The following is a 60948-nucleotide window of genomic DNA, read 5'->3' on the forward strand; positions in this document are numbered from 1 at the left end:
AACTTCCTGGGGGCTGAGAACCATATTTCAAATAATAGCTTACAGTTACTAAGTGATATCCTATGATGGGTGGGCATCTTTACTGTCAGGCACAGTTTTGACAGCCAATTAAACTTGAGCACACAAGTTGGAGATGGAGTGGAATTGCTCTAAATGGAACAACTTGGTATCTGGGAACAGTGTAGGAAAAGGCAGGAGAGAGAAGAATGCTAGTGGAAGAATAAGAGGAACCCTTGTGGGGAGAGAGACATGAACAGTTCAACCTCTGCTATAATATCATCAATGGACTCTTCCCTAAGCTCTGTGTGCAAGGGATTTGTGTGGATCATGAACATGTGAGATCTGCACTTGTTGCTGAGGTGGCAGTGGAGCTAAGGGTAAGCAGCCTGAAGGCTCAGATGATGAAGATGTGATACAGATGGGTGGAGTGAGGATAATGGAGTTTGTCTCTGTGGTCAACATTTCTATAATTTAATGTGGGGTGGGAAGAATGGACTTTGAAGGGAGAGACAAGGGTTAGGCATGGGCAGGACTTTCACCAGATAGCAGCAGGATGAAAGAGAAGGAAATAATTTCTCAGGCTCCCAGTGTTCTAGATTCCATCCCTTTGTCTGTCTCTACGTGCTGTGAGTTTGGACAAGTTAACCTCTCTCTAGACCTTGTGCACTGGAGAGAAGTGGCTACTTCGATGCTTGAGAAGAGGAAAAGGCAAGGATGTGGCCAGCCTAAGTTGAAATAAGGGAAGTCAGTAGAAGAAACTAGATGAATTTGAGGCAGAAAACTACCCTCTTCATAGGGTCCATCTCAAGAGACTAGACATTCTTGAAACTTCAGGACTTGCATGACCCCTAGGACTTTAGTGCCCACTCGGATTCTGAGCTGAGTTCTGGCTGTCAAATTGGATAGGCTTACTGTTGACCCCTGGGGTTTTAGTTTCCCCATCTGTCAATGAAACTTCAGCACTGTGGAGCCCAGAGGGATCATTTCTAGCTTGTGACTCTTAGCACCTCACCATGGTTCCTCTGCTCTTCCATATAAGTCTTTCATTCCAGGTTCCTGTACGGGTGGAGGCTTAGCTGTAAAGAACCAACATCTATGTGGACCAGAAGTCCCACCCACAGCCCTCAGCTCAGCTTACCTTTGCTTCTGCATTCAGGCTCATCAGATTTAACAATTTCTTTTTTTGACATTTGAGAATGTCTCCAAGATTTATGGCTCTGTAGTTCCAGGAAGTGGGGCAGGCTAGGGAATCCCATGTTAACTGTGCTTCTGGGACCGAGAAAGGAGAAAGAATGTCCTGTGGGAAGGAGAAAGCGGTTGTGTGCTTGTCAGAGAGGCAAAGGTATGTGCCGGGGAGCAAGACTTGGGTCCTACCTACTTACCCTCACACCCTTCTTCACAGTCTCATGGGAAGGATGACACTCTCACCAATGGTGCTGAGAAATGGTTCTGCACTGGGATCATGAAGTTCACACACCTGCCCTGAGTCTCTGTTACTCTCTAAGCCTCAGCTCCCTTATGTAGGTCTTTGAGCTTCTGTCTCACAGGGTTTCAAACTATAATAACAGCAGCAGCAATTGCATGGGCTTGTGCTTATAACGATTGAACATTTATTGGATATTAGACTATTTAATATTTGATGTGGATTATTACTTTACTCACACAGCCCAAGGAGGCAGGTGTTGACTCTCCCATTTCCCAGGTGAAGGCAGAGGGCTGTAAAGTGACTTGTCCATTGATAGGTAGAGCCAGGACTGGAGTCTGCCTCTGCCCAGATCCAAGGTCTGGCTTTGTAACATCAGTGTCACCAAGCACTCCTTTTTGGAGCTGGCTTGAACCTTGAACCCATTTTCAGATCCCCTCTGAATTATAGCCTCTCCCCACTACAGCTTCTGAGTGCTCCTTCCTAGGGGCTGTGAACACCAGCTGGGGGCATGAGAATGCATGGTGTATAAGAGGGTGTGGCCCTAGGTTTCAGTTGGGGCTTCTGCAAGCCTTCCTGTTCCAGCCTTTCCTGGGCCTGGGACTCTTTTGACAGGAGGTTAGCCTGCCATGGAATCCCTGTCAGGAGTGTTCAGTGGTGATGAAGGGGTCACAGTAGTGGTGAGTTGGGGTCTTTGGTGTACTTACTTTGCATTAAGTCCTCCTCTGACGGGGAAAGGGGTCCCTGGAATTCCACGAACAATGGTTCCCGTGTGTGGTGGGAGGGGTCCAAGCCCTGTTGACCCTTATGTTGAGCCTCCTTTGTGTCACTTGCCCTCTGTGACTGAGCTGCTCTTGTGTTGATAGGTTCCTCAGATAATGCCTGATTGTGTAGCTCTGGCCCAAACGGCTTTACGACTCTCATCCGTTGTTGCTCCAAGGAGGTCAGTGGATCCTTGACTCTGCCAGCCATTTCTTTGTTGCAAAATGGTGTTTGATTGGAACTGATGGAGGAAAGATGGAAATAAAAGAAAGAGCAGAGCAGCCTCTACAGGGACAATTGTCCTCTGGTCAGGACAACTGAAGGACTCCAGGCTCTCCTGGGGATGGAGACTGTGTGTCCAGGTGCAGGGCTTGGGCTTTATAGGGCAGAAGAGAGAACTCTGGGAGGGAGTTTATCAATGGATGTGTTCTCTATAGTTTCATGAATGATGTCAGTGGATGTTCTCCTTACTGCATTGGCTTTCCGGTCAGACAGGTGAGCTGTTATGCTGAGTCTGGGGCTCTCAGCTTATCTAAGGTTTCTTCTTTAATGTTTAACACTTCATTCCGGACCCTGAAGACAGATTTATAAAAAAGTGGAGGGAGGTGTATTCTCTCATTGGCTGTTTCTTGCAGGAGGGGGATGATGGAGGTGGGGCTAGTCTCTGTCCCTAGGGTTTAAGGGGGTGCAGGTTAGGGTGACTTCATGAACCAGGAAAAGAATTTTAACTTGATCTGCTACAGTGGATCATGTGATTGCTGTCATTTACTTCTGGAGAAACATGTGAAAACAGTTATTAGACAGGGCTATGATGAGTAAGATGAGACTGAAGACAGGGGACCTGATACTTCCCCCAGGCATCTGTGTCTAAGGGATCCTGTTATTTTTGCCAACATTGTCTGACTTATCTCTGTGCTGACCCTGGCCACTCTTCCCTGCAATTAGTTCATATAATACTGTACTTTTTAATAAAATTGTATTGCATAAGTATCAGATTATGCAAGAACTGCTGCACACAGCTATGGCTTTTGTCTTATTTATTTCTTAGCCTTTGAATATCTCACTATTAATGACTCTTATTCCAGCAGCTTCAGGTCAGACAGGAGAGAGGAGGGTGTAGGATAGGCTAAGACAGGAGCAGGCACATGATGCATGCAGGTGAACCCAGTAAGCTATGATCCACCAGAGCTGGCCTGCAGACTCTCCAAGCAGGGGCTGGAGCCTGGGCTCTAGCTCTCAGGATGAGGTCTCAATGTCTGCCACAGTATGGCTTAGTAGAGTGAGACCAGCACTTGTCTTCCCACAACTCAAATGGATTGGTGGATTCTTTTGTTCCCACTACTCACCCTGCTCTTCTATGGAGCTCACTGATGTCTGCGTCACTGCCCAAGGCTCCTCAGCAAGCAAATGTATTCTTTGAAAGTGAAAGAGACTCTGGTTCCTCCAGGAAGCCAGGCATCAGAGAGCCTGCGCAGATGCCTTTCCTCTGAACCCTGGGAGTGGAGGTTCAATTTATTTCAGCTCATTTCCTGATGTGAAGTTTCTGCACGTGACTGGGCTGGAGGAGTCAGGCTTGAGAGCTTCATCCACACCTGCAGAGGCCCTGCCTCCTGAGTGCAGGACTCATGTCTGAGCCTCACTTCACTCATCTACTAATGTGGGCCTCCCAGGTTTGCCAACAGGTCCCAGTTCAGCAAAAGCTCCTGGGTTTCCCCAGGTTTGTGCTCTGGATCTCTGCACTCCCTCTCCTCCCTGTAGCCTGCCCAGCCCCCAGGCTTTTTATTTCAGGAAGTGCCTCTCAGTCCCCAAACCCTGGGTCTTTTCTCACTCCTGGTATGTATGCATGTTCATGTGCATGTCAAGTCACATGTATGTGCATGTGTGTGATCTGAGAGCTCATGGATTTGGCTAGTCTAGCTAGTCATCCAGGTAGGGGTACTTCCTGTTTCCTCCTCCTGAGCTCTGGGATGACAAGCCTGTAGCCATCCCAGCATGCATTTGTGAGGATGCTGTGATCAGAGCAAATGTCCTCATGCTTGCATAGCAGGTGCTTTATCCACTGATCCATCTCCCCAGCTCTGACACTGGCTTTTGAACAGATCTGTAATCTGACTCTTCACTGTGCCCAAGGAGACTGCTGGTCCAGCCAGCATCCTGGGGCTCTGCTCCAGCTTCCCAGCTCTCCTTGCTGATGCTTTATATTCTCAGTTTTGAAGTCAAAGTCACAAGCTAATATATAGATTTAGTTTAAGTCACCTCCTCACCTCTGTCTTGCAATCTGCCCTGTCTTGCTCTGAAAGAAACACAGGTCCTTCCACTGGGTCACAAGGCTCTACATGACCTGACTCACCCCACCCTGCCATATTTCTGTCATTAGATCCTACTTCTTGCTCTTTACTCACTCTGTTGTGGGTTGTCTGCTCTACCTTCCTACTGCTCCACGTTCCTTGAACACACCAGGAACTTGCTTATTTCAGGACCTTTGCACTGGCTTCTCCATTCTTTTGGAATGACTTCCCACTACTCAGAAGCTTGCTCCCTGCTTTCTGAAGCAGAGCTGCACTTCCAGAATTACCCTCCTTCATTCTTCTGTTTGACACTTGTTACCACCAAATAGCACAGACTTGATTTGTTTCTGTCATTTCAAACACAAATACAATGGAAAGTCTTGGAAAACAGGACTTAGCTCGTTTGTTGATTGTTATGTCCCCTGGGCCTAAGTTAGTGCCTGACCCACAATATTGGCACAGAGGTGCTTACACTGAGAGGTGGTTATTTCTTTCTTTTTCTTCTCCAGGAAAACTTTATTTATTAACATACAAATAAAATATCACATTTCAGCACAAATAAAACATCATCACACCCCTGATTTAAATATGCATCTTTTTGTTTGATACAGGAAGGCTGGGCTCCTAATGACATTGCTCTGCCCAATGGGCTGTGTTTGCTCATGCAAAGCATCTTCCTGATTCTTTTTTATTTATTTTTATTTATTTATTTATTTATTTATTTATTTATTTATTTAATGCTGAATGCCATTTATTGAAGGAGGGAGGAGGTCTTAAATACAGGCTTACAGCACAATGGGAGAACCCTGGAGAGCAGAAGTTCGCTACTGATGTTTTACAATCTTGCATCTAAGCTGTTAATGCCCAATATGCAGGATACACAGACAAGGAACTTCCCTTAAGCATTCAGGAGGGTGGAACCCGGCAGGGAATTAGCATAGGGAGGACATCAAGGTCAAGGTCAGCAAGCAAGGCAACAGTTACCCAAAACTGGGGCTAGGGCCCTACAAGTCCCCCCTTTTACTAAAAAATGAGTTTCTGACTTAGGTTGAGTAGGACATCAGCAGGTCACCTTACCCATCATGGAGACACTTGCCCAGGCCACAAAGGCGCTCTGTCTTAGGTTGGTGAGCGCCCCACAGGCATTACCCGCCTTTTCATTTTCACAATTCTCTTCAAGCTGGTGCAGTACCTACTTTTCAGGAGTGGCTCTGTGCAACATTTATTGACCTCCTGAAATTCATTTAGCCCTCTTTGAAGATGCCTTCAAATTTGTGAGGCTGAATGTAGCCATTATGAGACCATTAGTTCTGCTCCTTGTGAGCTGCCTGTTTTTTCTTTATGGTTCTTAGTTGTTCTTTTGCAGAGTTCCAGCTTAAGTCATGCTGGGATCAAGAAAAATAGGCCTTGGCAGTTCGTGTTCCTGGAGTTGTGTCCATGCCAGTGGATGCCCACATGCTCCAGAAGAGAATTTGACATCGGTGCTGCAATTGTTGCTGTTATAGCAATAGCGGCCACCGCTGCTACTGTTTCTGGGATTACCATTACTAGCTGTAGTAACCAATTACTACTGCCAGCAAAAGTAGTTACCACAGTTAGTTAGTCTTTCATTCTATTGGACATGCTAAATTTAATTCAATAGTTATATACATTTCAATTGGCTTTGAAAGTTATAAATTTATAAACTCAAGTTCCATTTGCTTTTGGGATACCATCTTACAAGGACTCCAATTTGCAGTAAGGCTCGTTAAGGAAGGGAATGGCTCAGTTGCCTTTAGCCTACTGGCTATGGGTGGGTTAGGACTTCTTTTGGTCTTTTCTGTGTCAAACACAGAGATTGCAAGCCCAGCGCCACTTTGAGATCTTTGGCAGCAGTTAACTCTGCAGCTCACACACGATTGGGCCTGTATGATAATGAGTATTCAGAGACAGGTTATTTCTTAATATTAACATTTGATTATTTGTGTGAGTAGGGGGATAGAGTAGTGGGTGATATATGTATGTGCACATGCCATGGATCACATGTGCAAGTTGTAGAACAACATTCAGGAGTCAGTCCTCTCCTCCAACCACATACAACCCTGTGATCCAATTCAGGACATTGGACTTGGTGGCAGGTGACTGTTGTGAATCTATTCCTGGGAAAATATGACTGATACAGAAAGTCCATGCCCATTGTGGGTGGTGCCATCTCTAGGCAGGTGGTCCTGGGTTGTATAGGAAAGCAGGCTGAGCAAGCCCTGGAGAGCAAGCCAGTGAGCAGCACTCTTCCCGTGGCCTCTGCTGCAGTGTTCTGGTAAAATACTTTCTGATACAATATATTTTGATCCTTCAGACCACTACAACTCCTACCAACAATAATTAAGAATTCTTATTTTTCCATATCTGCCACAGCATTTGTCTTGTTTTGTTTGTTTGTTTTATGAACAGTCATTTTGGCTGTGCTAAGATGCTGTGGTTATTTGAGTGACAATGGTCCCCATAGCTCATATATTTGAATGTTTGTCCTCAGTTTGTGCAGCTGTTTGGAAAGGATTTGAAGTATGTCCTTGATGGAGGAGGTATGTCACCAGTGGTCTGCTTTGAGGATTCAAAAGCTCACACAGGTCGCAGTGCATGCTGCTCAGGGATCAGGTTGTAAGCTCTCAGCTACTCCTCCAGCACCATGCCTGCATGATTGCGGCCATGCTCCTAGCCATGATTTCTGGGAGCCATGTGACTTCTTCAGGGGACAAGGCCTGAGAATAGCATGATCAAATTCTCCTTGTGGCAAGGCCCTGGAGAAACTCACCTATTTTGGCAAGGCCAATGCATAGTTCGCTTCATAATTCTGGACATGACCCCAGAAGTGTATTTGCTACCTACTCTGCTTGCTTTCTTTATACAAACCATATTGCTGGCTGCCTCTAGTTTCGCTTTCTTGGAGCTACAGATAAAATATCTATTACAAAAGTAAAACATCCCCCCTGATGATTGTTTTAAGTCAGAACTTATTTGACAAGTTATTCAAGATATATACTGAAATAATTTCAAACTGTCTTACTTCAGGATGAAAACACTGCCAGGATAGGTGATTAATTTACCATAAAACTTCATGGTAAGATTTATAACTCTTATTCTGTTCTAAGAAAGCATGGTCCCAGAACTCTGGGAACCATACACATGCTGCATCTTCTTTGTAGAATTATTTCTGACTTCTCTTGAACAGTATAGACTTAGACCAGAAAAGAAACAATAAGTAAAATTAAATTTCCTGAGTTTAAACAATTTCACAATATATTTTAAATAGTTCATTATATACATTTTCACACTTAGTGTAGGGAAAAGGGGCTGGATAAAGAAACCCACCCTGACCCTGGATCCCAAAACTAGGGAAAGATGGCTCAGATAAGGGGAGTGAAAGAAACACAGTTTGGCTCAGATCAAAGCCATCTCTGCCCCTAGCCAATTGACTTGTGAAACAAACCAATCACAAAAGAGGACAGTAGCACCCTGGCCCTGGTGCCCAGGACCAGGGAAACACAGCCAGGGTTTGGGACCTGAGCCAGAGAAATGAACAATTTATCCCCAAACTCAGAACCAAGGAAACACTCTTGGTCCCTAGAATCAGAGTCAGTGAAAGAAATGTGCCCTGGCCTTAGAATTAGTGTCAAAAAGCTAAGTAAGGCCAGTGAAAGAAACACAGTTTAGCTCAGATCAGAGCCATCTCTGCCTCTAGCCAATTCACTTGTGAAACCAACCAATCATAGAATAGCACCCTGGCCCTAGGCTCAGTGAGATCAGAGCCAACTCTGCCTCTGGCCAACTGACCAGTGAAACTAAGCAATCACAGAGCAGAACAGTAGCACCCTGGTCCTGGGATTTTCTTTGATAATTCTTTCCTATATCTTTTCCAGGAATGTATCTACTTTTTAACATGATTCTATAAGCTGTTTCTGAAATGTAGAAATATTATTTTGAGCAGTATAACCCACAGTGGGTACAATTTTTTTTGTGGAACATGTGGACTTTGTATGTAAACATGCTTTTTGTGATTTTCAAAAGTCATTAATAAAAACATTAAAAACAATCTCTATAGGATTTTAAGAGGTTACTTTAGGTGATACCCATGGAGCATTTTTATCAAATCTTTAAAAAAAAAGGAAACTTTTTTTACAGATCCCAAGTAACATGTTAATTTGACCTGTTGATTATTAATAGTGTGGAACAAATAATTTACCTGCATTTAATTTTGTGGAACAATAATTTCTTAGGCTCTGTATCAGTAAGAGCTTATTTCTATGAGCTTTCACTTTAGCAGCCACACTATTTAATAAGCTGAGAATCTGTTCTGTTTCAGTTGTTACATTTTTATAGAATTCAACCATAAGTCTCCAGAAAGCAGCCCAAAGAGCAGAGCCAAGTCCCAAGCAGGGACAATTAGATAATAGCATATACAATGATATAATTTAAAATTATGAATTTTACTCTCTTCATTTGTTTACTATGAAAATTAAACATTCATTTAAGCATTAATTAGATGATCAAGAGAGGAGAACATCCTCCATACAATCAATGACTAATATCTCTGAAAATTCAAACAGCAGTGGCTCAGTACTTTATGTCCTGATTGTTATTTTTTTTTACTAGAAGTTGGGCATGTTTTAATTTTTTTCTCACATGAAAAGATAATTGATATTAAGTTATTCCTGCTATTAGGGGTGTTTTTCTCACATGAAAAGATCATTGGTATTATGTTATTCCTGATATTAGGGAATAACAAAAACTTTCCCATGAAAGGACCTTTAATATTTATTCCTGCTCTGAAGGAAAAATTACAATCATTTAAACCAAAATTAAGTAAATAAACACACAAGAAAATTTTAAGTTCTAGGCCTGCTGTGCTAGCCCATGCTACAGCTGTGGGTCCCTGCCTATTAGTCTTGAAATTCAGTTGCTGCTCTGAGCTGGTGGGCCCTCTGCTACAAGAGCTGACAGGCAGTGTGCAGCCAGAGAGCTCTGGGTTCCAGTTATCATTAATCTTTTCCAATTTTTGGAATAATTTTATTCTGAGCAGCCTCATTATTTAAAATCTTACATAGGGTGAATGCATTCCATATGCAACCATTTCTTCTTTAAATTGCTTCAGATCTATCATGTCTGTAATTTCAAACTAATAACTATTGGGGAGAGCATTTTCATTCCCCTTCTTCTACCAGGAAAATGTTTTTTTCTTGACTAAACATTTCCCCGTTTTCTACTGAGAAGGGCCTTTTCTCTTGATTTATTCTTTGTCTTGGAAGCCATTTTATGTGTATCTTTTATATTTGCAGTAATTGTGCAGTTAATGCTTTTCCTTTTTACAAGCATTTTAACAACTGCACATAATGTTGCTTCAGAGATGGGGAGTTTAAATTCCTCGTGTCCCTACCAAATCCTGGAGTCCTCACTTACACACATAAGTACAATTTTAACCTCCAGTCCTAGAGTGTCTAGATCCCTTCTTTCTCCAAGCACCACATTGGGTACCCATGTCAGTGTTCTGCTTATTGTGGGTCAGTTGAAGAAAAGAGGTCACTCCAAAATGTAATTCAGGCTTAGCAAAAGTCTAGATGGACTGACTCTTTGTAGCTTTGCAAAATCTCCTTTATTGTTACACAAATCGCACCTCTAGCAAGCCAATTTCTGTATAACAAGAACTCTTATCTGGATTTGTTTGAAGGAACCATTTGCCTAAACAATTCTCAGCCATGAAACCTCCTTGTTTGCCAGGTAATCCAAGAGTAAGTTAGGCAAAGGCTCTGTAAATCCTTCAAAAGAGCAACTCAGATATCTATCCCTGATTTTAAATAAAAGGTAACAATCATTGACTCTAAACAAAAAGTAGTTCAAAGCCTAGGTTTTATCACTCTGAAATTCAAGCTAGATGCAATGGCTTTGTGGAATCCCTTGCTACAGCTCTTTCCACCTTCTCCTTGCCTATAGGGATGTAATATCTCAGCTGCTGTCCCAACACCATGCCTGTCGCTGCCATGTTCCTCGCATGATGGTCATGGACTCCAAAACATGAGCCCCAAGTTTTTAATTTGATATGGTACCATTTGTCAATTTGTCCCATTTCTTGGATGAGTAGAATCCTCTTCAGAAAGGCCTTTATCTCTGCTGGCACCGTGAACTGTTTTCTCTCTAGCAGACCCAGGGTTTCAAGTCTTGTGCTAATGTCTTTGGTGCGTTTGGAGTTGATTGCTCTTCAGGGTAGAGGGGAAATCAGTCTTTTACATGTAGATATATAATTTTTGCAGCCCCACTTGTTACCAAGGTTTTCTCTTTGTCAATGAATACTTTTGTCACCAAGGAGTGTTTTTTGCTTGTCATTTTACTTTAGAACAAAGCCCTTAGTTTTTCTTCTAAAACATTAAAAGAATTTATTCCTCTCTCATCTATCACATGATAACTTTTTCCCCCTCCACTCCTACAAGTCTACCCTCCACACCTCCCCTTTCTCCCAGACCCACTCTTCCTCAATTTCCCTACAGAAATAAGCAGGCCTACCAGAGATATCAACTGAACATGGCATAACAAGTTACAATAAGACTGAGGATAAACCCACATATCTAAGCTGGATAAGGTAACACAGTAGGAAGAAAAGGATCCCAAGAGCAGTCAAAAGATTCAGAGATACCTCTACTCCCACTGTTAGGAGTCCCACAGTAACACCAAGTTAACAACCATAACATATACTCAGAGGAACTAGCTCATACCCATATGGGCTCTGTGATTGTTGCTTCAGTATCTGTGATCCCCTATGAATCCTAATTGTAAGTAAATTTGTTGCAACTCTATGGGTTTGGTCCCAGGTTTTGGCATCAAAATGTGAGTTCTGCAACTCTGGGAAAGTTATCCTGACTACTTGGGGAGTCAGGCAACACCCTGAGCTGCTTAGGACAGTACAGATGGCTGGAGCTGCAAAGAGACATTTCAGCCCTGGAGGGCAAAGTATCCAGAATACCTTGAGCTGCTCAGAAAAGCTCTACCCTAGAGGTGTCCTGAACACCTGGAGCTGCTTAGGACAGCTCTGATGGCTGGAGCTGCAAAGAGATAGCTCAGACCTGGAAGGGAAGCTTTTTTGACTGCTCAGGAGAGTCAGGCCTGAAACTGCTAGGCAGGGAAGGGTATCCTGACTGTTTGGGAAAGTCAGGCCTGAAGCTGCCAGGACAGCTCTTCAGGGAAGGGTATCCTAACTGTTTTGGAGAGTCAGGCTATACCTGGTGTAATGGGGGATGGTCTCCCTGCAGGATATTACAATCCTGCTCCTCTCCTGGAGAGCCACTACAGCTGAGCTTTGCTCAGTCCCTACTTAAGGGGGCTTCCTAGCAGAGTTCTGCTTCTCCTGCCTAAGAAATTGCAGAAATGTAGCAATCTCCTCTGGCTCAGAAGAAAAGTGTTACTTTTCCAGCTCTTTCAGCTCTCCCTTGCTCTGTCCACTGAGGGACATGTCAGCAAGGATCTTTTGTTCAATTCCTCCTTGCTCTGTGCACTGAGGGACATCTCAGCAAGGATCATCTGTTCAGCTCCTTCTTGCTCTGTCCACTGAGGGACATCTCAGCAAGGGTCTTCTGTTCAACTATTCCTTGCTCTGTCTACTGAGGGATGTCTTAGCAAGGACCTTCTCTATGCCAGTGAATGAATATCTTCATATCCAAAACTTTTGAGAAAGAGATTTATTTGGGAAGGAGAAGTCCAGGAGAGTAGCTACCTTTACCAGGGTGGAGAGAAGATCCCACAACTGACCAGACAGCATGGATTATATTGGAAGTCTTGAGGGCAGAGTAAACCAGTGATTGGTTAGTTTTTTTCTGCCCAGGGATTGGCAGTTTTATGAGCTAGGGACAGAGATGGTCCTGATTTTACAGCCAAACTTAGTTTCTTTCACTGGCCTTTCTTGGCTTTTTGACACTGCCTCTAAGGCCAGGACACATTTTTTTTACTGACTCTGGTTCTAGGGACCAAGAGTGTTATTTTGGCACTAGTTTCAGAATCAGAGCATGTTTTCTTGGTTCTGAATTTGGGGATAAAGTGTTCATTTCTCTGGCTCAGGTCCCAAACCCAGGCTGTGTTTCTTTCCCTAGTCCTGAGCCCCAGGGCCAGGATGCTACTATCCTACTCTGTGATTGAATGGTTTCACAAGTCAATTGGCCAGGATCAGAGATGGCTCTGATCTCACTGAGCCCAGGGACAGATTGCTGCTCTGTGATTGGTTGGTTTCACAAGTCAGTTGGCCAGGGGCAGAGATGACTCTGATTTGAGCCACACTGTGTTTCTTTCACTGGCCTTACTTAGCTAATTCTAAGGCCAGGGCACATTTCTTTCACTGTCTCTTATTCTAGGGACCAAGAATGTTTCTTTTGTACTGGTTTCAGAGTCAGAACATGTTTCCTTGGTTCATTTCTCTGGCTCAGGTCCCAACCCCAGGCTGTGTTTCTTTCCCTGGTCCTAGGCCCCAGGGCCAGGATTCTATTGTCCTGCTCTGTGATTGGTTGGTTTCATGAGTCACTTGGCCAGGGGCATAGATGGCTTTTATTTGAGCCAAACTGTGTTTCTTTCACTGGACTTATCTGAACCATCTTTCCCTAGTTCTGGGCTCCAGGGTCAGGGTGGGTTTCTTAGCCAGCCCCTTTTCCCTACACAAATTAGTTGATTTTTGTGGGAAATGTTTTTGTGTCTAAAACATTTTTTCCAAAACATTCTTATTCAATAGATTGTTTTAAGCTAGAATATATTTGATAAGTTGCTATGGGCTGCAGGAATATGAAATAGAGATTCAGCTGTATATGATAAAACTATACCTAGTAGGATCAAGGAATCCTTCTGGAGGAGAAGCCAAATATCAAGGAATATTTGGTGCTATTAAGCTTTTAATATATCAGCTGTCCTCTGCTATGAATTTCGTGTACACTCATAACTTCCCCAAGATCTTTCAACAGTGTATTTCACCTGAAATTCTTCTCAAGCATCCTAGGCCAAAATAGAAAACAGACCAACTGTTGTTTCCTGAATTAATGTAAACACCCCTAGGGAGACACCATCTGTCTCCTAGGCTTAGCTTTGTTTCTTGTGCAAATGAAGCTCAGATCCCCCTTTCTCTCAAAGCCCAAATGGCATTCCAGAGCAATTGACTCAGAACAAAAGGGTTTTTTGCATACCAGGTGCAATGTAGTTATGATACAGGTTTCCTAGCTCTGAGCAAAGGTACCTTGCCCTGCCAGTATATGGCAGCATAAAAAATAGAGGCAGTTTTATTTTAGTGACTTATAGACTCTTTTATCTAACCACCTGTAAGATTGTAGTTTGAGCACATTTATGACAGACTTGTAATTTTTCACCTAACCACTTATAAGAATATATTTTGAGCACATAAATTCCCTTTCTGACTTATTCCAGGTTTTATCTGATCCCACCTCCTCTATTCACTTCCCTTTTGAGTTGCAAATCAAGCTGGATATCATGGCTCTTATAGGGACCTTGGGAGATTTGCATTGTATTGGAAGAGTCAGGCTGCTGGGAAGGGAGAGACTGATTCTGGGAGAGAAACAGGAAGGGACCTCGATGGAGAAGAAAGAGGATGAAGGTGAGGATGGAGATGGAAAAGAGTTAGAGTTATGAGAGGACAGGAGGAGAAATGACAGAGAGGAGGTAAGTATAAGAATAGAATTGAAGCCGTGTAGATAGACTCTTGACTCAGAAAAATAAAGTGAATGGACTAAACAATTTCATGTACATAGATTCATTTAATATCATCAAAGATTAGATTATCAGCTGGTTGTAGATTCTTCCTGGACCCTGAATAGCTGGACCCCCATAGTCCCTGATAATAAGTTATTCAGGAAATGCATTAACATAGTTGCAAACCGTTACTATAGGATGAAAACATTGCAGTATAGGTGATTGTGGTTGGCTTTTAAGAAAATGTCCCCCAAAGTGAATGGCCCTATTTGGAGGTGTGGCTTTGTTAGAGTAGGTAAGGCCTTGTTAGATGAAGTGTGTTACTCTGGGGTGGGCTTTGAAGTCTATGTTCAAACTATACCTAGTTCAGTTCACTTCATGCCGCCTGCAGGTCAAGATGTAGTATTCACAGGTCCTTCTCCAGCACCATGTCTGCCTGCATACTGCTATGTGCCACTATGGTGAAAATGGACTGAACTTATGGATTGTAAGCCACCCTAATGCAATTATTTCCTTTATAAGAGTTACTATGGTCATGGTGTCTCTTCACAATAATAGAAACTCAAGTAAGACAGAAGTTGGTACCAGGAATTGGGATATTGTTGTGATAGTCCTGTCCATGCTTTTGTTTGAAGGAATATGGACATTGGTACTGTGGATTAGAAAAGCAATTGAATGCTTTAAGTGATGCTTAATGGGCCACACTGGTAGGAGCATAGAAAGCAGGTGCTGAGTGTGATTTGATGAACTGTAAGGGCCTGGCACAAGAGATTTCAGAGGAGAAGAATTTTAGGATGTTGCTTAAAGATCTTTCTTGTGATACTTTGGTGGAAAATGTGGCTTCTTTTTACCCTTGTCCAAAATGTCTGCTGGACCCCAGAGTAATGAGTTTTGGATTAATTGCATTGGCTAAGGAAATCTCAATATTGCCAAGTATACACATTACTCTGCTGTATATAAGATGTAGCATGAATCTTAGAAGGTCTTATTAATAAAATCAAACCTGAGGCCAGTTATTGGGGTGAATGATGGAAGATCAGAGAATCAGAACAAGCCACAGCTACCTCACCTCACCAGTTCCTCAGCTGGTCTTGTTTCCTCAGACTGGAAGCCTCTGAGTCCTCATCCCAATGGCTCTCAGCTGAACTGCTGCTGGAAAGCTTGAATGCTTAACCAGGCAAATACTTAACTAGCCAAATGCTTCTAGTTTCTGGTCTTCAAGCCTTATATATCTTTCTGTTTTTGCCATCACTCCCTGGGATTAAAGGCTCACTTCTTGGGATTAAAGGCGTGTGTCACCATGACTGGCAGTTTCCAGTGTGGCCTTGAACTCACAGAGATCTCTGCCTCCAGAAGGCTAGGATTAAAAGTGTGAGTGCCACCATTTTTTAGCCTCTGTATCTAGTGGCTGTTCCATTCTCTGACCCCAGATAAGTTTATTAGGGTGCACAATATTTTGGGGAACACAATACCACCACATTTCCCCTTTTTTGTCCAAAATTAAAAAAGGCTTATAACTAATACAAGAAAAATTATATTCAATAAGTATATACAATATACACAGTCAAGATTACATTAATAATGTCTAGTCCATTAACATTTGACAGATTCAGACAAAAACTCCATTTTATATATATTAATGATGTCCAGTCCAGTAACATTTGATAAACTCAGACAAAAAAAAATTTCATTACTTATCCTATTTAAAACAAGTAGTTCCTTTTAAAAACTAGATTCAAAAATTGACTTTTTTTATCTTATCATATTCACATTCTCTTTTTTTTCTTTGCATAAAAGTTTTAATAATCTACCTTTTGTCATTTTTATATCTTCCCCTTTTTCTTTTCAGTGTAGATTCAGTGATCTACCCATTTATCCTATTATTTCTTTATCTTTTTTCTCAGAGCAGATTTGATGATCTACCTCATATCTATATTCTCTTTTTCCTTTTCCTTTTCCTTTCTTTTTAAACAAAATCTCTGAATCTAATCTCCTTGTTCAGCTTTTTTCCTGACCATTAACAATTAACAACTTGTAATGAACCATTGTAAACAATGACAATATCCATAACTCATTAAACAACCAAAAACCACCCACCCCACCTCTTGGGAATGTGGGCGTCGTTTTCTTAAAATTACTTCCTACTTTCTAGGGGCGAAGATATCTTTAGGGAATCCTGAAAAGAAAATTTTGGGTTAATTGTCAAGTTCTGTATCATTTGTCCAGTCGCTGCATCATGAGAAAGTGCAGGGCTTGTTTCAAATCCTTGTTCAAGTAGTCTGTTAGGCTGGATCATCTCAAATTGTCCTGAGCAGTTTGTTGTCCAAAGTCGATCTTTTAGTGGTGTTAATGGCTTAATGGCTTTATCATAGTCCATGTGGAATCATCTTTGTGGGGTCCCGTCATTCTTTTTGAAGATTTCAAAGTTGCTGTTAGGCGTGGTCATGGTTCCCTGCAGATTTTTTTTTGCGTGTGTGTGTGCCTCCTCTGTGATCTGGAGCAATCACAGTCTGATAAATGTCTGTCTCTTGGAACCATGATTTCCCTAGAACAGAAAATCTTCATAGCAATTTCTCCCCACCATTTGTCTTGCCAAACTTTTCCAAACTGACCTTTGCCGATGCTTTCTTGTAACATGATGGTCATGGCAATTCTTCTCTGAACAAGCAGCAGTAAACTCTTTGTCCCAGGTAGCAGCATCACCGCAGTCACCAACATGATGAGAAGGAGCCAGCAATTCAGAGCAGCAGCCTCTGCCTCCATGGTCCTGCTGTCACCGTTTGTGCCTGGGCCCTGGTCAAAGCTTCTCCTTAGCAAGCCTCCTAGGCTGCCCTCAAAGGATCCTCCTGCCTCTGCCTCCTTCAGCAAATCCAACCAGTGTGCTTCACCACAACTAGCTGAGGGTAGCTCGGGTGTGAGCAGGGTCCTGCAAGGCCACAGGCAGGCAGCTTTTTTGTGAATTCATACCATGAATGTTGGGTGCCAGAAAAACTCTAATGAAGATATATAATCAAAAGAATCAAGATGAACAAGGAAAAACATAAGATGTAAAATTCTAGGAGAAAAAGAGCATCAGCATGTGAAATGGAGCTAAGTCCTGTTTTCAAGGAGATAAACAGATTAATAAATGGAATAACAGGAGTGGTGATCTCAGGGCAAATCCCTACTCAGCTAACTTTCCAATTTGTGAAAATGCATTAAGAAAAGCTTAGAGCTGGGTGTGAATGTACATGCCTTTAATCCCATCACTGGAAAGCAAAGGCTAGTGGATCTCTAAGTTCGAGGCCTGCCTGGTCTACAGATCAAGTTCCAGAACAGCCAAGCTTAGGCAGTGGAGGAAAGCATTGAAAACAGAAAGCTGGTGAAAATGTAATTGAACAAGGGAGCCAAGTTCCAGCCCTAGCAAGCAGCAGAACTTGGTAGTTTTAGCCACATGGTTCTGGCTTTAGAGTTAAGGAGGGACTAAGGAAAGTCACGGAGGCCAGGCATGTGTCCAGGGTGTCCCTGAATGGAAACTTAGAGAGGCCATTTCACAAAGCTGTGAAGGTGAAGCCTAGATTGCCTTGGAGATACCAAGTTGTTGGAGATGCCAGAACTATGGGGGAGCTGAGGAGAGCTGCTGACAGGGATTGGAACTAGCCCAAGAGAGAAAAGTGTGTTGCAGTCAACAAAGCTGAAAGGAGTTGGAGATCTGAAGAGCTTTTGACATCAGATATGGGGGTGCAGAGTTTGGAGTTTGCCCAGCTTATTTTTTGGTCTTGCTTTGTTCCAGTATTTCCTCACTATGCTCCATTTCAGAATGATATTGAATATCCTGTGCCATTATATGTTGGAAGTATGTAATCTGCTTTTTGATTTTGATTTTACAGGGCTGTTAGTTAAGAGATTGCATGAATCTCAGAAGAAACTTTAAACTTTGGACTTTTAAATAAGTTTGAGACTGTTATAGACTATGGGGACTTTGAAAGTTGGACTGAATGCATTTGTATTTAATATGGCTACAAGTCTTTGGGGACCAGGGAGTGGTGGTTTGAAAGAAAATGACCCCCAGAGGGAGTGGCCCTATTAGGAGGTGTGGCTTTGTTGGAGTAGGTATGGCCTTTTTAGAGGAAATATGTCACTGTGGGGTCAGGCTTTGAGGTCTCCTATGCTCAAGCTATGCCTAGTTCAGTTCATTTTCCATTGCCTGCAGTTCAAAAATGTAGTATTCTCAGCTCCTACTCCAGCACCATGTCTGCCTGCACACCACCATGTTCTACCATAATGGTAATGGACTTAAATTCTGAACTGTAAGCTATGGCATTTAAATGTTTTCCTTTGTAAGTGTTGCTATGGTCATGGTGTCTCTTCATAGCAATAGAAACCCTAATAAAGACAGTGGTTAACTTACCATAAAAAAAAATGGTTAGATTTATAAATCTTAGTATGCTTTGATAAGTCGTGGTCCCAGAAGTCCGAAAATCACACACTTGCTATATATTCTTTTTTTTTTTAATTTCACAAATTTATTTTTTCCATGAGTTTGCAGGTGCAGACAATATTAAAATGGATATCATAAAGCTTGAACAGATTGTTGACACTGTCAATTTTTTTCTACAGAATACTGTTGTATAACTGAATGTAAGCATATTGACTAAACATCTAAACAAATACTTTATATTAAGGAGCCCTCAGTATTTTTCTCAGGTCCCCTAATACTATTGTAATAATCAAAGGCTTTAATGGATTGATTGCACACAAAAAGTTTATTTCTGTATAAAGTGCTTTGTAACACTGTCTACATTTATAAGGTTTCTTTGCAGTATGATGTTTTCAAATGTCTTTGAAGACTACTAGCATAGACAAAGACTTTACCACACTGATTACATTCATAAGGTTTCTCTCCAGTATGGGTTCTTCTATGTGCTTGGAGCCTACTCTGTATAGAGAAGGCTTTGCCACATAGATTACATTGATAGGGTTTCTCTCCAGTATGTGTTCTTTCATGCATTTGAAGAGAACTCTAATATCCACATGCTTTACCACATTGATTACATTTATAGGGTTTCTCTCCAGTATGTGTTCTTTAATGCATTTGAAGATGACCCTGTTGTTCAAAGGCTTTACCACACTGATTACATTCATAGGGTTTCTCTCTAGTATGGGTCCTTCTATGTAATTGGAAACTACTCTGTGTAGAGAATGCTCCACCACATTGATTACAGTTATAGGGTTTCTCTCCAGTATGTGTTCTTTTATGCATTTGAAGAGAACTCTGATATCCAAATGCTTTACCACATTGATTACATTTATAGGGTTTCTCTCCAGTATGTGTTCTTTTATGTCTTTGGAGACTACTGCGAAAAACAAAGGCTTTACCACACTGATTACATTCATAGAGTTTCTCTCCACTTTGTATTCTTTCATGCCTTCAAAGAAGAATCTTTTGGAGACAGGCTTTATCACACTGATTACATTCATAAGATTTCTTTCCAGTATGTGTTCTTTCATGACTTTTAAGATAATCCCGTTGTGCAAAGGCTTTACCACACAGATTACATTCATAGGGTTTTTCTCCAATATGTGTTCTTTTATGTTTTTAAAGATGACGCTTTTGTCCAAAGGCTTTACCACATTCATTACATTTATAGGGTTTCTATCCATTATGTGTTCTTTTATGCATTTGAAGATAACCCTGTTGTACAAAGGCTTTACCACATTGACTACATTCATAGGGTTTCTCTCCAGTATGTGTTCTTTTATGTATTCGCAGATTTCTGTGAGATGCAAAGGCTTTACCATACTGATTACATTCATAGGGTTTCTCTACAGTATGTGTTCTTCCATGCTTTTGAAGATGACTGTCATATGCAAAGACTTTACCATATTGAGTATATACAGAAGGTTCCTCTCCAGTATGACTTCTTTCATGCCTTTCATGCCTTCTAGAACTTTGATGGTGTTCTTCAACATTACGGTCTTCCCAACTGTATCCTATAGCAGTGAGGTTCCTGTAAGTCTCCAGCATCACATCTTTGTAGAGAGTCTTTTGGGGAGGATTCAGCAAAGTCCACTCTTCCCAAGTGAAGTCAGCATGCACATCATCATAGGTCACTGTATTCTGGTCCTGGTTTCCCATGCTCTCTGCTCAGCTCCCTGTAGCAGCACTCACAGCACAGCACACAAGACCTCTTTTGCCAGCTACTCTTCAAAGCAAATCCCGCTACATATTCTTTGTAGAGTAATTTCTAACTTTTCTTGGATTGTTTAGAAAGAAATTGTATAAGAAAGAAATAATAAGTAAAATTAAATTCCTTGAGTTCAAATTATCTGATAATATATTTTAAGTGACACTTGAATGTATACCTTTTTCATGCTTAGTCTGTATCTGCATCTAGTGTATAGCCTCATTTATGTATGCTCAAATATTTGTTGACCAACTGTGGTGTGATATTTCTGTAGAGATGTAAATTTAACATCTGCTCCTAATTTCTGACATTTCCACATCTCAAAGAACTGTTTATTAAGATTATCTTAGTGAATAGAAATACATTTACTAGAGATTACTCATAGAGCAATGGAAGACCAGTCATTTGCATGGACCTCTCTCCTGAAGTTGCCCCACCCTCTCTCACCAAGCTCTTATTACCTTGGCTCTGTCTGCTCCAGAATTGATGGAAACATTTGTTCTTACCACCACCTAGTGGGAAAGCAGCAGAGTTAACTCCAGGGTCACACTGATAGGAGTTAGTGTTTATGTATACTCTGCCCCTAAAAGGGGTTCTGTTGGTTTGAGCCAACATTGTTCACCATGGGAAGATTAGCTTGTTTTGCCGCATTCTGGCATGTTGGACAGCCACATTTGGGCTTGTTGTAAGATGGAGTGACAAGAATTCAGAGGTCTGGGCTCACTTACCAGATTATACACATCCCAGACCAAGCATGGCTGCCACACCTTGAAGGAAGCACTGTACATGTGTTAAAGTAAAACATAATTCCTGCATGGCCATGGTGGTTAACATGACCAGGAACCTTCGGTAGCCCCTTCACTAGACCTTATGTACAAGTGTATATGACTAAGAGCTCATGCTGTGGCGAAGAGTGATAAAAAATTGTTGGTACACTTTTAGGATTGGATGATGTTGTCAATATGCTGTTGGAAGATGTCACAGATTGAAATTGCACCAGAAGGAAGAAAGATACAAAATTACATCAGATTTTATTAAATGGAAACAATGTAACAATGCTGCTTCCTGGTGAAGAAGGGCTGAAGTAGCAACGGATTTCCTTCAGTTATGTTAGAGTCTGTTTTGTTTTTTTTTTTCAAACTATTAATGTTTAGATTTTATAAAATGAAGTTTCTGTCAAAGGGAAATACTTTGAAGGAATACATCCAATTTTCTAGTCTAACCCTGATAATTTAGGAATAAGAAGATTTGATATATAAATATGGACTAAAAAATAAAGATGTTTTTGGCTAAAAAAAAGTAGAACATTTAAGGTGTCAAGAACCAAGGATTATGGTTTTTAATTTTGTAATGTTTCTCCTGGAAGACACAAAATGTTAAATAAAATATTCTAACAATGTAAGGAAGGACCAGGCAAAATGAAAACACAGCCACATCCCACCCCCCACCTCAAGCAAAGAAGCAAGTTCCCTCAGCTCTCTATTGTGACTATTGGTATCAGGTGACATTGAATAACTCATTTTATCCACAGCTAAGCCACAGCTGGTAACTTGATCCCAAAAAGTCTTCACTGAAGTGTATTTGCAGTTAAAAAATAAGAAAAGCTGTTCCCCCGACCAGACTGCTTCTTGAGCCGATAGTTGCCATTTTAAAACCTAATGTCACATAAATTTTCCTAATGAAAGCTACGGACTCCAGGACATTTAAAAAGGATGAACCTTTAGTCATCTTAAAGTTCAATTTTCAGAGTTTTACCCTTATAATTGTGCTTAATTATCATTAACACAAAAGATGTAGACATGTCCATAAACTTCTTTTTCATTATATAAATTTTTTTTTCTCAAATCACTAGCTCCTGTTGGATTAAAGTGTACTTTAAAGTCTATTTCTAAATACTTATTGTCCCTTTCAGACTTATTAAAGGATCTGAAACTTACTGCAGATTCAGGAGATTCTTAGTGACACCACGAAGTGTGTTTGTAAAATGACAATAGCTGTGTAGGCTGCACAGATCGCATCTTGAGACATCCAACACAGAAAGGGCATCATAACATTTCTTGGAAGGAAAATTAATACTGAGATTTTTTTTTTTTTTTTTCCCGAGACAGGGTTTCTCTGAGTAGCTTTGCGCCTTTTCCTGGAACTCACTTGGTAGCCCAGGCTGGCCTCGAACTCACAGAGATCCGCCTGGCTCTGCCTCCCGAGTGCTGGGATTAAAGGCGTGTGCCACCACCGCCCGGCTAATACTGAGATATTTTATTCTCTAACTACTTTCCCTGTGAATGTGCCATTATCTTACTGAAGCAGCAAAACCTTTGCCACTGTCCAGGTGACATGTCCTCCAGAGGAGCCAAGTCGAAGACCCAGTTATAGAGTCTGTGTCAGTCTGCCTGACACAGAGTCTGTCCTGTCATGGCTTTTTTCTCATAGCAGCCTAACCACATCAGTAAGGAGGCATGGGCTACCTAGAAATTGATACTTAGTTGTTGATTTTTTTTTTTTTTTTTTTTTTTTTTTTTTTAGCATTTTCACTTATTTACAAATAACCCCAGTGTTTTCATCTGTCATACACATTTAAGAACCTTGACTTCAGGCTGGGTGTAGTGACATAGGCTTTTAATCCCAGCACTAGAGAGGGAGAGACAGCCAGATCTCTGAGTTTGGGGCCAGCCTGGTCTACAGAGTGATTTCTCAGAAAGACAGGGATACACAGAGAAACCCTGTCTCGAAAAACAAACTAACATGCAAACAAACAAACAGAACCTTGACCTCACTTGTAATTACTCAATTTGTTCAGTTTTAAGTCATTTCTAAACTTCTGATGAAATAAATACAGCAGAAAGGGAGTTCAAAACTTGGAATTATCTCTTGTCAAATAAAACCCCTGAAGATTCTGGGTAAGGTGTCTGGGGAGAAGCCACCTGCCTGTGACACAGTGCAGGACAGGAGTTAGAATAAGGAAAACACTGTGTTCCAAGAGAGAAAAAGAGCTAGAGCTTCAGAGCTTCCCACAGGCAGAGCTAGCACATCTGCAGAGCCCAGAGGAGAAGATGGGAGGCACTGAGAAGCCAGGCTAATGGCTCTGGTCATGACCTGGCAGGGAGGGAAGTAGAAGCTTGATCCAGAAAGAAACTGGGTGGCCTGGGGATAGAGACCGGCAGGCCTTCTCTGTGGCAAACACAGCCTCGCCACGTCTCAAGTCCTACTCTGGTAGATGGGTGAGCAGTGGAGAGAAATCCAATTTCGTCATTGTTTTATAAAAATTAAAAAAAAATGATTTGTGTGTTTGTGAGCGCCCACTTGTGTACATATTTGTGTGTTTCTGTGTGCGTGTGTATTTGAGTGTGCACCTGTGTGTGAGTGCCATGAATTCCTCCACATGGAGTTGGTGTTAACGGTGTGAGCTGCCTGATGTGGGTTCTGGGAGTAGAACTCCGATCTTCTACAGGAGCAGCTCTTAGCCACCGAGCTTTCTGTTCACCACCTTTTTACCATTGTACATCAGTTTCTCAAGCTGTGAATCCCACCTCTATATGGGATGACTTAACTAAATGTGGGATTGGGAAATATTGACAAGAACAACAGGTTTGTGTATGTGCAGTGGCCAATATTAATTCAATGTGCACTGAGTCTGAGGTGTTTCTGCAGTGTGTACCATGTGACTTCCTCACACCTATAGTTCTGAGCATACAACATGAGTATTTTGCACTGCTTGAGCCTAGCACCATACAATCTCTATGATGCTCCTGAAACACCTTGGCTCAGAGTCTAGGCTATTGTGGGCTCTGCTTACAGCATTTTCCCTGTTCATATGAAATTTTCTGTTCTCATAGAAACATGATACCTTAATTTTGGAATGTAAAGATTTAAATATATTCTCATTTTCATTATCTAGCACGTAAGAATCAAGTTAATATATCTTTGCATTGCATTATGTGAGAACATTCCGTTTTACAAGTTGGTGTTTTGAGTTGCTGACTTGAGTGATATAAAGAGATTGTAAGTGAATTTTGGCTTGGGATTAGAATAGAATTCTATCAGCTTCTGGAATGTGTACTGCACATCTGTGTAAAGTACCAGAAATGTAAAATATCCATCAACTCTGAGAAACACTGAAGATTCCCAATGTCTACAGTATCAAATATTCCATCAAGATTTAATTCCTTATGCCAAACATAAACAAATACAAGCATTTCACTAGTTTGCAAATTTGCTGTCATTTTTAACAAATGGTAAAAATTACATCACAACAAAGAGTTGTTTGTAATAAATTTCTTTAAGATTTAATTTTAGTAAAAACATTTGTTTGAGTTATATGGAAATTACTTGGGATAAAGGGCTTGACGGAGGGAAATGTTTGAGAAGCCCCCTACCTTTCTTATTCATATGACATTCTGTAACTGTGTGGTCATGACAGGGGTGTGTAGGTTCACACGGGTCTGTGAAATGAAGACTGAGAGGCATCTTAAGAATGAATCTAGCCTTTCATGGCTGCAGGGGGGTTCAGCCTCAAAGGAATGAAGCACTATCCCTTCGCCTAGGGCAGTTTTATTTCTCTCCAATACAGTTTAGCCAGTTAATTTCCATATGCTCAAAACAACCTGAAATGGGTTCCCAACAATACAATGCCAAGTGCAACTTCCTCGGTTTCTCAGGTACCATGGTTTTCCGGGTTTCCTGAACCAAGTTTTGCATAGGCCTTTGTATCCCTGGGAAACTCCAAGACAGGATTCACATGGAGGGCAACAAGGAAAACAAAAGGTGTCTGCTAAACAAAAGATGGATTAGGGCTAGGTGCTGCTCCCTGGAGCCAGGCCAAGTGCAGCTCAGCAGGAATGCCACCACAACATTCACTTTTCAGGGAAATGTATCATCTCCTTGTCTCCATTCTCCAGGACAGTTTGTATTATTGTGGGTCAGATGGGCTCAAGGCTGGCCACTCACACCACAAAGTAGGCTGGACAAGGCCTGTATAGACTTGCTGGCTCCACTGGACATTTACTGAGATGCTCACCCAATGTAAACATCTGGCGGGGGGAGGCCAGGAAAGAACATCTGGGTCCCCAAGAGGTGTCCTGGAAACATTGCCACTTGAAAGGCAACACTGGTGGCCACTGGTTTATAGATGAAGAAACCAAGTGCCAAAGGAAGGTCAGGCAGAGCCAGGACTCAAGTGAGAGTGCTCACTCCTCAGCTACTAATGTCAGGATCCCTCAGAGACACCACCTGACTTTTCATAGAGGTCCATGATGAGATGAGGATGGGTGTCCTTCAGAGCTCGGTAGAGTCGGTCTTTGCAGGCCCTGGTCCAGGACCGGCTGAGGCTGAAGAGCTTCCTCATCTTGTCTTGGTTGGTGGCTTCAGCCCGCACCGCCTCATACTCCTCTTCACTCAGCACAGCACCATGCAGGTTGTCCAAGACAGGGTCCACTGATGTCACTCGGGCCACCAGCTGCTCCCGATGCTGGTCCAGGAAGTGTAGTGAGGCAGCAGCATCTAGGAGTGAAGATGAGACTGTCACTGGGAGAAGAAAGGCTCCTCCATGGGCTCTCCCATGGGCTGCCCACTTCTTGTTCTTTTCACCTACCTCATCTGCCCCCCCCCCCCCCCCTTCTTCCTCTGGAAGGTCATTTGAAGAATATCTTTGCCTTCCTGAGACCAGTTACTAGTCTGACAATCACCTGATCAGGGGGAGGGGTTCTTCCTGGGGTGTTCAGGTTAGGAGTGGGTGGAGTTATTGTCTCCATGGGAAGCAGCAAGGTGCATGGGAACAACTCTGCCTTGGGTATGCACCTCTTTCTACCCGTCCTGGTGAAATTTACAAGGAGAGGTTCTCTCCTTTCTTACTGCCCTTCTTTCAAGAATCAGATGATCTACCAGTGGAACACTGTTGGCCCCTCTGGACTCCGTATACCTGTAACTGACCTTTGTGGGCTGCAGGGATCATGGGTGGTGCAGGCCTGAGGTCCCCTGTGAGAAAGGAGAGATGATGTATCTGTAATGGTGCCTGTCACCAATACTCAGTGCACTCTATGAAACTCACATTCATGCCTGAGATTTTGAGAATGAACTACAGAAATTCTGATATAATCAGAAATTCTGATATAATCTAGAAGGTGAATATTTCCTCAGGTGTGCAGAGAATCTTAGGTCCTGAGCCTATTGTCATAGAGAGAGAGGGCATGTGAGTGAGCAATAGATAATTTCTCCCACAGGATCACAGCCTCAATTTTATCTTATAATAAATTCCATATGGAGAAACAACCAAGTCTCTTGCTGGTTGGCTTAAATTTTTTTTTTTTGTTTTGTTTTTGAGACAGGGTTTTTCTGTGTAGTTTTGGTTCCTGTCCTGGATCTTGCTCTGTAGACCAGGCTGGCCTTGAACTCACAGAGATCTGCCTGGCTCTGCCTCCTGAGTGCTGGGATTAAAGGCGCCGCCACCACCACCACCACCACCCCCCCGCCTGGTTTAAAATTTTTGACATCTAACTCTGGTAGAAAACTATTTTCTTGACCTTGTTTGACCTTGTATACTCACATGCCACAAACATGTGTTCTTGATTTGATGGCTGAATCAATACAAAGCAAGACTGAGCACATAGGAACAGTGATTTGATTTTAGGAACAAGTGAAGGAGGTTAATAAATTTCAGCTCATGTAGAAGCCCCAAGAGTGTGAGAAGACCCTAAATTCACTGTGCTCTAAGAGTTTAGAGAAGTCATCCCAAGGACCCAGTTTGTAGTATTGGAAGCCCTGGTTCTGTTTGTATGAAGGAAGGATGATATTGCTTCCACTCCTTTCTAGCTGGACCATCTTGGTGCATCCTGACTTATAGATAAACTGGAGCATCTAATGAGAAAAAAAAAAATCCCTGAATGACAATGAATTTAGAAACTAAAATATAAGATTATAGACACAAGAGAGCCATGATTATAATCTTCTAGTATTAGAATACTTTCTCATATGAAAGGGAATAGACCCTAATGAGCCCTGAAGAACAGAATTAAGAAAAACATGTGGAAGAGGTTGGCTTAATATAAATAAAAATAGCAACATTGCTTCTATCAGCCAAGGATCAACTCTAAGTTGTGTGTGAACAGCATTAAACCTTTCCAACTAGCCTATGAGTTACTCAATCTGATTTTCAGTTTATAGGTGAGGAATGTTAGACTCAAATGAGTTAAGTCATTTTACAAGATTCCCTGATGAGGAAGTGCTGGAGTGAGATTCAAACCCTGGCCTGATGCTGGGGCATGTTAGTTTTCCACCTGTGGGTCACTCAGTTCAAGGATGAGAAAAATCTACTCCTTGACCACATATGTAGCCTGTTTGTAGCAGCTCAGAAGCTGAACAACCACTGTTTGACAGCTGACAAGGCTGGGCCTCTCCAGAGGTACTGGTTAGGGGAGCTTGGTTTTGGCATTGTGGGTGCTAGACTAAGACTCTATTGGTGGTGCACTAAAGAAATGTCACTATTTGACTTTCTCTTCTCCATGTAATCTTGAAAATATGGATGATTTACAAGAGCCAACAAACAAAACAATGAATAAATGTATAAAACAAATTCTGAATACAAAACATAACCATAGAAATGAAAGAACTCTACAACAAAAATTTTAAGATATACATCAAAGAATTATATTGAGGAAGGCCTTAGATGATGGAAAGACATCCCACTATGATCACTGTTTGGAAGAATCAATATTGTGAAAATGGTCACCCTAATAATAGCACTCTACAGATTCAGTGCAGTCCCAATCATGGTTCCAGGGACATGCTTTACAAACAGTGAAAAATGTCCTGAAATATACATGAAATCACAAGAGACATAGGATAGCCAAGGTGACCCTGAATAAAAACACTATTGTAGGAAGCGTCAGCACACATGATTTCAAATTAATACTACAGCCATGGTAAATATAACAGCATGGTATGCACACAAAACTCCCAGGTCAAATGTAATAGAATAGAGGACATAATAAAAGTCTCACCACCTGGCTTTTGATGAAGAAACCAAAAATACACTCATGAGAAAAGACAGCCTGTTCAACAAATCATACAGGAAAACCTAGAGAGCAACACATGGAAAAAACTAAACCAGGTGCCTATACCTCTCCTTTAGAAATCAACTCCAAATAACCAAAGACCTCAATGGGAGACCCAATACCCTGAACCAGGTAGAGGAAAATGTAGGGAGAATATTTCAACATAGCAGCATAAGGAAGGACTGTGTGAATAAGGAAGTAAAACCAACGATTGCTAAATCGAATCTCATGACACCAAAAAAAAGTTTTGTATAGCATGGGAAACTTATTTGAGTGAAGATGCAGCCAAGAATGGGAGAAACATTTTCCCAGCTAAGATCTGACAGAAGATTAGGAACTAGAATATACATGGAACTCAAAAACCAAATTCCAAGGAAATAACCCAACAACAAAGTGAGCCATAGGAGAAACCAGAGAATTCTCAAAGGAAAAAATACACAGGCTAGGAAACACTTAGCTATTAGGAAAGTGCAGGTTAAATTACTTACAATTCCATTTCATTTCTTGAGAATGTCCAATATCGAGGATACAAACGATAGCAAGTGCTGGAGTGGATGTGGGGAAAGAGGAACACTTATACACTGCCTGTGGGAGTGCAAACTAGTGCAGCCACTGTGGAAGTCAACCTGGAGGCTTCTTAAGAACTAGAACTACCATGAAACCCAGCCTTACCATTCCCAGTAATATATCTAAGGGAATTTATATCCTACTATGAAGATATTTGCACAACTATGCTCACTCAACCATATCCTGTTCACAGTAGCTAGGAAATGCAATCAGCCTAGATGTCCATCAACAGATGATTAGATAATGAATGTGTGGCACATGTATGCTATGGAAATTTATTCAGGTGTGAGAAAATGACATTATGAAAGGTAAGCATACAAAATAAGAAAAATATTGAGCAAGATAACCCAGGCCCAGAAAGAAAACACCATATTTATCACATCAATTTCTGTCCTGGAGTCTTTAGTTTTGTGGTGTTAACATGGTGTGCCCTGGCAACCAGAACACTAGAAATGGGGCAGGGCCTGAGGGGGGAAACAGGACAGAAGTGTCATGAGGGTAGAGATAACATGAGAGAAGAGAGGGAATGCTGGGGTCGGAAATGGTCAAACAAGAAGTGGGGTGGTGGGTGGAGGAGATAAAGAAGATGGTGGGAGATTGTATTAAAAATGAAGACAGCATTTAAAAGTTACAAGGAAACCTATCTTTGGTAACCCAATATGAAAAAACATAAAAGAATTTGAATTCAGGATTACAGTGCTTGACATGGGAGGTCTTAGCAGTAGTGAGTTTCAAAACAAAACCCCAGTTCCAGGAGTGAGATATCTCCATAGGAGCTGTTGGGCAGGGAGGCCCTGGAGGTTCCCAAGACAATACAGGTGCATTTCATTTTTCTTTGTTCCCCATCAGAGCTGGTGGATAAGACCTTCCGGCTGAAGACACCATACATCATGGATACTTGGTATAGATAATTGAAGCTGGAACTGTGTAGGAAGCTTCCTTCCTGTTGCTAAGGTTTCATAGTGTTATGTAGGCTGCTGAAGAAGGAAAGTCATCAACCACAGTCTAACCCAGCTCTGTACTCTATGATCTTTAAAAAACCGCCAGGAAAGATGGTCCCACAGCTGCAACAGTGGCACAACTGTGATGGGAGCAACCTGTAGCTCCCAATTAAATTTCAGTCCCACTCCTCAAGGTAGAATCCATCGTTAGCACTATAGAGTTAGTAAAACAAGCAAACCCATATCTGTGGAGGTCTTAGTCCCTTGAGAGAAGCTGGTATTGATGCTTAGGTAGACGTAGTATCAATGCCCTGCTAAATATCAGTATTCATACAGCAGACAAAATCTACATTCAGCCTTCATCAGAAAAGCCTCTCTTTGCTGTGAATGGAGGTTGAATGCAGACACATACAGCTGTGCAGGATACTGAGAATAAGGCATGGTTGAGTACTCATCCCTATAAGTAGATATTTATACCACACTATTAAGGCTCTAGGAACATTGTGGAAAAGTAAGTGGAAAGAATGTAGAAACAGAAGATATGGAAAAGGGCTGTGAAGTGCTGTCTTCTAAGCATGACATGACCATGGCCATTATGAACTCATATCACCTGTACCTACTGTCTCTGGACCCACACAAGTAGAGCCTGCCCATCGGTCAGCTAGACATGGGGAATCAGCCCCCAGGGACAGTACTACTTACTACTAAACTATTGACAAGTAGTAGATGATGGGGACAAGGGAGGTGTACAATTCATCTGTATCCCTGCTGGTGAGCTCACCAGGTTTTTACTGCAAAACCCATGTGCACACAGATGGTCCCAGTTAAACTCTGAGGGACACAAAGCAAAACTTTTTGAATGTGGGAAAGAAATTTGTATTAAAGTGGAGGAGCTGGCAGGAGTAGGAGGAAGATAATGATGTGTGTGTAGGGTGGAGTTATTAGAAAGCATTGTACATATGGATAAAATTGTCAAAACACAAAATTCATTTAAAATTTTGTAAGGATTTGAGACCGAGTATCTCATATTAGCAAAATCCCCTACATTTTAAGGCTGAGCTATTACATGAACTGGTTTGTGCATGATTTGTGCATCTCAAAATCTATCATTTCAAGAGTAGTGGGGGAGGAAATCAGGACAGAAGACTGAGACAATGGGGCTTTAGGGTATGTGGTAATATGGATATGATGTGTTCCATGATAATGCAGATGTGTTGAAGGATTAGTCCTGCAGCTGTATTCAAAGGTGTCTGGTCCTGAGGGCTATGAATATGAATGAAACCATACACTAATGCAGTCATTAATGTGAGTACTGAGAATGGAAACTATATGAGTGTACATTGGAAGAAGCAGGGCACTAGAGGGATGTTCTGGAAAAGAACATCTTGCAAGGACTTCATTCCTTTTCTTCCTCTCTTCTCCTCTCCCTTGTCTTCCTTTCTCTTCCTCTTCTCCTCCCTCCCTCTCACTCTAATTCCCTCTCCTCTTTGTACTTCAGGTGAACAGCCTCCTCTTTCACAAGCTCCCACTCAATGATATCCTGTCTCTCCTCAGTCTTAAAGAGATGGAGGCAGCTGACCATGGACTGAAACTTGGTTCTAAGACCATGAATCAATACAAACCGTTTTATTTTTAAGTTGTTTTCTCACAATTGGGAACAGCTGACTAACACAGGGTCATAGTTTAAACTGTGGTCAGACCACCTGTTTTGGATCTAGCAAAAGACACATAACGAATCTCACTATTTCATGACACCAGGAATTAATAACAATATAACTTTCCCCACTCATTGCCTTTCTTCAACTTTTGGGGTATCTGGACTAATTTTACCTGGTTTCAACAAGGCTTCCCATATGAGATTCATATGCTTCTTGTCTCTGATTTGCAGCTTAATCCCTGAAGCCATGTGGCCAATGTAGATCTCAGAGAAGAGCTGGGATTCTCCAGGGCTCCGGTAGCACAGCTCTAGTTCCTGAACAGAGAAAGAATTACTATGTGAGAATGAACTACTCGTCCTGTGAAGGAGGGCTGTCCCCACCCCATACTTTCTTGATCTTGCACACCACATCAGACACTGGCTGTCTTTGTACTGAGGTAACCCACAGCCTTTGAACACAAATTCAGAAGGTTAAGGACCCAGCTAGGACCCCATCTTGCTGTTTCTTTTCTCATCACTCTGACAAAAACCTCACAGGAAGCAACTTGAGGAAGGGTTTATCTTGTTTAGTTTCATGGTGGGAAATTCATGTAAGCTGGAGCTCCATTCTTGGTGGCAGGAGATTATGGCAAGGCTCATAATATCCCAGGGGATGAGCAAATAATACCATGAGGTTGGGAGCAGGGCATGGCTATAACCCTCAGTGCCTAACACTAATGATTGGTTTCTAATGGCCTGACCTCACATATTTGTTTCCACAAACTCTCAAAATACTTCCACTGTCTGGGGAGCAAGTATTTAAACATTTACACCTGTAGGAGACCTTTCAAATTCAAACGCTAACACCTAAGGATGAGTGAGAGCTCATCATAAAAGTCCTGTTCACACCACCTAAGCCAGGCCTTGCTCTCTACTCCATGTTATGCTGGGCCCTTCTTTCTGCCATATTGAATCTAATTTCTCAATTCTCCAGGCCTTCTGTATTCCTGTTCGGTCCCTTAAATTGCTTTCTACCTAACTTGGATGTATTCTTGCTCATCCCATATCCCAATTGTTTTCTCCTGAATCTCAGTTTGCTGTTAAAGCATTGTAACCTGCCCCACAGGTTTCCCAAGCCTGCCATCCGACCTTGAATAGTAGCAAACACCTGGATGCTCACCATTGGGATGATTTCCAGCTTCTCAGAACCAGACACAATGTAGCGGGAACCAATATAAAGCGAGTCTACTGGGGGTGGCTTGTTTATTCGAACATATTGGAATTTCATTTCTTCATCATCAATGGCCTAGGGAACATTGCAGACAGTGATTTATCTAGATTTCTGGCCCACAAATCTGTTCTGAATAAGGTGAGATGATCATTTAGATTTTTTGTGGGGTGGGATGGTGACACGCCCTAGACACTCTTATACTGGGTATTCTGCAACACAGATTATTGACTTACTGGCCACTGTCACATTCATTGTGGGAACAGGGATGCTGCCACAGAAGAAGGGAGTTGGCTACAGATGGGTGGAAAGAGGCTATAGAAGGCTGTGCAGGGATTAGTAAATGGGCATCAAAGGCATTTGGGGGGAAACTCTGAAGTGAGGGGGGCCAAGAAGAGGGAAGAATCACACACATACATGCACATGGGTTCCCTTTATAGAACTGTATCCCCACTACCAGTAAGAATCTCTCCAAGAAGCTCACTATCTGCATCTCAAGTTTTCTCTCAGCCCACCCTGGACTCACTTTTGTGGTCCTCAGTGTTACCTTCCGAATGGTGCAGTCATTAGGGACCAGGTAAAGGTGAAATGTCACTTCCTTGAGACTGAGGTGATAGTAGATCAATGTGATGGAAGTGATGGGGATGAAGTGTCCAAAAGCAGGTATCATTCTCATTAGAACTCCCATTGGGGAGAAGTTTGGGTTTTCCAGTACTGCATAATGCTGTTCTATCCTGGTTGCGGTTTCTAGGACCATCCCATGCTCTTGAAAGTGGGCCACATGGAACCAGGAGATGTCCACTTGTCCCCCTGTGAAAGAACAGATTCAAGAGATATAGAATTAATGTTCCTATTGATCTATGTTAGGCTGGAAAAACAGCACCCTATGATTTAGAAGATTGTTGTGGTTTGAATGAGAATGGGCCCCTGTATTTGGAGGAACTATTTGGGATGGAGTAGAAGGTGTGGTCTTGTTGGAGGAGCTTTGTCACTGGTGGGCTTTGAGGTTTCAAAATCTCTTGCCTTCGTCAATTTTCTTTCTCTCCCTCCTCCTTGTGGATAGGCTCTCAGCTACTACTCCAGTGCCAAATTGCCTGCTTTCTGCCATGATTGTCATGGACTCAGCTTCTGAAATTGTAAGTCCCAATAAAATCTTTCTTCTATAAATTGCTTTGGTTATGATTTCTATTTAGTTTGTATTTCTTTTTGATTTTTATGAGGAGAATTATGACCAAAATGTAAGTTTTATTAATTAACTTCCAGTGACAGCACAGCAGAACTATCAACTGTTTCCTCATTATCAGTCACCATGCCAGAGGGTGAGTGTGGGCTGTTGCCAGTGGTGACTCATGCAGACTGACCCTCATTGGAGGCAGTTTACCCTCGGTCCTGTCTAGCTGATGGGGGAGTATTTACAGTAGAGTGGACATTCTTCATGGTCTCATCTATAGATGCTATAAAGAATACAGCCTCAGAGGCTACTGTCGGAAACTTCACAATCAGGAGGTTCTCTGAGGTGCTTCCATTACAGCTTCAGTGTCTTGGGTTTGGCAGTGTCCTCTAAATTCTTAGTTGCAGAATAGAATTTTGACATTAGGAAAGAGGCCCAGGGTACCTTTGTTCACTGAAGATAAGCTGGATGGATCTCTGGAATAGTTAATGTCAAATGTGAACTTGATGAAATCTAGAATCAACTTGGATACAGGCCTCAGGGGATGATGGGAGGAGATTATATTGATTGGATCAATTGAGTAGAGAAGACCTATACACTGTATGTAGCACCATTGTATAGACTAGGACCCAGGACTGTGTAAAATGGAGAAGGTCACATAAGCACAAGCATTCTGCTCACTCTGTTGACATAAGTTACCAGGTGACATATGCTCTGTGTTCTCAGACTTCTATGTCATGACTAACTCTTCCTTTAACTGTGAGGCAAAGTAAATCCTTCTTTTCCAAGTTTCTTTGGTCAAGTATTTTGTTTGAGCTACAAGTCAAGTAACCTGGACAGAAAATTGATACCAGGATTCAGGTTTTTGTTGTAATAAACCTAGTCATGTGGTTCTTCAGCTTTGGATCTGTTTGTGGCTGGAATGTGGAAGAGTTTTGTACTTAGCACTAGGAAAGCACTTCCATGCTGAGAGCAGAGTTTATGGGGACATTTGGGTGGAAGCAGGAAGTCAAGAATGCTGAGAGAGATGGTGGAGGCCAGTCCATGAGGTTGCAGAGAGCACCAAGGTTTCCATTGGGAACTGGAAAATGATCCATTCATCCAACAGTTTTGTCAGGAATCTAGATTTATTGTGTTAATGCCCTGAATATGAGTGAGCATGAATTTAAACACAAGGGACTAATTTGGCAGGAGGAGTTTCAGGACAGAAAACACCCAGGATGTTTCTACACAACCCGCTGTAACTGTGAGAGAGCAGCGTCACTGAGGGGAAGGCTGCAGTGCAGGTGACAACAGGAAAGGGTCCTTAGGGAAAATATCACTCTTCACAGACTCATCTTGTGAAGATCCACGTTCATTTAAAGGCAGAAAGCCTGAAGTGATGGTGTTCCCTGTTCCCCAAATGCAAATGCAAGGAAGTGTTTCCCATGGTCAGCACATCATACAGCTGTGGTCCAAGGTGGCCACATCTCAAACTGTCAACAGAACTTGGCAGTGTCATCACTATAGATTTTAGGCATGAAAGATGCTGGATTGAGGGGTCACTGAGTCATGCTGCACAGTTTCAGATAGCAGCTGAGGCCAGGCAATGTGCCTGAGTCAAAGATCCTGCAAGAATCCTGAGAGCTCATTCTATGAACCTTTTTATTCATGGATCTTATATAACCTGGAACAGTCTGTATTTCTACCTTATTTTTTATGACTTCTTCACCTGTTATATCTACCCTATTAAGATCACTTTGGGAGCTACTCATAATCTTTATCACCATGAGCAAACACTATCTTCCTCTGCTCTGAGCTGGATTCCACTCAGGGACTCCTTCAGGTAAAACAGAAATAAGGTCAATAGGCTGGGAGACATGTGCTTCAAAGAAGATACATCAGACAAGAAGGGATGACAAAACATCTCAGTGTCTACCTTCATAACCTGCTGTGCCCTGCTAAGTAAGTCATGAGACCTTTTCATATCACCACCATTCTACAGTGCAATATGACCTGTAAAAACCTCCCATTACCACCACCCTACTCCTTATGCTTCCCTTGGTTACCTTGGAGAGCCACAAAATGAGGGAGGTACACAGCAGTCACAGCTCCCTGCTCAGCCTTGATGTCAAACAGAGGCCCAGCCACCGTGTGACTGTGCTGCAAGGGAGTCTTGTCCAGGTGTTGGCTCCAGGAACAGAATCCAATCTCGATGGTCACTGCCCTTGTCACCACAAAGTGGAGTCCTGTGTTGGGACAGTGGTAGGAACCAGGCACAGGGAACTGAACTCTAGAAGAGGGAGAGGCAGACACCAGTGAGCACCAGCTCTGCTCCTCTGCTGGATGCAGACCCAGTGCAGGGCTGGGGACACAGCAGACTTCAGCCAGATGTCCCTGAGTTCTGGTTCCTCTTCTAGCTGTATGTGGATCCCTGATTAAGTCACTTAACCCCCAAATCTGTTTCCTCATCTATACACAGGGATAACAAGGACAACACCATCTTATGGACCTGTGAGTACTGAGTGATCTAATGCAAACCTACAGGTAACATATACCTAGAGCAGTTAGATATTCCTGTGGTAATGAAATAGGTAGAGGTGTGTGTGTGTGTGTGTGAAGTTCTGTGGATCAAGCTAGGACCTTTCACACTAGTCAGAGGCTAGTGTGAAGATGTATCACTGAGGTACATCTTCAGTTTTTAGACTCTATGTTCCTGAAGTATATATTTAAGGATATCAAAGAGACAAGAGAAATGAAATATAATGAGGGGACTGATGCTGTTTATATCATGAATAATCTGCAGACAAATCACAATTCAGATAATAAGCAAAGTATAGCACAGACTGTTTAGGTGGAATGAAGGACTCATGTCAGCTCTGTTGATGTGGTAATGGTGTGCTGGTCATGAAAGACGAGGTCCTCTCTTAACTACGGGGGAGGCATAGTGAAATGTTTGTGTGTGAAGTCACCTGATGTCCTGGACTCACACTACTGTCACAGTGATGACAAAGGATGAATGTGAGTAGTTGAACAAACTTGGAAAAATGGTTGCTAGAGCTGAGTAATTGGACAGGGAAGTTCTTGTGCTCTCCTGTTTTATAAATGTTTGAAAATTTTTTATGATAAAGATCCCTATTTTTATAATAGCCCACACTTCTTATTCCAGTCCTGGCCTTGTGACCTGCCTTGGTGAGGTGAGGAGGAGACACAGTAGAGACTAGGTGGGTGCTATCTGTGGGGATCCCTTGTGGAAAGTGTGTTGGGGAAAGTCAGCCTTTGCCAGGCAGAGCTCACTCACCGGTACAGGTTCCTCTCTCTGTCAACCACCTCAGTAGCCACAGGTCCTGTAGGTCCCCAGAAGTCATCTTCAGTCCCCAGTGGTTTCAGGTGCTTGTCTTTTGGAGACTCAGGAGGAGATAGATGGAAGGTCTCTAGTGGTGCAAGTTGTGAGCACCCCTCCTCTAGAAGAAGCCAGGCACTGGTCACTTTATGTCTCCTCAGCCCTCCCTAGTGCTGGCCCAAGGCTAAACTCTGTTTCCAGGTTGTGTGTATGATATATATATATATATATATATATATATATATATATATATATGATATACTATATATGATATATACACACACATATATACATGATATACTATATATGCATATCATATATACTATATATAGTACATATATTGCATTTTGTATTGTTTTCTTACCACTGCTTGCCTTCTGAGTGACCCTACCACCCTAATATCTGCTCCCTACCAGGTGTTGTATTTCATTTCCTATTGGCCCATAAGTGTTAATTTTCCTAACATGTCTCCAATGGGTAGGTTGTGAAAAGAACCTAACTGAACAGATGAATAATCAGGGATGAGGAGGTGATTCCCAGGCCATAGGAGCTCAGAATAAGACATAGAGCCCTGGTACAGAGCTTGATGTAAGCCAGAGACCTGATAGAGGGGCAGCACTAAACCCCAAGGCTGGGAGAGAAGGAAGCAGTGTTCCCTCTGCGTTCTAGTTGCAGAAGATCTTTACAGGGTGGGGCTCTTTGTGGACAGCCTATCCTGGTCCATGTCAGAGATAGGGGGATAGAAATGATTTCCAGCACACCTGAGATCATGTCTTCTGTATGTGAGAGGGAAGTTGCACTCATGAAATCTCAACAATATCACTGCCTCTACAAGATCTGCACAATGACAGCACTACTTGTCATGATACTGTGTATGGTGGGAAATCTCACAAGGCCCAAGTCATAGATAACAGCTGCTAGAGAGGAATAAAATCAGTCCTCCTCAGAAAGAACTCCATAATAGGTTATCCGATCCCAAATGGTCAGCTTTAAGATGCATACATGACCAACACCAAGTGGGGTCATCAGGTTTTATATATATATATATATATATATATATATATATATATATATATATATATATATTAGCATGCATGTATGTATTCACACATATATTTAATAATAATATTTAAGAAGAATTCATGAATTAGAGAGAGAGAGTTTGTAGGTGGGTCACAAGGAGACTTGAAGTGGGCAGATATAGGAATAGAAATGATCTAAATACAGTACTCATACTCATGTTTAAAATTCTAAAAAAATGAATTTAAAAAAAGAAAGAAATGATGATTTCCTCTCACAGATGTCCCTTCATCTGGCAATCATGATGCTGAGTCTGAACTCATCACATACCTGACTGTAGTCTCTGCCGCTTACATGATTTCGGGCTATCATCCATTTTTTCTCCATCCCGCTTCTTAGTAGGATCCATCACACGTGGCTTCCTATACACAGACAAGTTCTTTCCCTCAGATGTCAGGAAAAACCAGAGAAATGGGGGTTGTGTACATGATATGCCCACATAAAATCTAAGTCATTTGAATTTGAACTCAGTCTTATGATTCTTTTCTGGGTTGTATCTCTAAGAATGCCCCCATTATCCTGGGTGTCCATACCCTAGAACTGGGATCACATCAACCTTTTCTCTGCTCTAGTTTGAATGTATATCCCATTGTTCATACATGGGAATGGTAATCCCCAAAGCCACAGTGCTGATGGGATGAAGGATAAGACACAATGAGATCATGAGTGCTCTGCTATCACAAGGTGTTAATGTCATCATCACAGACATAGATTCCTGTGGCCTGACAGGACTTGTCACAAAAGCCACCTTGGCCTCTCACTCTTAGCCTTCCCAATTGCACAGTTGGATGGAACAGGAAGAAGGGCTTCTCTAGATGCAGGGTCCATGCTCTTACCCTTTCCTGTATCCAGATCTGCAAGAAATAATCTCAATTCTTTATGTTAAGTGCCCAGTGTCAGACATTGTGTTATAATTGCACAATACAAACTAATAATCATTCATCCTGAATGCTAATCACCTACACAGTATCTCCCAAATCTCTCTCCTTTTTGTTCTCTACTCTCCCCCTCCACAGACTCCATCCTTGTCCTAGGATAGAGTGAGCAGTGTCCTGAACCTCTGCAGCATCCTCTGACAGGCATCCCTGCTTCTGATCTGGTTCCTTCTAGCTCATTTTCTATGTAGTATCTGACCATAAAAAAAAGGTGGAGATGCCCCTTCATAGCTGAGGTGCTGAAAAGCCTCTCATTTCCTCTGGGGAGAAACAGAAGGTTCTTAGGATGGGTCATAGTTCTTGCTGTGGTCTCTGTTCACCTCTGGGTCCTTCTATGTCACCCTTTCCTGCCAGCTCTAGACCAGTGGCTCTCAAATCACTATGCTCAAATGTCACCTGGACAGGCTGCTCAGTCAGAAAGCTCACTGAAGGAAGCTTCCCCACCCAAAATTCTGAGTCAGCAGGGATGGAGTGGGGCCTGAGAACCTGCATTTCTGTGGAGCTCCCAGGTAATGGTGAGGCGGAGCAGATGGTCTCACACATTGTTTCCTGTCCCCCAGTGGAGCTACTCTCTCTTCTTCCTTAGAACCTCTATGTTTGCTTGGAATTTTCTCCTTCTTGGCTTATCCCTCATCTCCCATCTTTGAGAGTTCACCTCAGCTCACCCCAGCTTTAGATGAGGTCAGATAGACCAGCACTGCACTAATATCCTTCCCAGGTACAATTATGTGACTGTGGAGGAACAAATGTCTCCTCCCTGATAGACTGAGGTCATGCCTGCCTTGTTCACTGATGTGCCCTCAGATCCCCAAATAGTGTATGAAACACAGTAGATCTGCAGGAATGTCTGTTCAACGAGTGGCTGACCCTCCTAAGTCTTTAGTACACCCTCCATTTCACATGTATCACAGCAGCTAGGAACTTGAGAACAGATGGGATTCATGGTCATGAAATGAAATGTGCCAAAGTGGAAGAATATGGGGCTTCAGCACACTCTCTGGAGTGGAAGATGACTTTCTTGTCCTGTGGCTTCTCTTCAATCCCACAGTACAGTATGTGTGTGTATGTGTGTGTGCACATGTGTCTGAGTATTGGGGTTGGGACAGTGATACACATCGTGGTTTTTTTTTTTTTTCCTTAAGAGTCTTTCTGTCTGTTTCTTTCTCTCCTCGGTGTGGTGACTGCTTTCATTGTCCAGTGGTCTCGGTTCACTGTTGGCTACTCTTATCTACTATGATCACACTTGCTGTGCCAGAAGATTCACCACTAAATCAGCTTTTCATATTCTTTTTTCCCAATTGAAGAAATTCAGAAGACATGTTATATGGTTCTATTTCTTAAGGTCATACAACTATTACACACACACACACACACACACACACACACACACACACACACTATCTCACTCCTGTTGCTGTAGTTCCTGGATCTCTGGATCTGTTTGTCTTTCCCATCATCTCAGGACCCTGTTCCCACCTCTCAGCTCTGGACCAGCCACATAGGGCCTGGGTTGACCTATAGGAGTTCTGTGCCCACTCCTTACCATGTGCTGGAAATGAGCAGCTGTGGATTCTTTGCCTCCAGGGCCCTGAGCTTCATCATCACCTGGTCACTGAGAGGGGCCTGGTCCAGCCTGTAGGCGCAAGAGGGGGATGTTTCTTCTGGGATCCCCCACAGGATCATGAGGCCTCAGGGTCCAGAATTCTGGGCTCTGTTGCCCGTAGATGGAGCCACTGAGGAGCCATATTATTCTTGAGCCAAAATTATGACAAAGGAGAGAAAGGGAGCAGCAGGCTGCGTAGAGGGAGATGTATCCATGATACAGTGTCAGTAAGGTTGGTCATTGTGCAGGGAAATCTGAAGCCAGGATGAGGACCTTTGGAACTTTCCAGAGCTGAAATAAGGGTCTTGACATTTATAGCCCCTTCCCACAGGTCAGTCATTGGAGACACACTGTCCCAGGGAAGGGAACATGGCCATAGATGAGGGGATTCATATTAACAAGGGGCCACGGAGTAGCCATTAGCATTCTTAGTAGCTGGAAGTCATGGCCATATTCCCATGCTCCCTCTCTGGGCAGTTCTTCAAAGTAAACACAAGGTGCTGGGATCATGGGTATTCTCCTTGAGGGAAAGAGCCTTGGTTCCATTCTCACCTCCCTCCCCCTTTCCTTTAGTGCTAAGGGAGGAAGCATTTTCCTTACACAGCAGCCACTACCTGAGGTCTGCTGGTCCCGTTCTTATGACCTTCAAGTTCCAGGATTTCTGGTGTTAGGGTAGTGACCTTCTCTGGGTTTCCACATCCTCAGTCCATAACCAGAGCTATATCACTCCCATCTGCCTATTGTGAGGCACAGACAAGGACAGAGGGGAAAGGGTCCTGCACCTGTGAGAGGCTGAGCAATGTCACATGCAGCAGACGCCAGCTCTGAACAGGCTCTTCAGCCTGTGAGAAACAGTCATGGCTGAAAGCAGGCTGGGGAACAAAGGTGCCGAGCAGCTGGGCCAGTTTCAGCTCCCAGAGAGGTGGAAAGAAGACCCTTCACTGCCCAACTGCTCCCGTGTATTCAAACCAGAGAGCTGGAGAGATGGCTCAGTGGTTAAGAGCACATACTATTCTTCCAGAGGACCTGAGTTCAATTCCCAGAACCCACATCAGGCAGCTCATATCCACCTGTAACTCCACTTCTGGGCAACTTTGACTCCTCTAGTCTCTGGGGGCACCTATACTCATATATACCAGTGGTTCTCAACCTGTGGTTTGCGACTTGTGTGTGGAGGTGTCTAATGACCCTCTCACAGAGGTTGCCTAAGAGTATTGGAAACATCAGATATTACAATTCATAACAGTAGCAAAATTATAGTTATAAAGTAACGAAGAAATAATTTTATGGTTTGGGGTCGCCAAAACATGAGAAACTATATTAAAGTGTCACAGCATTAGGAGGCTTGAGAACCAGTGACATATACATACACATAAATAACATAACAATAACAATAACAGAGTTGAAGAAGAAGGCTTGACAAAGGAAGTCTTGGGGAACAGGCCTGATGAGCTTCTCCTGTTGGCTGGAAGAACCAGAAGACTCTGGATACAGGGATTGGGAGCCTCCATGGTTCTCTGAGCCCATGAAGGCACTGGCCAGCAACCTCTGGGAAGTTCCTCTAGAAACTGGCTGTGGGCCTGTGCTGGGGAGATGGAGGCACAGGAGAGGGAGAAGCTCAGAGACAGCATGAAGGAGCTGAGTGGAGGACCAGGGTCTCCAGGGCTATAGTTTGGAGGCTTCTGAGCTTGTGTGAAACTGTAGTGCAGGGGGAACAGCACCATTTCTGGTACAGAGGACTATCTCAGGCTGCTATAGTGAAACCTGGTGACGCTCTAGGCCTTTGCCTCTTTCTTTTCCAGAGCTTTCCCCAACTCTGCTTCTGTCTGGGCCCTGGCCTCGGCTTGGCCCACCCAAGTCATACTTTTTCTTCAGGACTCAGAAAACCCTCCTGAGCCATTCAATAACGTGGAATCTCTCACAGCATGACATTCTCACAATACTGTTGACTCCACAGCATTCAGCAGAACTTGTCAGTGGAGTCATGTGCTGATGGGTGACCTATGTCTGTCTCTTTCCACATAGCTTCAAGGGGACAGAGCCATGCGTGTTTGTGACTGCATCCCTAGGGTCTGGATCAATGCTTACACATAGAAGTCCTGATATGAACGCATGCATGCATGAATTCATGTATGAATAATTGAGGAAATCACTGTCCTGGACTAAGGCAAACCTGGGAGTCTTTCAGGATATACATCCTTGCTAATACATGTGATTCCACCCTGTCAAGCTACCCACTTGGTATTATCTTTGTTTTTACATATATACATTTTGTGTCATTACAATCTATGAGGTGGGTATGACATTCTATTTAATAGATGAGGAAACTGAGTTTTAAAGAAGACAATGACTTACCCAAGTCCCAGGGTAGTAGTGGCACAGCTGGCCAGGAGCCAGGCTGACTGTGCATTATCTGTCCCTTTTCTTTTCTATGTCTTGTCATCTAATAATACCCCTGTGTCCATTGCCTTACCTTCTGCCCAGAAGGAATCTTGGGGTCTTACTTACCACAGGATTCTGAGGTTGCAGTCAGGATTCTTGATCTCCTTACAAAGCTGCTTCACACCACGGTTGCCCAGGTCATTCAGCTGCAGGTCCAGTTCAGCCAGGCTGGCGCTGGCCCTGAGCACTGAGGCCAGGTACACACAGGAGATGGATGTGAGGCCACAGTTGACAAGGCTGCATGGGAGATGATCACCATTAGCTTCTCCAGGCTCACTGCTTTTGGGAACCGAGCTCCGGTCTCACTTTATGAGCCCTGGCATGAGGTGCTACCAGTGTTTAGCTCTCTGGAGTGCCTTTTTTAGTCTAGGTGGATAATTCCATGCTTCCCACAGCTGAGCTGCAGGATCAATGGAGTACAGGTTGGGGACCACTTCTCTGCTGTGATTTGCCCTGGCAGAGCTCCATGAGGCCCGGAACAGCTCACTGGTATATTTCAAGAGCCATCTGAAGTGAAATTCACCAGCCATAGAATAGGGCGTGATATCACTCATCATGTGAAATCTTGGTAAAGATGGAGTCCATGCAAACAGAGTAGAAGGCTGGTTACAAGGGCAGAGAGCAGGAGGAAATGGGGAGACGCCATTCCCTGGGCCTGGAGCTTTCTTCCCTCCTGATTCATTTAGCCTTTTACTCCGTGTTCTTCAGCTCTCCTGTAGCCACTTCCTTAGGAAGTTTGCTCCACTGCGGACCTCATGGGCCTGTTGTTAGCAATAGCTAGTGGGGCTCCTTGCTGAATGTCAGTCTTTCATGATCCTCAAGAGTAGAAGCCATTTGATTATTATAACAAGTCTGGCATCTGTTATTGGTGTGGTCAAGAACATTCGGTGAATATTTGAAGAATACTAAGTCTCACTCCAGACCCAGCTTTTGCTTTGCTCTCCTGCCATCCATCCTAGCATCAGGGAAGAACCCAAGCCAGACTCACCACAATGTCTTTAAGTGACATCCAGGGTAACTCAGGGTCTTACAAAGACTCTGCAGTGCGCAGTTGTTCAGTGGATTTCCACTTAGGTCTAACTCCTTCAGGTTTCCTGTGAACTTAAGAGTGGAAAAGAGAATCTTCCAACTGTCATTAGTGATTGGGGTCCACCTGGACCTGAGGGGGAGAGAGAAAGAGAAGGACATGAGGGATGTAACTTGTGTGTTCACAGAGCCCCACACAGCAGATTAGGTTTCTGTTATCCTGAGCACCAGGCCTCAATATGCAACCCCCAGGATTCACCAGCTTCTACATGTTCCTTTGTTCCAATGTTTTGATGGATGGTTCCTCATCTGCATCCTTATAGCATGCTGTGTGTTCATTTTGTGTGTCTCTTTCTGACTCTGTCTAAGTGTCCCACAAGGTGTGAACAGGTGGCTAGCATCTTTTCTTTATAATCTACAATACCAACCACAGACCCTGGCACTAAGGGGGACCTTCGTAACTCAATCTCTTCCTTTTGATGAGAATATAACTGCTTTCTTTTGGAACAGAATTCTAGAATCTCATAAAAGAAAACTGGACAGAGGAAGAGGTTGAGATCAACTCTGTGGTGGGATGTTAAGCATGGTCATAAACATTATTGTAGATGTGTTGGTCCATATGGTCCCTATATCTTTACAAGAGAAAGGGGAGAGGATGAATAGATAGAGAGATAGATAAGTAGATAGGTAGAGACAGGGAGAGATAGAGATACATAGAGAGGACAGAGCAGGATAGAGAGAAAGAGAAATTCACAGACATACATAGAAGTAAATGACAGACACAGAGACAGAGCGAGAGAGACAGAGACACACAGAGAGAGACAAGCAGGCAGATAGAGAAAGACAGAAAGGTATAGAGTGAGAACCACCTTGAGTGGTAGTCCATTCCTTTAATGCCAGAAACTAAGCTTACAGAGGCAGGAGAATGGTGAATTTTAAATCAGGCTGAGCTCCAAACCACAAGGACTTGGTGTGTGCAACATCTGATCCCTAACACTGTAAACAAAATCAAAATAAAACCACAAGTTCAAAAACACAGAATAAAGGTGGCCAACTTTGACTGAAACAAAAGTATAGGATTCTTTTATAAACAAAGATGTTAAGAAAAACCAAATACTAAACTTTGAAGGATGGTGTTTTAAAATTTTTTTTTATTTATTTTTTACTTTTTGTATGTGTGGAAGTTTGAATGTAACTGGCTCTCATAATCTTATAGGGCATGGCACTATTAAGAGGTGTGGTTTTGTTGGAGTGGGTGTGGCCATGTTAGAGGAAATGTGTCACATGGGGGCAGACTTTGAGGTCTCCTTTGCTCAGGATAACACTGAGGATGTTAGCCAACTTCCTGCGGCCTGCACACTGCCATGCTCCCCACCATGATAATAATGGACTGAACCTCTGAAACTGTAAGTGAGCCAAGCCATTTCAATTAAACGTTTTCCTTATAAGAGTTGCTCTGGCTGTGCGGTGGTGGTGCACGCCTTTAATCCTAGCACTCGGGAAGCAGAGGCAGGTGGATCTCTGTGAGTTTGAGGCCAGCCCGGGCTGCAGAGTGAGTTCAGGAAAGGCGCAAAGCTATACAGAGAAACCCTGTCTCAAAAAAACTAAAAAACTAAAAAAAAAAAAAAAAAAAAAAAAAAAAAAAAAAAAAAAAAAAGAGTTGCTCTGGTCATTGTGTCTCTTCACAGCAATAAAAACCTGAACTAAGACAGTGTATGTTTGTATGCCTGCTTGTCTGTGTGCACTCTATGCATGCAGAAACTGGCAGAGGCTTGAAGCAGAGCATCAGATCCTCTGGGACTGTAGATAAAGGTGGTTGTGAGCAAGGTGGTTGTCAGCCATCTGATGTGGGTGCTGGGAAATACCCACACTCTCTGAAAGAGCATCAGGCTCTCTTAAGGGTGGAACCACTCTCTCAGTCCCCAAAAGATGTTAGTTTTGACGCATGTTTAGTATTTATACTGACTGAAAGTGGAACTTCAGAATGTGCTATTCAAAAAACCACGAGGCACCATTATGAGCCACACACACACAGAAGCTGTTGCTCACTGTGGTGTTTTGAAAGAAAATGCCCCCTCCCCCAAGGGAGTAGCAAATTAAGGAGGTGTGGCCTTATTGGACTAGGTGTGGTCTTGCTGGAGGAAGCATGTCACTGTGGAGGCAGGCTTTTAGGTCTCATATATGCTCAAGCCATGCACAGTGACACAGTTCTTCCAATTGCCTGCATATCAACATGTAGCATCTACCTCTCCAGTACCGTGATTGCCTGTACACTGCCTTGTCCCACCATGATGGTATGGATTGAATCTCTGAACTGTAAGTGAGCCACCACAATCAAATGTTTTCTTGTAAGAGTTGCTGTGGTCATGGTGTCTCTTTCCAACAATAGAAACCCTAACTAAGACACTCACCTGCCATTTTGGATTCCTTGACTTTGGCCAGCCTCCACCCCTGTTTTCCTAGTATGCAAAGGCCTCCTTGCTGATCTCCCTGCCTTGTCTGACTTTTTGCTTCAACTGTTCTTTCTTACTAGCCGCTGAAGCCTCTCCCTTTCCCTTGGTGTTGTTCCCTGGCTCTTAAGGCCACTGTCCTTTGCAAGCAGGCTGGTGTTCTTGTTTCTCTCGCCCTATCTGGTCTCTGTCTCGGTATATTCTTCTGAAGCCCCACAGCAGACCATTTCTACTTGCAACATCTGTATCAAGGCCCTTCAAGGCTCACTTGTTTATAACCATATACACTTAGAAACAATTTATACTGGCCAAGAACAAGAAAATGATTCAATTCACCAAGGTATTCTCCCTAGGCAATATCATAAGGTGATTCAGAATGATATTGTACTAGACCATTAGCAACCAGAGAAGACATCCTTGAGTCAGTAAGAAAATAAATGTGGATATAAGACAACAGAGATAGTGTGGCTTAATGTTCCCATATAAAAGTATATAGAGAAAATATTAAAGGACATGTCACATTTTTTCTTTCATGTTGTGGACCAAACCTAGGGACTTGGGCTATTAGGTATGGTGTTTTGAATGAGATGCTACCCAATCAATGGCATTTGAATGCTTGGCTCTTAATTGGTGGTACTCTTTGAGGAGGCTTGGGAGGTGTTGCTTTGTGGGAGAAAATATGTCAGTGGGGCAAGATTTAATATTTCAAAGTCTTGAGCCATTCCCAGGACACTCCATCTGCTTCTTGCTTGTCGTTCAAGAAATGAGCACTCAGATGCTGCTCCAGTTAACATCCTTTTCCTCTGCTATGGTAGACCCTGATCCCTCTGGACCATAAGCCCAAATGAAGTCTTCTATAAGTTTTCTTGGCCATGGTGTTTTATCACAGCAACAGAAACTTAACCAATACACTAGGCAATCCCTCTATCAATGAGTTACATCCTTAGCCTGTAATATTTTGAGACAGCCTCACAGTATGTAGCCCAGGCTGGACTGGGACTTCTGACCTTTCCTTAGTCTTCTGAATTTGGGATGACAGGTGTTTTTGACCAAGCTCAGCTATCCCAGTTCTTAATGCTGTCCTTAATTGAATTCTTGAGGATACTTGTTGCTCGAATTTCTAAGGGTCTTAATAGAAAACCCATAGCCAGATATTGGGGCAAATGCTGAAAGATCAGAGAAATAAAGGAACAAGCCACTGCCACATCTTACCTCTAGGACTCCTCCATCTGAAAAGCTTTTAGTTCCTGCTTCCTCACACCTTATATACCTTTCTCTGCCCAGCTATTAAAGGCATGTGTGCTTCCCAAGTGCTGGGATTAAAGGTGTGTGGCCCCACTGCCTGGCTCTGTTTCCCTCCTAGACTGAATCAATCTCATGTAGTTCAGGTTGGCTTTGAACTCACAGAGATCCAGATGGATTTCTGCCTCCTGAGTGCTAGGATTAAAGGTGTGTGCCACCACTGCCTGGCCTCTATGTTTAATCTAGTGGCTTATTCTGTTCTCTGATCTTCAGGCCATTTTATTAGGGTACACACTATATCACCACAGATACTAATTTTTATTGTTTTGATAATTGGTAAATCACACTCTTCTACAACAAGCATCTTTTTATTGGTACATTCTAATCATATAAAGTGAGAGTCATTGAAACAACTTCCTACATGAAAGAAAGTTTGATCACATTTGTTCTTTTTGACCCGTTTCCCCTCTCTCCATCTTCTTCCTGTTCTCCAACCTTTGCTCCACTACTTTTGAGTTTTTTACATGGGTTCTTGCTGTGTTGTTGAAGTCCTCAACTCAAAATAACTAGCATGTTCCTTATTATTGCAACAGTCATGCCCTAATTAGAGTAGTTCGCTGTCTTCTCTCCCAGTTTTGAAATCCTCGTGGCAGCAACTCTATGTCTCCTCTTGCAAATGATTGGTAGGGTGTGACATAAAAATCAGCACCTAATGAATCATCTATAGAGGAGAGAAACACATATTTATACTGAGTCATCACTTCTGCACAGCAGTAGGAGACTCTGGAAGGGGAGGTCTACATTGCTGCTGGATTGGCAGGAAGTTAGGAAGCCTTCAGGCTGAGTGCCAGGCCCATGCAGCCGTCATTGACACATATAGGGAAGTAATCTGGACAGGAAAAATATAGGGACTCTCACACACACACACACACACACATATATATATCTTCTGAGGTGATGGAAGACCTCAGTGCCAAGGTCATCTTTATGGGGATAGGGGATGGTATCCGCAGGAGCTGAATGAGCAGTCTCAGAGAGAAAGCATGCTAAGAGAGAGGATGAGTCACTGTGCGCCATTTGAACCTTGTGAAGGGTGAGGAAAATTTGAATCAGAGAAGGTAGGTTGTCCTTGTTGAGGCATAGAGAGAGATAAAAGCTCATAACCCATCACATAGTCAGGCACACAGAGGGAAGTAGAGAAAGATAATCAGATTTAGCAATTAGATGTTACTGATGACCTGTATCCTGCTGCCCTGGAACCAGCTAAGAGTGCTGCTGGTGTTCAGAACATGTGTGCTCATGGGATCTACAGGGAAGCTGGAGAGAGGACTGTGTCTGGATACTCACAGAACCATCCTGGGGGCCATCAGCACATTCTCCTGCTGTGCACCAGGATTCAGCTGAAGCCTCTCCACATGGCAGCAGAACTTAATGCAGAAAGTGACCACCATGAGCTCCATGTCTGTCTGGACCAGCAGATGCTTCATGTTTGTCAGGAACCTTGGATGGAGCATATCCACTGGGGCATGCATCCTTGTTTCTTGATAATTTTCCATCACAAATGTCAGGAGCTCCTTATCCTGAATCTCATACAGACAATGGAGCAAACCCAGAGAATATGGTTGATGGTATAGGGCTTCCTCTAGGATGTGCCATTGCAGGTACAACCATGTCCTCCAAGGAAACCTGCAAGCAGAGATCTTCTGCATTTCTCGCATTCCTTTTTTACTTAAAAGACCAAATAGGAAGCGTAAAATGGGTGCATCAAACAGGTCATGTCTTCCATACACTTCTATCAGTGTTTCCACAATTCTGTAGTTTTCCATATCACCATATCTATCCTCACTATCCACCAAGATACAGGACATTGCTGCAAAGAACTCCTGGAGACACAAGTGGGCAAAGCTGTAACTCAGAGAGCTGGGCTGCTTTTGAATGACACCCACCTTCAGGAAATTGTCGATGACATCCTCAGACAACCCTTGCTGCTGGAGAGCTAATTCACTGAACAGGGTCCTTCTTGTACAGATTCCCTTAGCCGCCAGTGAGCAGAGCCTTCTGAGATGGGTCCCCAGGTGCTCGGCTGGTATTGTCTGGGAGAGGTATTTCAGGCAGAGGGCTGTAGTGGTCCGTGAGGTCAGTGAGAGATCTTCTCCCTGTTGCATCTGCTGCTTCAGGCAAGTGCAGACCAGCCAGGATACCCAGGGCACCAGACACAGTGTTGAGAGCACTGGGTTTGATTTAACAAATCTAAAAGCTTTAATTGCTTCTCTTTTCTCTGTGAAATATTTGTAGATATATTTCTTCTGCCCAGACTCAGAGAAGCCCAGGACTTCTACCCAACGTGGCTGCCCCAAAGAAGGAATGAACTTCCGTAGGTCTGTGGTCCGAACTGTGAGCAACAAGAAAGCCCCAGGCAGGATGGATTTCCCCAGCAAACTGCCCAGCAGTGTGTGCACAGGCTGTGGCTGGCTCCAGTGCACACAGAAGTTGGGATTTTTCTCTCCCAAGACCCATGCTGGCTCATCTATGCCGTCTAGGATGAAGAGCAGCTTCTCGGGCTGAGACAGGATCTTCCTGATGGGAGTGACAGGCATAGTCTGGTCTTTTGTTATGAGCTCAGCCAGACTCACCTGCTTGCACTGGGCCAGCTCTCTGCAGCTCAAGTAGAAGACATGCTGGAAGCGATTCCTGTAGAGCTGGCCTTCCTCCCATGCTCTCCTCACCTGCCTGGCCAGTGTTGACTTCCCAATCCCAGCAGCCCCCTCTAACACGACTAATTGAGGCTCTTCCTGGGTTTCTGGGTTTGGATAAAATAATTCTTGGATCTCAATCAGATGTCCCCTCTCCTCTGGTTTACTTTTACGCCATCTTTTCCAGACCAAGGTGTCCCAGCCTCTTGGGCAAGATTTTTGTAGAAGTAATAGCTGTGTGAAATTTTGAAGCAAATCCTTTGTTTTCCAGGATGCAGTGTGGTAAAGATTCTCTCTCTCTTCATTCTGATGTATTTCTGAAATGAATCATAAATTAGGGAAGAATGATGGAGCATAACTGTCCACAGTAGAGTTGTTTCTCCTTTCATTCTTTTTCTTCCTCTCTTCTTTTCACCTTTCAATACCTGGATAAACTTAGACATCTGTCTAAGCTGTACAACATACTGGCTGTGGGCACTGGGATTTCTGAACAGCGCAGTGCAAAGAATGTGAGATTTAGACTAGAAGGATCTAGTTTAAGTCTTCACTTGTCTAATTAATAATAATGCTGTAAAATGTTCATTCACACTTTAGATATTTATTAATGTTTTACTCTGTGCCATGTCTGCTCTAGTGGTTGAGAATAAAGAGTGAGTTCACAGGTACAACTCTGTCCTCATTCAGTCTAAGGGATGATCCCATAGCTCCACTGTGCTTCAGCTTTCCCATCTGTAATTGGGGGCTGTGATCTCTACTGCAAGAAGCCATGGAGTACTGGGGAGATTATAGACATTGGAGCCAATGTCTGCTCCTGACTAAACACATTGGCCCCCACCATTGCAGTCCTGATAACATCATTCTGTAAGTCCTGAGATTGTGGGTCTGAAGGGATCATCTTGGGATGCTTAGGGTTCATGTTTCATGACATAGACTTGGACCCCTCTCCCCAGGCCTTCCAGATATTATTGGTAACAACAAGACTTGTTTGTGACTACTGTTTGGATGTCTTTAGTTCACACTGAAACTCAGTTGACAGTATGGCACTAAGGGGACAAGGGTCTAATAAGGCACTAAGGGTTTAGAGTCATGGGGGCAGGCCCCTTATTAGCTGACTAATACTTTTCTTCTAGAAATGGGCAAGCTGTTGTGGGAAGGGCTTCCCTTTCTCTCCTGCAGGCAGCTTCTCGCCTGTATACTTTTTTTTTCTTAAGGAGAGTAGTTGTAGTCTCTATTTTTGGACTTCAAACTCCAGAAGTATAATTAAATATACAGGTTCTAAAAAAAACCAAACAATAAACCAACCAACTAAACACACAAACAAAAAGGCCACTAAGCGTGGTTGTATAGTGCTGTAATTCATCACTGAGAAAATAGGCAAGAGAATCAGGAGTTCAGGGCCAGCTTTTCCATACGATGAGTTTGGAAACATCCTGAGCTGCAATCAGTCAGTCAAACAGTCAATCAGTCAGTCAATCAATCAATCAATCAAACAGGAATAACAAAAGTTACCAAGTGTCTGTTTCCTGTCCTGGCAATGGACAACAACTAACGCACTTGCTCTTGATGTCACCTGCCCCACTGTTCATACAGCACACTTCGCTGTTTTCCTCCCTCCTGCCCTACTCCCCCTTCCTCCAACTCTGAAGAGTCCTCTCTCCAGGTGGACCTGACCACAAATCTCATCTCAGCATTTTCTTTGGAAGGAACTGAAGATAAGACAGATAGGAGGATGCCCCATGGACCAGAATCCAATCCTCAGCACCTTCCAGTTTCCCAAAGTATAAGGTCCTGCCTTGGTCAAAGTACTGGAGAAAATTTGGTGAAAGCATATTATCACACAATTAGCCCTTGAGAGCCTGGCTTCAGGGGCCAACTTCCTTGAAATCTGGATCTACAGATCTGTTCACACTGTCTTCTGTAGGGACAACATCTAACATCTCCTAAGTGTAGCATGCTGATCACTCATGTCTATGGGCAAAGTCTGCCTTACTCAGGCCATGTCTTCCCAAGGTTCAAAGAAAGGGGCTCAGCTCTTCCTTGGCTGTGCTCTCCAAGACCTCTCATCTGGGTCTTGGATGTATCTAGTTACCATGCACACATCTAAGGTCCCTCTTCAGTTTTGTCATACTTTAAAAGCATCTGGGGCAGCAAGTTAATGAGTTTTACAAGAAAGCATGGGGACTAGAATTTGTTTCCCAAGATCCCCTGTACATGATGCATTTGCATTTTGGCCCCTTTTATTCCAGGCTCAGAAAGTTGAGTCAAGGGATCATCCATAGAGCAAGGTGTCCAGCTAGACAAACTCTGGGCATGGATGAGGGGCTCTGTCTCAGTGAATATGGGAGAGCAACCAAGGAAGATTTCAGATATCAATTTAGGTGCTCACAAGCACAAATTACAACCCCCCACATATGTATGCCCAAACACATGCAAAGATGCACACACACATGTATTCAAAACACACATATACATGTAGGAAGAAGAAAAGGCCAATAAAAAATCCACATAAAATTGAATGAATGGAAAATATTCTACTTAGTGAGGCAACCATGCAACATTTTTTCCTGTTATTTGTGGATCATATAACATATAATCATATATTATGTGTATGATACTTATATTTAGATTTGTATGTTTAATTTGTCATTTTTAAAGTTTCTTTTAAGTTACGTTTTGAGAATTAACTACATCCATACCATATTTACATCATTTCCACCCTCTTAGTCTCCCCTCCAATTCCTCCTGTGTCCCCTTCTTTTCTCTCAAATTCTCCTTTTCTTCTTTAATGATTGTTCCATCCATCCATCCATACATACCTACATACACACATGCATGCACACACACATTCTGCCGCGTCTATTCCACATTGCTGTTGTGTATTTAATGCTGACCACTTGGGACTGGATAACCTACAAGGGACTCATCTCTGGAGAAGACTGAGTCGCTCAGCATCCATTAATTGCTGCATCAAAGAAATTAAAATATTTAGGAATAAGCCTAACTAAGAGGTTAAAGACTTCTACAATTAAAACGTCAAATCCCTGATAAAGAAATTGAGGAAGATACTAGAAAAGGGAAAGAACTCCCATGCTTGTAGATTGGCAGAATATTGTGAAAAATGAGCATTTTGCCAAAAGCAACTTACAGATTCAATGCAATCCCAATCAAAATGCCTACAGCATCTGTTAAATATTTTTAAACGTTTTTCCTTTTTAAGAAAGATTATTTTATTTCATGTGTAGGAGTATTTTGTCTGCATGTATGTATGTGTACCATGTTTGTGCCGGGAGCCCAGGAGGTCACAAGAGAACAATGATTCTGAAACTTAAGTTACAGATGGTTCTGAGTCACTGTGTGGGTGCTGGGAACTAAACCTGGGTCCTCAGCAAGAATAATACGTGCTGTTAACCACAGAGCAATTTCTCTAGTCTCTGCACCCACCACATTTTTTCTCCTGTTTTTGCTTTTGTTTATTCAATAGAGTCTCTCTCTGTATCCCTGGCTGTCAAGAAAGTCACTATGTAGAACAGGCTGGCATTGAACTCTCAGAGATCTGCCTCCTGAGTACTGGGATTACACACATGTGTCACCATGCCCTCTTCACCACAACACTCTTCACAGAAATAGAAAAAAATCCCAAAATTCATACAGAGCCTCAAAAACCCTAGACAGCCAGAGGAATCCTGAGTAAAACAATGCTGGAGGGATTACCATTCCAGGTTTCAAGATTTATTACAGAGCTATAAATAAAATCACAAATTTGGCAGGTAAATGGATATAACTAGAAAATATTATATTAAGTGTGGGTACCCAGACCTAGGAAGACACACTGATGTTCTCTCTCACTTGTGGTTCCTAGCTCCAAATCTTCAGATGTTATTACATAGCCTTGAGTCACTGTAGAAACCAGGGAAGGGAAAAGGAACCATGGGGTGGGAAGGAGCTCTAGAGAGGGGAATAGAATGATAAAGGTTCTATGAAAAGGGAAATTGGAAAAAATGAAGTGGAGGGCCTTTAATTGGAGAGAGGGAAGGAGGACAATATAGAAATAGAAGGAGGGATAAACAACACTAAGGATATTACTTAGGGAATTACATTGTTTCATATGTACTTAAATTACATATAGTACTTCTAAGTGCACGTGTATAAGCACATATGTACACACATATGCACGCACACGTTAATGATGATATTCCATTTGGGATGACATTGCTTCCACAAAAGCCATAGACTATCTAACATAAACTCTAGAAACAGGCATGAGAAGCCTTCTTTTGAGTTGTTAGTCTAGGGAGTAAAAGAAACTGGCTGAAGCTGAGACAGGAGCCTGCCCTCTTCTTGGGGTCCAGCCCAAGAGAATAAACCTTGGAGCTTCAGGGCCTGCATAATCTCTGAGATTTTCAGTTCCCACTCGTGTTTTGAGCTGAACTCTGAATGCCAGTTACACTAGACTCACTGCTGACCCCGTGGGTTCCAGGTTCCTTGTGTCAAATGCAGTTTCAGCACTGCAGAACCCAGAGGGATCATTTCTAGCCTGTGACTCTTAGCACTCCACCATGGCCCCTCTGCCTTTCCACTTAAGTCTCCTATCCCAAGTCCCCACACAGGTGGAGGCTCACCCATGAAGAAACATCATCTATGTGGACTTGAAGTCCCACCCACAGCCCTCAGCTCAGCTTGTCTTTGCTTCTGAATCCAGACTCCTCAGGTTCCAATTTAAAAAGTTTCCCCTTTAAGATCTGTAAGTGTCTCCAAGTCTCATGGTCTGAGCTCATGGTCCAAGGTTTCTGTCCAGCTAAGGGATGTATGTTGGGTGTGTTTGTGGATCTGGGAAATGAAGAAGAATGTGCTACGGGAAGGATACAGTGATTGTGTTTGTCAGAGAGGCAGCCAACAAGCAAGGGTGGGGTCCTTCCTGCTCACCCTCAGTCCCTTCTCTATAGTCTCATGGGGAGAAAGACACTGTCACAAGTGCTGCTGGGAAATGGTCCTGCTCTGGGACCAAGAAGTCCACACAGCTGTCCTGGTTCTACACTAGTCCTCTGTGTGAGTCTGTATTCCTTTCTGAGCCTCAGCTCCCTCATGTGGGGCTCTGCGTTTCTGTCCCACAGGGTTGTGAAGTATAATAAGAGCATCAGCAATCACACGGGCTTGTATTTATAATTACTGATTATTTATAGAATATTAGATTGTTTAATATTCAATGTGGATTATCACTTTACTTGCACAGTCCAGGGAGACAACTGTTTACCTTCCCATTTCCCAGATGGAGACATCGAGGAGGGCTGTATTCTGCCTCTGCCCAGCTCCAAGTCTGGGCTTATAACTTCAGTGTCACTAAGTACTTCTCTTGGGAGCTGGCTTGATCCCTGTGTCAGCCTCCTCAGAGCCCTTTTGAATGCCTGCCTCTCCCCACTACAGCTTCTGACTGCCTTTCCCCAGGGGCTAGGAGGACCACATGAGAGCCTGACATGCATAGGTGTACAAAACTGTGTGTGGCTTAGCATTCGGTTGCAGCTTTTCTGAAAACTTTCCTGTTCCAGCCTCTCCTGGGACCTGTGAACTCTTTTGACAGGTTAGCCTGCCCAGGACACCTGTCAGGAGGGCTCAGTGGTGATGAAGGGGTCACTGTAGTGGTGGGTTGGGGTCTGTGGTGTACTTACTTTGCATTAAGTCCTCCTCTGACAGAGAAAAGGGCTGCTGCATCTCTAGGTCTGTTTCCAGGTGTGGTGGGAGGGGTCCAAGAGCTTTTGACCCTTATGCTGAGCTTCCTCTTTGGCACTAGCCTCTTGGGACTGAGCCGCTCCTGTGTTGATAGGGCCCCCGGATCATGCCTGACTGTGCAGCGCTTGTCCATACATCTTCATATTTCCCTTCTCTTGTTGCTCCAAGCAGGAGGCCAGTGGATCCTTGTCTCTGTCAGCCATTTCTGTGCTGGAAAAAGGTGTTTGATTGGAGCAATCTGATGGAAGAGAGCTGGAAATAAAAGAAAGAGTAGAGTAGCCTTTACTGGGACAATTGTCCTCTGGTCAGGACACCTGAAGGACTCCGGGCTCTTCTAGAGACGGAGACTGTGTGTCCAGGTGCAGGGCTTGGGCTTTATAGGGCAGAAGAGGGAACTCTGGGAGGAAGGTTTATCAGTGGATGTGTTCTCTGTAGTTTAATGAATGATGTTAGTGGGTGTTCTCCTTACTGCGCTGACTTTCCTGTCAGGCAGGTGTGCTTATCATTATGTTGAGTTGGGAGTTCTCAGCTTGTCCGAGGTTTCTTCTTTAGGTTATTAAGATCATTTATCTGACCCTGAGGACAGATAAAAAGAAGGGGAGGTGTATTCTCTTCCTGGCTCTTTCCTGTGAGAGGAGGAGAATGGAGGTGGTGGTAGGGTCTGTCCCTAGGATTTAAGGGGGTGTAGGTTGTGGAATGACTTCAGGTAACAGCAAAAGAGTTTGAAATTGATCTGCTGAAGTGGAGACACATGGCAAAGTGTGGGAGTCAGACAGACTCAAGACTTTCCCAGAGGTCCTGATGAACAGACAAAAGGACATTAGTTCTGTCTTTGTCTAGGGGTGGACCTAGCAAGGATGGCCTGATGTTGGAGCCAGTGACTCAGAGGATGTTGTGCCTTCTGGGGACCTGACTCTTCTCCCTGGGCTGTGGTTATGAGTCCTAAGGCAGCTGTATCTGAGACATCGTGTATTCTTTCTGCTAACATTGTCTGACTTAGATCACTTTTGACCTTGGCCACTTTCCCCTGCAAATAGTTGATATGATGTTGTACTTTTAAATAAATTTGCATGGCATAAGTCATCAGCTTAGGCAACACCTACTGGCCCAAGCTGCTACTTTTGTCTTCTTTATTTCTCATCCTCAGGCTTCCCACAAAACCCCTCACCAATGGAGTCCCTTATTCCTGCAGCTTCAGGTCAGACAGGAGAGAGGAGGGTGCAGGACAGACTATGACAGGAACAGGCACATGAAGCACACAGAGGAATCCAGCCACCTCCCTCCCACCAGAGCTGGCCTGCAGACTCTCCAAGCAGGGCTGGAGCCTGGGCCCTGGCTCTCAGGACGGGTCACCCATGTCTGCTACAGTATGCCTTAGTGCAGTCAGGTCAGGATTTCCTTCCCACAACCCAAATGGTTTGGTGGACTCTGTTCTTCCCACTACTCACCCTGCTCTTGTAAGAGGCTCACTGATGTGTGTCCAGGCCAAGGCTCCTCAGCTAGTCAATGTATTCTTTGAAAGTGAAAGAAACTCTGGCCCCTCCAGGAAGCCAGACACCAGAGAGCCTGCCCAGATGCTCTTCCTCTGCGCTGTGAGAGTGGAGTTTCAACATTGTTCAGCTCATTTCCTGTTGTGAAGTTTCTGCAGATGCCTGAGCTGGAGGAGGAGTCAAGTTTGAGAGCTTCATCCAGGCCTGCAGAGGCCCTGCCTCCTGAGTGCAGGGCTCATGTCTGGCCTCACTTCACTCATCTACTAATGTGAGCCTCCCAGGTTTGCCAACAGGTCCCAGTTCAGCAAAGGCTCCTGGATCTCCCCAGATTTGTGCTCTGGATCTCTGCACTCCCTCTCCTCTCCGTAGCCTGCTCAGGGCACAGGCTTTTCATTTCAGGAAACAGCTTTCAGGCCCCAAACCCTGGGTCTTTCTCACTCCTGGACTCTCCTTAATCTTAAATCTGGTATTTGATTTCCATTAACATCATCTTTTTTTCTGCAGGTGGTGGTGGTGGTGGTGGTGGTGGTGTGTGTGTGTGTGTGTGTGTGTGTGCATGTGTGTGATCTGAGAGCTTATGGATTTGGCTAGTCTAACTAGTCATCCATCTGGTGGTACTTCCTGTCTTCCCCTGAGCTCTGGGATGACAAGCCTGTAGCTATCCCAGCATGCATTTGTGAGGATGCTGTGATCAGAGCAAACGTCCTCATGCTTGCATAGCAGGTGCTTTATCACACTGATCCATCTCCCCAGCTCTGACACTGGCTTTTAATCAGATCTGTAATCTGACTCTTCTCACTGTGCCCAGGAGACTGCTGGTCCAGCCAGCATCCTGGGTCTGTGCTCCAGCTTCCTAGCTCTCCTGCTGATGCTTCATGGTCTTCCTGTAACTTAGTCTTAGAGCCAGAGTTATAATCTCATATGTAAATTAGTTTAAGTCACCTCTTAGTCAAACCTTCCTATCCTTTCCATCTCACTGTGAGGGAAATACTGGTTCCTGTCAGTGGTCACGAGGTCTACATGACTCTCTCCATCCCACCCTGCCCTTTTCTGACATTAGATCCCACTTCATGCTGCTCACTCAGCTGTGGGTTATCTGCTCTGTCTTTCTATTCCTTGAACACACCAGGAACTTGCTTACTTCAGGACCTTTGCACTGGCTTCTCTATTCTTTTGGAATGATTTCCCACTAGTCAGAAGCTTGCTCCCTGCTTTCTGAAGTAGTGCTGCCCTTCCAGAATTACCCTCATTTATTCTTCTGCTTGACACTTGTTGCCACCCAACAGCACAGGCTTGCTCTCTTTCTGTCACTTCTACCTACAAAGAGCATGGAATATCTGGAATACATGATGAACCATGTTTGTTGATCGTTATTTCCCTGGGCCCAAGTTAGTGCCTGACCCACAATATCAGCACAGAGGTGTTCAAAGTCTTTGGGACCTGTTTATTTCTTAATATGAATATTTGTTTAGTGGTATGTGCATGCTGCATGTGTATATGTATGTGGTGTGTGTATATGTGTGTTTGTGTATGCACATGTCATGGATCACATGTGCTAGTCATAGGACAACATTTAGGAGTCAGTTCTCTCCTTCCACTATGTGTAACTTTGTGACTCAATTCTGGACACCAGGCTTGGTGGTGGCTGCCTATTGTGTGACTCTCTTCCTGGGAAAATATGATTGATCTAGGAGGGCCATACCCATTATGGGCAGTGCCACTCCAGGACAGGTAGTCCCAAGCTATGTAAGAAAGCAGGCTGAGTATGCTCTGGAGAGCAAGCCACTGAGCAGCACTCTCCATGACCTCTGCTGCAATGTTCTGGTAAATAGTTTCAGATACCATATATTTTGATCATTCAGACTACTACACCTCCCTCACACAATGATTAAGAATTCTTCTCAGCAGCATTGTCTTTTGTGTTTTACAAACAGTCATTTTGGCTGTGCTGAGACCCTGTGGTGGTTTGACTGAGTATGGCCTCCATAGGCTTATATATTTGAATGTTTGTCCCCAGTTAGTGCAACTCTTTGTAAAGGATTTGAGGTGTGTCCTTTTTGGAGGAGGTGTGTCACTAGGGGTGGGCTTTGAGGATTCAAAAGCCCACACAGCCCTCACTCTGCCTTGTGCTCATGTATCAGGATGTAAGCTCTCAGCTACTCCTTCAGCACCATGCCTGCCTGCTTGCTGCCATGCTCCTAGCCATGATGGCCATGGACTCCATCCATGAGTTCCAAATACATCATTTAAATTTCATGTGGCCCCATTTGTCAATTTGTTCCATTGTGTCTTGACGAGTAGAGTCCTCTTCAGAGAGGCCTTAGCTCTGCCTGCATTAGGAAGTGTTTTCCCCACTTTGCCTCTAGGAATTCCAGGGTTTCAAGTCTTGTGTTAATGTCTTTGGTGCATTTGGAGTTGAGTGCTCTGCAGGGTGAGAGGAGAGGATCATTCTTCTACATGCAGGTATCCAGTTTTTCAGCACCACTTGTTAGCAAGGCTTTCTCTTTGCCAATGAATAAATACCTTTGTCACCAATGAGTGTTTTTTTTCATTTAATTTTACTTTAGAACAACAAAACTTTTATTTTTTATCATCTAAAACATTTTCCATTTAGAACATTCTTGTTCAATAGATTATTTTAAGCTAGAACATATGTGATAAGTTATTCAAGAAATACATTACAATAATTTCAAGTTGTGTTATTATAGTATGAAAACACTGCCATGATACATGATTACCATAAAACAACATGGTTGGCTTTATAAATCTTAGTCTGTTTTGATAAGGTGTGGTCCCAGATTTTGAAAACTACACACTTCCTAGATGTACTTTGTAGAATCATCTCTAACATCTCTTGAACTGTTTAAACTTAAGACAAGAAAAGAAACAATAAATAAAATTAAATTTCTTGAGTTTAAATAATCTGATAATATGTTTTAAATAGTATTTCATTATATGCATTTTCACACTTACTTTGTATCTGCGTCTAGTGTATAGTCTCACCTGTGTAT

The 60948-nt window shown here is 43.1% G+C and overlaps 2 protein-coding genes across 3 annotated transcripts; both read right to left on the reverse strand.

Moving 5' to 3' along the window:
- Positions 1 to 19103: 19103 nt before the first annotated feature.
- On the reverse strand, positions 19104 to 20197 carry LOC131916175 (zinc finger protein 120-like). Of its 2 annotated transcripts, XM_059269487.1 has the most exons (2): positions 19836 to 20197; positions 19104 to 19583 (listed from the first exon to the last, which is right to left on the reverse strand). In XM_059269487.1, the coding sequence occupies exons 1-2, from the start codon at positions 20180 to 20182 to the stop codon at positions 19241 to 19243; spliced, it is 690 nt and encodes a 229-aa protein (XP_059125470.1). In that variant the 5' UTR covers positions 20183 to 20197; the 3' UTR covers positions 19104 to 19240. The 2 variants fall into 2 exon arrangements, with proteins under 2 accessions (XP_059125470.1, XP_059125469.1); XM_059269486.1 differs by lacking the exon at positions 19104 to 19583 and having other exon boundaries at positions 19811 to 20182.
- A 4028-nt stretch (positions 20198 to 24225) lies between these two features.
- LOC131917342 (NACHT, LRR and PYD domains-containing protein 1a-like) lies at positions 24226 to 56672 on the reverse strand. Its single transcript, XM_059271106.1, has 13 exons — positions 56387 to 56672; positions 49378 to 51040; positions 44301 to 44471; positions 43379 to 43549; positions 40811 to 40900; positions 38603 to 38694; positions 37211 to 37373; positions 35979 to 36202; positions 33307 to 33569; positions 32712 to 32837; positions 31726 to 31867; positions 26268 to 26312; positions 24226 to 25838 (listed from the first exon to the last, which is right to left on the reverse strand). Exons 1-13 carry the CDS (start codon positions 56427 to 56429, stop codon positions 25546 to 25548), a joined length of 3486 nt encoding a protein of 1161 aa, XP_059127089.1. The 5' UTR covers positions 56430 to 56672; the 3' UTR covers positions 24226 to 25545.
- Between the last annotated feature and the right edge of the window lie 4276 nt (positions 56673 to 60948).

The sequence above is a fragment of the Peromyscus eremicus genome, chromosome 8a, assembly GCF_949786415.1.
Source record: "Peromyscus eremicus chromosome 8a, PerEre_H2_v1, whole genome shotgun sequence".
In the NCBI taxonomy this organism is placed as follows: domain Eukaryota; kingdom Metazoa; phylum Chordata; class Mammalia; order Rodentia; family Cricetidae; genus Peromyscus; species Peromyscus eremicus.

Excerpts from the sequence above, each read along its gene's own strand:
- LOC131916175 (XM_059269487.1), bottom strand. The coding sequence starts at position 20,182 with ATGCTGGAGACTTACAGGAACCTCACTGCTATAGGATACAGTTGGGAA. Across the intron at positions 19,584-19,835 it reads CAACAGGGTTATCTTCAAAT|GCATGAAAGAATACAAAGTG; the intron begins GCATAAAAGAAC and ends TCTTCTTTGAAG.
- LOC131917342 (XM_059271106.1), bottom strand. The coding sequence starts at position 56,429 with ATGCAGCAGCCCTTTTCTCTGTCAGAGGAGGACTTAATGCAAA. Across the intron at positions 44,472-49,377 it reads ATGGCCCCCAGGATGGTTCT|GTCCAGGTGGACCCCAATCA; the intron begins GTGAGTATCCAG and ends TCTCCCCCTCAG. Across the intron at positions 33,570-35,978 it reads TCATTTTGTGGCTCTCCAAG|GGGGACAAGTGGACATCTCC; the intron begins GTAACCAAGGGA and ends GTTCTTTCACAG.